The 72,089-nt window shown below is 42.8% G+C and overlaps 1 protein-coding gene across 3 annotated transcripts; it reads right to left on the bottom strand.

The window, feature by feature from the left end:
• Nucleotides 1-33,307: 33,307 nt before the first annotated feature.
• LOC143301204 (phosphonopyruvate decarboxylase-like) lies at nucleotides 33,308-69,139 on the bottom strand. 3 transcript variants are annotated; one of them, XM_076615328.1, is made up of 11 exons: nucleotides 68,999-69,139; nucleotides 55,598-55,829; nucleotides 53,170-53,296; nucleotides 52,776-52,906; nucleotides 48,205-48,364; nucleotides 44,930-44,985; nucleotides 42,474-42,580; nucleotides 40,951-41,061; nucleotides 36,940-37,045; nucleotides 35,034-35,234; nucleotides 33,308-33,605 (listed from the first exon to the last, which is right to left on the bottom strand). In XM_076615328.1, exons 2-11 carry the CDS (start codon nucleotides 55,670-55,672, stop codon nucleotides 33,429-33,431), a joined length of 1,251 nt encoding a protein of 416 aa, XP_076471443.1. In that variant the 5' UTR covers nucleotides 55,673-55,829; nucleotides 68,999-69,139; the 3' UTR covers nucleotides 33,308-33,428. The 3 variants fall into 3 exon arrangements, with proteins under 3 accessions (XP_076471443.1, XP_076471442.1, XP_076471441.1); XM_076615327.1 differs by having other exon boundaries at nucleotides 55,598-55,799; XM_076615326.1 differs by having other exon boundaries at nucleotides 55,598-55,776.
• Between the last annotated feature and the right edge of the window lie 2,950 nt (nucleotides 69,140-72,089).

Genomic DNA, 72,089 nt, shown 5'->3' with positions numbered 1-72,089 from the left:
ACAGACAGACAGACAGAGACAGAGAGAATTGCAGCAGAAAGTACTATTGCACAAGACCAACAAGTGATTTCCCACAACAGGCGCAGACCACACTGTGAGGCATGTTACAGACCATTCTGACAGGTATCCACACTACAATCACCCTGTAATCACCAACATCTATTCCAGCACACAACCACCTGCTTCTTCTCCCATGCTACCCTGCAATCAAAACCACTGGCCTCATCTTACTCTGCTATCAAAAGATCATTACTATGATGACTGTTGGTCATAATTAGTGCACTGCCAGTGTCTTGGGATTTTTAAGTATACATGATACAATCTACAAGCACTTGAATGCTATTCAAACAACATAGATTTTAACTCTCTTTTTTCACCTGTGAGCTTTACTTTTATATGCTGGTAACTAATCTTTTTCCTGTAAAACACATGATTCCTGTGACCATGCATTTTGAAATGTTAAGAATTACACACACACACACACACACACACACACACACACACACACACACACAATTTGCTTGAGGTTTATAATTCTTAAAACACTGCCATAACACATGACCAGAATGTGATAATCTCTTTTCTAATTGTTCACATATTCATGTATGTCAATAACAATTTTTTTTCCTAAAAGTTTAAAGCTTCATTCAAAATGATAATCATGTAAAAAAAATAAATAAATAAATAAATAAATAACACATATATGGTATACTTGATATGTTTCATTGCATTCTTTCTGTTTTGATTTTTTTCTTCTTCAGATTTTAACATAGTAAACACATCAAGGCCAAAAATACAACTGGTATATAGCAAATACCAAACAAAAAGAAACAAACACCATGCAGCTGTTAAACTGAAAACTGATATCAGCATGTATTGTACACAATAATGATGGGCACAATAGCCAAATGGTTAAAGCATTGGACTTTCAATCTGAGGGTTCCGGGTTCGAATCTTGGTGACGGTGTCTGGTGGGTAAAGGGTGGAGATTTTTTCCGACCTCCCAGGTCAACATATGTGCAGACCTGCTTGTACCTGAACCCTCTTCATGTGTATTCGCAAGCAGAAGATCAAATACGCACGTTAAAAATTCTGTAATCCATGTCAGCGTTTGGTGGGTTATGGAAACAAGAATATACCCTGCATGCACACCCCACAAAAGTGGAGTATGGCTGCCTACATGGCGGGGTAAAAATGGTCATATACGTAAAAGCCCACTCATGTACATACGACTGAATGTGGGAGTTGCAGCCCATGAATGAAGTAGAAGAAGAAGAAGTAATAATAATAATAATAATGGATACTTATATAGCACACTATCCAGAAATCTGCTCTAGGTGCTTTACAAAAACGCTTTTGTTAATATAAAACATCATATCTATGTTACATACACACACCAAAATGTGACTACACACACACACACACACACACACACACACACACGCTGCATACATACATTTTAACATACATGTGTATCTAACAGCTACCCTAACACATACGCAAACATAGGCAGGCACAAACTTACATAAACACACGCACACGCACACACAATACACATTCATATACATGCATGTAGTTATGTACACATACATGTGTATACACACATAGTCAAGCACAGCCAACGCAAAGGAAGTGGACCTGCCACGATTGAACTTATTGCTGAGGGAAAAGGTGAGTTTTGAGACGAGATTTAAAAGATACGAGGGAATCAGAATGACGGAGGTTATCAGGGAGCTTGTTCCACGTCTTTGGCGATTGAAAAGAAAATGATCTGTGTCCATAGGTCTTACTTCTGACGTGAGGTATCCTGAGAAGTCGAGTATCAGAGGAAGAACGGAGTACACAAAACTGAATTCATATCTGACAGGCTTTAGACATGAATGAGAATTAAGTGAGTATATATATATAATCATTCATTTAGTCTTGGCCCAGGTCATTATTCTTCAAATTTGAGTAGATCATCCAGTTCAAAGTACATCACTGGAAAAATATTTAGATACCAAGCACTTATCCTGATCACTTAAAAAGTAGTGTTCAGGCTCTAAAGTGCATTCAGACATCTCCACATCTCCAGCATCCACAGTGTGTATGATGTGGGCATAATTCATTGGAGAACATGATCCAAGAGCTGTCACAGTCTCAGTGCCTGACTGCCTCTCATTCACACTGTCTTATTGTATGCATGTGCTTTAGAACATATATGCACACACACACACTGTACACACACACACACACACACACACACACACACACACACACACACACACACACATGCACACATACACAAACGCATGTGTTTGAAAACACATATACCTCTGTCTTCCCCCAAGAGACTAAACAGAGTGACCAAGAAACCACATCACACAAAAAACAACAACACTGCAAGTCCTAGCAACCAAGCAGAAACCCCACCCACTTCCCCACCCCACCCTCCCCTCCCACTGGCTCCAGCTTGTGCAGGCAGACTGCCAGCCCTGCAGTGCACTGACTCCCATCAGGACAGAAATCAATAATACAGTCAACAGGATGATGGGGCACAGAGGGGATCTGAATGCACTGGATGAAGCACCCATGTTGACAGGCTGTACTAAGCATCCCCCTCCCCCCACACCCCCAACCGCCCCAGACCTGATCCACACTGTGTGTGTGTGTGTGTGTGTGTGTGTGTGTGTGTGTGTGTGTGTGTGTTTATGTATGTGGAGGGTAAGTATGGGGGGCATTTATATTTGTGTGTGTGTGTGTGTGGTGTGTATGTGGAGGGTAAGTGTGGGGGGCATTTATATTTGTATGTGTGTGTGTGTGTGTGTGTGTGTGTGTGTGTGTGTGTGTGTGTGTGTGTGTGTGTGTGTGTGTGTGGTGTGTATGTGGAGGGTAAGTGTGGGGGGCATTTATATTTGTATGTGTTAATGTGTGTGTTAATGTGTGAGTGTGTGTGTGTTTGTGTTTGTGTGTTTGTATATATGTGGAGGGTAAGTGTGGGGGGCATTTATATTTGTATGCATTAATATATGTGTGTGTGTGTGTGTGTGTTAATGTGTGTGTGTGTGTGTGTGTGTGTGTGTGTGTGTGTGTGTGTGTGTGTGTGTGTACAGATGTGTGTGTGTTTGTGTATATGTGAGTGAGTGTATGCACATGCACTCACAAAAGGAGTATATTAATCATTATAATTACATTATTGTGTATGATTTTTGAAGGGCCAAAGAAAAAAGAAAGAAAAAAGAAAGAGAATAACTGAGACTGTAAGAGACACAGTACATACATTACATGTTTATGTGTGTGCATGTGTGACTGAAACCTTATTGAATGACACAGGAAATGAATGATGAGTGCCCAGCGTCAACTGTTAGATGGCTCAACCCATGTAGGCAGTCTGTTGTGCAAATGACTTCTTGTTTGTAAAGCGATTATAGCATGGTCTCTGATCAAGGATTGGCACTTCTTTAGTACCCATATCATATCAGGTTTGGGTTTTGTTTTTGTTTTTTGTTGGGTTTTTTTTGGGGGGAGAAGTGGGATATGACTCTATCTCAAGTCTTTGTCTTTCCCTCATGTACTGCTACACTGCCTTTAAAATAAATCATCTTCTGCTCTTCCCTATGTACTAGCCTTGATAATATGATACAGACTATAGAGATTATCCAACTCAGTGAACAGCCCATCTCTTGGACAGTGCACCAGCATTAAACTGTATTGAGGCCATTAATTAAAATGTTTGCCCAATCTACCATAGTGAACAACAGAAAACAGATTAAGAACTGACGAAGACAGAAAGCTGAGACAGTCTGAAAGTACCACTCTCTCACCCAGCAAAACTATCCCTGTTGATGACAGTCTGTCAAAATGTAGATCTATGTTCACTGTCATATGTGTCTGCATTGGAAAGACTGGCTGAGAATAGCACACTCCACTGTACTTCTCATCAGAGGACCTTTTTTTTTCTTTTTTTCTTTTTTAAAAAGGCTATTTGTATGACAAAATAAAATCATATATAAAATAGTCCCCCCAGCTATATGTATGTATGTATGTATGTGTATATATATATAAAGAGAAAAACAAAAAAACGGACACATCAATCTGTCAAATATTCCAAATTTTTGGAATGATCAAACATGTTCCTACCTCAAGGGATAATATATACATACATAGATACATACATACATGATACATACATACATACAAACATGTAGTGATATACAATCGGTAAAATCTGCCCAAAACAGTTACTAGGTTCTTAAATACCATTTCACAAATCCAGGATGATAAAATATGTTTAAGAATTACTTTTTCTCATATGTTTTGCTCCTTTGTATAATAGTTCTATTAGGTCCTGGTTTACCCTCTTAGGTACTGAAAATAAGTTGCCAGTTCCTTTTCTTCTTCTTCTTTTTTCCCCTCCCTCTTTCATCTAATATGGATTTCCTTTACCTGTTCAAATCATTTCAACAAATGTAATTTTAACACAGTTTATTTTGATTTATTTGCTGAGTAATTTAATCAATTACTTGTTTGAACTTACCCAACCAAGCATAATGCCACAGTTCTATATGAATGAAAATATTGTGTGTATGTCTGTGAACTGATATTAAAACAACCAATAAACAACCTTACCCGTCTGATTCTCAAAACACTGTGCTGACCGACGACGATGAAGTTCACAAGCGAGCGTGCGTTGTTTAGGAAAACAGGTCTGTGGTTTTCAGTTTACTACAAAGTCCCGGCAGTCGTCTTGGATACTGGATTTTCAAATAACATTCTATGGACTGGAAACATTCGCTGTGACACAAACAACAGTTACTGTGGAAACTGTCATACACTAGAGCTACAATGTTGTGCTGCCGTCGTTTAAGTCCAACATTTCAGCCAAAGACCTGTCAGCTGTTTCAAGACGACGGCAGCCGCTCTCCCTTGGCGTCTGTGGATTCCGGAAGTTGATCTCACATGTAGTTGGGTGCCACATATACGTCATCATAAATTGTGCAAAATCCCTTGTAGAAACATCGCTGCATGGCTTCTGACGTCACTTTAATCTGGGCTGTGAAATCGGGTTGCGTTTTGTAATGGGAGACAAACAATTAACTTTGTCGACTTCTTTGTTCATGTGAATAAAGGATAGGTCTTCAATCTTCAAATTGGAAGGTCAGCCGTCATTACTGACTATTAATGACTCTCAGCTCTCTCTCTCTCTCTCTCTCTCTCTCTCTCTCTCTCTCTCTCTCTCTGTGTGACTTGACTTGATTTGACTTCATTTATTGTCATAAAATCACGAAGGATTAATAGACACAACAAAGAAATAAACGGTCATCTAATACGCATGCAATGAAATACATAGTTGGCGAGTGTTTTTTGACAGTCATCGCAGTTGAATAAATCACTTGGTTTTAGGATATTGTTTTGTATTTTTCTCGTGATCACATTTGATTGATGATCATACTGCTGTACAGCTGTTTCAGTTTCAGTTTCAGTAGCTCAAGGAGGCGTCACTGCGTTCGGACAAATCCATATACGCTACACCACATCTGCCAAGCAGATGCCTGACCAGCAGAGTAACCCAACGCGCTTAGTCAGGCCCTGAGGAGAAAAATAAAGAAAGAAAAAAAGGTGAATAAATAATAGATAAGCTTACATAAATAAATAAATAATAATTATAATATAGAAAAAGGTAGTAGTAGTAGTAGTAGTAGTAGTAGTAATAATAATAAAATAAATAAATAAATAAGACAACAATGATGATAAATTAGCAAATAAATGTAAAACATGAAGACACATATTCACACATACACCCACACATGCATAACAGATATGCACCAAACATGCAGTTTCACAGATATGAAAGCACAGTCAAATGCATATAAACGTACATGAGCTCCAACACACACACTGACACACACACACACACACACACACACACACATTACCCTGCACCTTCTCTACCCCCCTCCTCCACACACTCATTTCTAGTCTACGTATCGCAGCTTCCACGGCACACACACACACACACACACACACACACACACACACACACACACACACACACACACACACACACACACACACACACACACACACACACAGAGAGAGAGAGAGAGAGATGAACGCTTACTTGTACAAGCACACACACAGAAGGCTGATGTACTATTGTCATAAAAATAAGATTATCCCAATTAACCAAGCGGGCTTTCAGAGAGGTAGATCTGCAATTGATAATTTGGTAAAACTTACAACACATGTAAAACAACAATTCACTAGAAGGAAAAACGTTCTTGCAACTTTTTTTGATGTGAAGAAAGCCTATGATCAAGTTTGGCATGCAAAGTTACTCTTTAAACTGAAATCTGTTGGCTTTTCAGGACATCTCTATGATTATATTAAAGATTTCCTGAGTGAAAGAAGTATACAGGTACGGGTCGGGAATACGTACTCAAATCCTAAAACTCTTCACATGGGATTACCCCAAGGTTCTGTTCTTGCCCCTGTTCTATTTAATATCTTGTTGAACGACTTACCCAAACACTTATCAAATTATGTGATCCTAGTGCAATACACAGATGATATATGTATGTGGATGAATGTAACTATGAAACGGAATACATCCAAAAGGGCTTTAAACTATACCAAGAAAATATACCAAAGAGAAATAGATAGATTAAATAGATATATTGCTGATAATGGTCTTACATTATCATCAGAAAAAACACACATTATGCTTTTTAACAATGGTACAAACCCAACATTTAAGATTGAAAATGAGACAATTCAGTATAAATGTGACGGGGTGGTAAGGTGGTGTTGGAGAAGGTGAAGACAGGTAGAAGGTGTTAGCAGAAGAGAGCTGCAGCCAGGCAAGGTAGACTCGGGAAGGCAGTGCGCTGGTTTTCTTCTTTTATTCTTTCATTCTTCCAGGCCAGGAGAGTTCTGAATTTGTCTGGCACTCACTCACTCCTTATATTCAGTTCCGCCGAACCGCAAAGCCAGCGCCGTGAAGCGACTCACGAAACCGGCCCTCCGCGAGCCTTGAGGGGCCAAGCTTGTGTTTGTTTGACCAAATTTAGCGGCTTCTGACTTTCGGCTCGGGGAACTAACATAGACATATTATATATCACACAAAACTACAAGAGACGAGCATTTTCTTAAGCTAAACCATTTTCTACAAAAATAATGTAGTTAAAAACTGTAAATAAAAAGAGTCACTGAATGAACGACCTTTTAACGAGTTCATGTATCATTTTTGTACATTACAACAATTAATACGTCGCGATATGTAATATAATTGTAACAATTAAGTAACTGAATATCCTGAATTTCCAACTAAATAAAAATCATCTATAAAATCTGCTTCTAGAGTAAAAATATTTTACATAAAAATTCAAGAGAAAACTCAACGGACAGCCCCCGTGTCGGCACCGCTTGGCGGTGCTTTTGGCACTTGTGATCGACAATGAAATACTTCGTTTAAACCAACTACAACACAACTATACATGTATGATACGAATCAGATTGATAACAGAAATGCAAACATCTGCAAGACACGCTATAAAAATGTCTAGGTATTGTAAAAACGTATTTTGTTCAAAACGCGAGCCGCCGCCTTCGTCCCACAGAAAAGAACAAAGCTAACTACTCCAGCATGAAACTAGAGTTCCTGGCGATGAAGTGGGCCATTTCTGAAAAATTCAGGGACTATCTCCTCGGTGCCAAATTCACAGTCCTGACAGACAACAACCCCCTTGTCTACTTCCGCAGTGCTGCCCTTGGGGCACTGGAACAAAGATGGGCCGCACAGCTGGCACAGTTCAACTTCGAAGTACAGTACCGACCAGGGAAGACCAACCCAGCAGATGCTCTCTCCAGACTCCCTTCGTGTCCACCAACCACACCAGTCTCTACATCCCTTCCTCCACAGCTCGCGATGGCACAGGAGACCATCTGCCAAAGACAGGCCCTGGCTGAACCTGACCCCATTGCCCCAAACGAAGTCCACCCCAAGGTCCAGTCTGACCCTACCTATCCTTCCAAGTCCCTTCCAGAAATTCATCTCTTCCAGAAGCAAGACTCTGTCATTGGCCCAGTCCTGGACCACTGGCCAGCCAAACCCCCTACTGGTAGAAACCGTAAGCTGAAGGCGCTGTGTGACCAGTACCCTCGCCTTTCCTGCAAAGAAGGTGTCCTATATCGCCGCATCCAAGACCCTCAGCAAGGACCCATAGAGCAGTTGGTTCTACCCAGCACCATGAGACCTGATGTCCTGGCATCACTCCACAACCAGATGGGCCACCAAGGTTTTGAACGCACCCTCAGTCTTTTGCAGTCCAGAGTCTACTGGCCAGGTATGCACCAGGACACCAAGAACTACATCAGCTCCTGCCAGAGGTGCATGATGGGGCGTCGGCCGACCCTCAACACCACTTCTGGCCACCTCCTTGCTTCCCGACCACTGGAGGTCCTGGCCATTGACTTCACCAAGCTGGATCCAGCCAGTGATGGCAGAGAGAACGTCCTCGTTATGACAGACGTTTTCACCAAATTTACACAAGCAGTACCAACCAGAAACCAAGAGGCAGTGACTGTCGCCAAGGTCCTGGTGCATGAATGGTTCCAGCGGTATGGGGTCCCAGAGAGAATCCACAGTGACCAGGGCAGGGACTTTGAGTCACGCCTGATCCAAGAATTGTGCTCCATCTACAGCATAAAGAAGTCCCACACCACACCCTACCATCCACAAGGGAACGGCCAGTGCGAGAGATTCAACCGCTCCATGCACGACCTCCTGCGCACGCTGCCCCCAGAGGAGAAGCCCAGGTGGCCTGTACACCTGCCAGAGCTCGTGCAGGCCTACAACAACACCCCTCATGCGTCAACAGGCTTCGCCCCGCATTTCCTGCTGTTCGGCCAGGAACCAAGGCTCCCCGTCGACAGCCTCCTTGGACACACCACCTCTGTAGCTGCTGGCACTGTAGACTGGGTCCACCAGCATCGCCTCCGCCTGCAAGAAGCCCACCAGAAGGCCTACAACCAGCTGAAACAAGCTGCAGTGAAGAGAGACAAGCTTTCAGATAAGAGGGCCTCTGACCACCCTCTGCAAGTGGGTGACCACGTCTACCTACGTAACCGGGGTGTGGGCCGCAGAAAGATCCAAGACTTCTGGAGACCTGACCTTCACCGTGTGACTTCAAGACCATTTGAGGGCCTGCATGTTTACTTAGTGCAGCCCCTGGCAGGGGGTCCTGAACGAGCAGTCAACCGGAAAGACCTGCTGCCAGCCAGTGCCCCCTTGGACCTGCAGGATGGTTGTCAGTCAGAGGCACCATCTCCAGCCACCTCTGACTCTGACTCAGACAGTGAAGACGAACTGATCTGTGGCCCACCGCGCAGACAGATGGCTCCTCTACTGGAGCCAGGGAGGGCTGACCACTACGGGCCAACTGCAGCCCCAAACCCAGCACAAGCTGTCACTCCACCCACGCCAGCGCCACGGCGATCTCTGCGTCTGGCGACGAAGCCAGTAACACGGTACACATCTGGTGTTCCATACGTTGGTCAGTGACTTTGCTTAGTTGCCGTCTCACTAGAAATTTGAGGAGACATGATAGGTTAATGATGGACAATGTGTGGGATTATTCTTTTGTTTTTTTTGTCATTGAGCAGTTGAAATTTTTCAAAGATTGACTTTTCCCCCCAAGCAAAGCTGTTGAATGCTCACTCATTTTGTTTGATCAAAGATTGATTTTTCCCCCAAGCAAAGCTGTTGAATGCTCACTCATTTTTGGTTGATAATTGCATCAAATTGTATTGTTGAAATTGTCCACTGAATTGCAAATATGTTTTATTGGTGCTAATGAGTTGGTCAAAAAGAAGAGAGAGACAGAGAAAAAATGACTCAAAGGAAACGTTTGTTAAAAAATGACAACTCCTTTCTAGTCTTCGTTGGGCCCGCGCTTCAGGTACTTCATCTTGAGGAATTTTGTTTCAGGTTCTCTCTAGTCAATACGGATGTGAAGCTGATGAAAAGGAATTATATGTTTATACAACTATTTTCCCACAGTCAGTGTATAACATGCCGATATACATTTCAGACAATTAACATTGTTGGGGCTTATTTTGTTATATTGGGAACACTGTTAATACAACAGCTCCCCTTATAACCTGTACTGGTTTTGGCTTTGGGGGTTTGCATTTTAAATAACGCCCCTCAAGAGCATTTGACTAGAGTCTACCCACTGGATTGCCGTGTGCATTTTAAACACATACTGAACTTTAAGGGCTACATTTAAAATGATGCCCCTTTAAGAATTCAGTGTGGGCAAACCGTTTTGCCCTGACGTGGGTTATACATTTTGTGAAAATCTGACTCTGAGGGCTCACGCTCAAGATAACGTTCCTCGAGGGTTACTGATTATTGTTTGAGATTTTAATGGATTTTGCATTTTTCCGATTTTTGGAACTCAGTGTCTTGGGATTTGCACTTAAGATAATGTTTTGTGTGTTCGTTGGTTTGAATGGATGTATTAGTGCATGATTTAGGCCCCCTTTTATGTAGTCATGAAAAGTGCCAGCGAGGACGCTGGTTGTAACAGAGTAGGGGGGGATGTAGCCGGGTTGGCTACGATCTTCGTTGGGCCAGCTTAGCAGACGATTTTTGTGACTCGCCGAAGGTTACCAAGGAAGTTGTAAATCGGTCACAAGTTATCTCCCTTTACAGGGAACCGTATGATGATTTTCATCAATTTCTTAAATTATAAACACTTCCTTATAGATGAGATTATAGTTTTGTGTTATGGAACTTCAGAACGATCATACTTCTCAACTGTAATGATATCATTTGGCCAGAAAGCCTATAACTTTTTTAAACTAATATTTATGTGAATGAGTTTTGGCGCGATCTTCGAAATCCACTCAGTTGAAACATACAAAATACTTTCGTTTTCTATAAATCGATATAGTTGCCGTGGAATTTAGAATTTGCATTAAAATGTAAATGATTAAGCCTTCTTCTCGTGTACTGCTTTCCGTGTACACCTAAGTTATAGGCATGCGATGGTACGAAATGTCTGACGGCATTTCGGCGCCACAAAACTATCTCTTCTTCAGCCATTGGAATTCGTCAGTGCCGATTTGAGCAAAATACGTTTTTACAATACCTAGACATTTTTATAGCGTGTCTTGCAGATGTTTGCATTTCTGTTATCAATCTGATTCGTATCATACATGTATAGTTGTGTTGTAGTTGGTTTAAACGAAGTATTTCATTGTCGATCACAAGTGCCAAAAGCACCGCCAAGCGGTGCCGACACGGGGGCTGTCCGTTGAGTTTTCTCTTGAATTTTTATGTAAAATATTTTTACTCTAGAAGCAGATTTTATAGATGATTTTTATTTAGTTGGAAATTCAGGATATTCAGTTACTTAATTGTTACAATTATATTACATATCGCGACGTATTAATTGTTGTAATGTACAAAAATGATACATGAACTCGTTAAAAGCTCGTTCATTCAGTGAGGAGGAAGGTGGCAGAATGGTTAAGACGCTCAGCTGCCAATACAGAGAGTCCGTGAGGGTGTGGGTTCGATTCCCGCTCTCGCCCTTTCTCCTAAGTTTGACTGGAAAATCAAACTGAGCGTCTAGTCTTTCGGATGAGACGATAAACCGAGGTCCCGTGTGCAGCACGCACTTGGCGCACTGAAAAAGAACCCATGGCAACGAGAGTGTTGTCCTCTGGCGAAATTACGTAAAATGAAATCCCCTTTCATAGGTACACAAATATGTAAGCATGCACTCAAGGCCTGTCTAAGCGCGTTGGGTTATGCTGCTGGTCAGGCATCTGCTCAACAGATGTGGTGTAGCGTGTATGGATTTGTCCGAACGCAGTGACGCCTCCTTGAGAAAGTGAAACTGAAACTGAAACTCATTCAGTGACTCTTTTTATTTACAGTTTTTAACTACATTATTTTTGTAGAAAATGGTTTAGCTTAAGAAAATGCTCGTATCTTGTAGTTTTGTGTGATATATAATATGTCTATGTTAGTTCCCCGAGCCGAAAGTCAGAAGCCGCTAAATTTGGTCAAACAAACACAAGCTTGGCCCCTCAAGGCTCGCGGAGGGCCGGTTTCGTGAGTCGCTTCACGGCGCTGGCTTTGCGGTTCGGCGGAACTGAATATAAGGAGTGAGTGAGTGCCAGACAAATTCAGAACTCTCCTGGCCTGGAAGAATGAAAGAATAAAAGAAGAAAACCAGCGCACTGCCTTCCCGAGTCTACCTTGCCTGGCTGCAGCTCTCTTCTGCTAACACCTTCTACCTGTCTTCACCTTCTCCAACACCACCTTACCACCCCGTCACATAAAGATACTGTTAAATTTTTAGGATTGATACTTACTTCAAAACTAACCTGGAACAGCCATATTGAATATATATTAACAAAAGCAAGAAAATCTTTAAACTTACTCAAAATTGTGAGTAAACAATGCTGGGGACAAGATACAACGATTTTGAAACATTTATCATCATCACTTATTCGATCCAAACTATCCTATGGACAAGAAGTCTTTTTCAATGCTCCAAAATATTTGCTAAAGAAACTTCAAAGCATAGACTGTAAAGCATATAGACTTGCCCTTGGCGTACCTTTCCATGCATCGACCCTCGGAACATACAAAGAAATAGGAGTACTACCTTTAGATGAATACCGAAACCTCGCATGTGCTAAATACGTACTGAGAAGCTCAACAACTGAAAATTATACATCAGAGGAAGTAAAAATTACATCCGAAAACAACTTCCCCAAAAGAGCTAAAAACATATCTTATTTAACACCCATTGGCACGTTTGTGTCAAACCTGTTCGAAAAATCTGAAATTAATTCAGATGACGTAGACACACAGAAGACCGTAAGTCCATACCCCATCTGGGAGATGAATAAAGCACATTTTGATGTTAATCATACTGACATTAAAAAGAATGAAAATCCAAATATCATGGCAACGGAAGTCCGAGTACACCTTCAAAATAGATACTGTGATCATTTACAGATCTACACAGATGGCTCACTATTAGACAATGGCCAAGCAGGTTCAGCTTTCGTTATACCAGAACTGAAAACGGAAAGATCATACTATATTGGTAAAAATCGTTCAATATTCACTGCTGAACTTATTGCTGTTCTTATGGCTCTAAATCATATTCTTGATCTTCCAATTTGCCTTCTACAAGTCTTGTTTTGCGTTGATTCCAAATCTGTATTATGTGCTTTAACTTGCTCACCAAGTTGTAAGAACAAATCTAAAATCATACTAGAAATCAGCCATATTTTACATCTTTTAAGCTTGAAAGGAACACATATTACGTTTTTCTGGGTTCCTTCACATCTTGGTATTCTCTACAATGAATGGGCTGACAGGACTGCAAGAAAAGGTGCAAAGAACGAACAGGGAACTATAGAACTTTATGTGCCTCTGTCTGTACAAGAGGGTTATCGAATACTAGAAAAAACATCGTGGAACAAAGTCAGAGAATTATACCAGGAAAACGGCAAAGCTTTAAACCATAGTGTAATTAATGTTCAACAACCGGGAACTATCAATCAGTCAAATACATACAGTAATTCAATAAGATTAAGGCAGATTCAGACATTATCAAACAGGATAAAACTGAACGCTTTTATAACAAAGTTCAGCAAAGATGTCAGATGCATATGTGGAGAACATATTTCTAGCAACCATGTAATATTCGAATGTCAGAATGTAAAATGTTTTTTGCCAGACTTCACCAAAAGTTCTTTTGAATGTGTTATTAACAATTCCAATATGTTATTTGTTATTGCAGAAGGTTTGCTGCATAGTCCTATAGGACATTTGTTATAGATGTTATAGTCGTTTGATGTTGGCGTTTATAACGTTTCCATTTTTCCTAGCGTTATCTTTCCCTATTCACCCTCCACACATACACACACTTTTACCCCCCCCCCCCCCCCCCTCACAGGCCCTACCCCCAAGGTGTTTTTTGTTTTTTGTTTTTTTGGGTTTTTTTGTTTTGTTGTTGTTTTTGTTTTGTTTTTTCGTTTAATATCACTTCAAGTGGAAAGACGTTAAACTGAAGACAACAACACACATACGCCCATATCTCCCACCCCCAACCCCACACACATATATACAAAGATATATATATATATACGTTCCAATATCCTGTTGCTCCCACAGTGTAGGCATGCACACACTCACTGCATACCTCACCTCCCCCCCTCGCACCCCCACCTCCCCCTCACACACACACACACACACACACACACGTACGCACGTGCACAGAACTCTCCTGACACTTGTGTACACTTACACTCTCGCGCATGCACAAACGCACTCAAAAGCACAGACTCACACATACACACAAACACACACATACACACACGCACAAAGGCTGCCACTGGCTGCAAGAGGGATGGGAAAAGATCTCTGATGCCAAGAACGTGGCGTCTAGTGTGTTGCTCAGTCTATTGTATTTGGAAAAGCCCACAGAGACTGTGTTCCGTTTTGAAGAAATTTGCGAAATGTTGGTTTGGAAATGATGCCGATATTTGTTTGATTTGCAAAGCATCGTGCTTTACCTTTCATGTTAGACTTACGGCCGCTCCCTCTCTCTGCTTTTATTTCTTTGAGGCGATCGATGGTGTGATGGCCTTGCACGTGTTCTTTTTTATATTCTTTGACTTTTCTGAGGATTTCCGATTTTCCTAGATGTAGGCCGCTCGTTGGTGTTGCGTTACCAGCAAGTCTGTCAGCTCGCTCATTTCCCTGAACACCTGCATGTCCCGGGCAGTATGACCATGTGAGTTTTTTAATCTGAAAGTTGCGCATTGTCTTATGCCACTCTGGGCTTCCCATTCCGTTTTCAATTTTCTGTATGAGGTTCTTTGAGTCGGTTAGAATCATGGTTTCCGGGCGTATGGATGGATGATAGCTACTGGAGGGCATGTGTCGCAGCTTCAACTTCCATCGTTAGGCTGGAGGTTGTGACTTTGTAGGCAGCATTCTCTTCCCAAATTGTTTTTCCATTTTGTTTCGCAGTGAATCCCCAACCGGACTGGTCGTTGGTGACTGAGCCATCTGTGTATATGATGATGTCCTCTTCTTTACTGTTTTATTCTATGAGTAGCTTCACTTCCGCATCAGTTTTGCCCTCCGGCCATTCCCGACAATGTCTTCCTAGAGTGGGTGAAATGGCTGTGTTGATGGTTGAGGTTTTCGGGGTTTTTCTCCCATTCTTTTGTTTCTTTCAGGTCTTGTAGTCGGCATACTAGCTGGATTGTGTCTTCTGCTTGCCCCATCCATGATCTTCCTCGTCCTAGACGGCTGCCTTTTGGTTCTTTGACTGCGTCATGCAGTGGGTTTTGAGGGTTTTCTAATGCTTTGAAGTAGGTCTTGACCTGTTCTAACTTGTTTCTGGCCTGCACTGAAAGAAGGTCAAGCAGGTATCGCATGGTTTCTGTGGGCGTGTCTTTTGTTGTTCCAAGGATCAGCCTCATAGCTTCATTTTGAAATCTTTCTAATTTTAGGAGGTTGCTTTGAGACGGTGTTGTTAGCCCAAGTCCGTAGTCGATCACACTGAGGACGAGTGATTGGTATAGCATGAAGAGGTGGCGTTGTTCAATACCTTTGGTTGCCATTGCTTTTAAGGCTGAAAGGCCCTTTTTGCATTTGAGAACAGTATTTTCCGTATGTTTTCTGAAGGTCAGCATCCTGTCGAAGTGTATTCCTAGGTAGCGTAGGCATTCAGTTTTCTCGATCTGAATCCCATCGAATGACACAGAAGGTGGTGATTTGCTCGCGGTTCTGTTGTTGAGGGTGCACAGCAACGTTTGGGCTTTCGCTGGATTGATGGAAGATCCTGTGTCTTTGCACCATTGAGCAATATTGTTTAGTTGTTTCTGGACGGCTTTAGTTCTTTCCTGAGCATCTTTCGAAGTTTTAAAGACCAGGCCATCATCCGCAAGAGTAAGCACCCGAGCTATTCCGTTGTTGTTTAAGTCTGCAAGGCCCTTCATGTAGACATTGTAGAGGACAGGAGAGAGCGGAGACCCTTGTAGCAGTCCCATGGATAGTTTAGAAGGTGCAGACATCCAATTTCCGAGGCGTAGGACGACGGTTCTTTCCTGAAGCACTGCTGCTATCCATCTTGTCAGTGTCAAACTTACTCCATACCTTAGTAGCAGCTGCATGAGGTGCGCAAACTGGTCTTTATTGTAGGCATCTTCAAGGTCGATTGCTACTGCTAGTGTTTCTTCTTTTCTTTGAAATCCTTCATACACCTCATATGCAAAAGCAGCTGCATTTTCCCATGTAGACTTGCCTGTTCTGTAACCACCTTGATTTGAAGGGAGAATGTGCCTGTGTTCAAGATCCCTTGCAAGTTTCCTGGCTATCATGCGTTCCATGAGCTTTCCAGCAATGTTTTGCATGGTTAGGATCTGGTAGCCGCTTACCTGACGATGGTCCTTTCCTGGTTTTGGTATGGGTTTTAAGAAGCTGTGTGTCCAGTCCTCCGGCACATGTCCATTATGGAAACTGTTTTGATATAGATTGAAAAGTTTGCTTCTGTCTTCTTCCGATAGTTCCTTGATGTCTGAGTAGCGAACTTTGTCTGGGCCAGGAGCCGATTCTTTCTTGCATTTAGCTAATGCTTCGTTTAGATCATCTATTGTCAAGTCATCATCGGGTCCAGTCTGCATAAGGGTTTGGTTTAACTCCTCAACATTTCTTTTTCTCATCTAAGTTTCTTTGATCGCTTTATTGTATGAAACGTTTGAGCAGGGCAGATCCATTTTCTTCGTTTGTCTTAAGCTTGGTTCCGTCAGTGTCTAACATGTCTGGGGTTGTTGTTGTGCACGTTTTCCCTTCCATGCGACGATAAAATTGCCAGAACTCTGTCAATGTTGTGTCATAACTGAGTGCCTCGCAAAACTGTTTCCACTTGTCATTTTTGGCCTCTTGAGCAATGACTTCAAACTGTTTAGTTTTTTCTTTCATTTTTTTTCAATATCTTTGTCCGGAGATGGTTTTGTTTTTTTCTTTTTGCCAAAGTTTGACAGCCGCATGTTTTTCTATCCAGACTCTCTGTGTGTCGGTATTCCACCATGGGGGCTGAATAGTTTGCTTCCTGTTCAGTGCCGTTCTTTTGTTTCTTCTGCGTCTTAATTTTTCGATGACGGTTGTCTCTTTGGTTTCATACTGAAATGGATCACGCGGTTTCATACAGGGTTTATCTGACAGTTTCTGTAGACTGAAAACTACCGGCTCTGAATTTTGGAGATGTTAGAGCGATGTCGATCACACTGTCGCTGTCCCCTTGTCTTGTTCCAAGGCGAGTTGGGGATGTGGTTGTTAAAGGGCTAAGAAGAATTTCCCCTATCATTCCTTCAAGTGCGAGTCCTTGTGGGTTGGTGTTCCGCTGGTCCCATAACTTTGATCTTGCATTAAGGTCTCCACAGATAATGACTGAGTCTCCAAGTTCGTTCTCTATTTCCTCTAAAAAGGCCCAATCCTCTTTTGTTATGCAGGTTCCTGGGTGAACATAGGCATTGATGAGCACGATGTTATTGTGAATTCCGTCAGGTTTTTCAAGACGCACCCCCACTAATTCACATGAGTTGCTACACCATTTCTCTAGATTTATGGTGGAAACTTTGTTTTTTAGGGTTTTGTTCAGTATGATTGCTACCCCTCTTCCTTCATTCCTTTGAAAGACTGTGAAATTCTCAAAATGTATTGGTCTGTCTGCACTTGTCCTGGTCTCTTGGAGACATAGAATGTCAAAATCATATGCCAATTTCTCAATTGTTGAGATTCTCATTCTCGCGCTGGAACAATTCCAACTGCCGATTCTAAAGAATTTCTTTGACAGCCGCTCTGCTTTTGTCATTCTGCTACCTAAGCACAATCTTTTCCCACCTCTTTTGCCACGCCTGTTTTGGGGTTTTGGGGATCTGAATTTATGTCTCGTGCTATGCAGCTGATCCCCGAGGTGCACGCGAGACAGGGTTTTGTTAGTATCCATAGAAGGGTGTTCTATGTGGTGAGGGAAAATATTCGGTTGCCCTGACAGAGCCTCTTATCAGGGAAGGGCAATGGATGTCCATCTGTGTGGAGTCCGTTAGCCTGGTGTCGCCCTAAGGCCAGACTACATACAGTTAGTGACTGTTTAACCCAACAGCCATTCATCCCATTGGTACTGTATGAAAGCCGTGGGATTGGGGATTTTTGTCGGGTTGTCTCCTCTTAGCCAGTGGAAGGGTGCATCTGGGTATTGTTGCATAGCAGATTCTATTTTGCAGAAGAAAAAAAAAGGAGTTTACTAATAATTCAACCACGCTGTACAGTTGTGATTAGATGGATTCGCAAATTATGAAATAAGATACACATATCTAAGAAATGTAATTCATCTTCAACAACTTCACATATATCACATAACCTCTCTTCTCTGGGAATGTTTGCATATCTCCCTCGTTCGATATTTAAATAATGTGCACTTATTCTGAGTTGACAAAGAGCTTGTTTGTGAGCAGAATCGATTTTATCATTCTCAGTTTGAACATCGTTTCTTTTAATTTTGTTGTAGAAGCCTAATGTGTTGTATTCAGTTTTCCTCTGTTTCCAGAATTGTATATATCTATTTCTTAGTTGTTGACGTAATGTGAATTTCTTCTTCTTCTTTCCCTTGACTACCGCCTTCATCATTGTGAAGATTCTGTAGACTATAAGGGGGGTTTGCGTGTTTTTGAGGTTTCCTGAGGTAGAGGATGGGGGAGGGGGGGGGAGGTATGGGGGGGAGGTGATCAGATTCGGGATTTGAAGCCTTCCAGGGTTGGGCTGAGGGCAATCTCAGCAGGAAGGCTGTTCCAGTTTGTTATGGTTCGGGGAAAGAAAGATTTTTGTCTGTACAGCGTCCTGCAGTTGGAGAGGTGGTATGCTGCTGGATGCGATCCTCGGGTCCCCGTGGATGCTGAAGGATTTTGAGAGGGCTTGTGGCATGTGTTGATGATAAGACTGCCGCTATGGAAGTGTCTTGCCTTTCTCCTTCGCTCTTTGAGGAGGGACCACTGAAGAGTCTCCATCATGTCTTGCACACTGGATGTTTTCCTGTATCGATGGGTCACCCAGCGAGCAGCCCGGCGTTGTACTGCCTCAAGTTTCTTATTGTCCTTCTCTGTATAGGGGTCCCACACAGAGCTGGCATACTCCACGGTTGGGTGGACCAGTGTTTAGTAGGCTTGCTGTTTGATGCGCTTGGAGCCTACTTTCAGGTTCCGTCTGAGTAGGCCTAAGGTCTTGTTGGCTCGGTTGGTGACATTGGAGATGTGGGGGATCCATCTAAGATCAGAAGTGATGGTGATGCCGAGGTATTTTGATTTGCTGACTACATCAAGGGTGTGGCCACGAAAGGTGTACTCTGATGGTAGGGGGTCTCTCTTCCGGCTCACTCGCAGTGTCTGACATTTGTCTGGATGGAAGCTCATAAGCCACTTCTGCTCCCATTCTGCGAGGCAATCGAGATCTTTCTGTAGGGCTTGCTGGTCGCTGGTAGATGAGATGGTTTTGTGGCACAGAGTATCATCAGCAAAGAGACGAGCAGTGGAGGACAGTCCAGTCGGCATGTCGTTGATGTAGAGCAGGAACAGGCAAGGCCCAAAAACAGTCTTGGGGGACTCCAGATTCTACAGGAACAGGACTGGAAGTGGCTCCATCCACAACTACAGACTGCTGTCTGTCTGATAGGAACTTCCTGATCCAGGTGTGTACTTTCTCTGTGACGCCAATGGAGTGGATCTTGTGGAGCAGGAGGGAGTGGCAGACTTTGTCGAACGCTTTGGAAAAGTCCATGATGTGAGCGTCTGTCTGTTTTCCGGCTTCAAGGTTTGCTGAGAGCTCGTCTACAAGTCTCGGATGAGCTGGCCTTCACAGGATCGCTGGCGTCTGAAACCGTGCTGTGCTTCGGTGATGATCCCATTCTTTTCTGCAAAGTTCATAACAGAGCTTGTGATGATGTGCTCCATTATTTTGCATGGTATGCTGGTCAGGGAAATAGGGCGGTAGTTTTCTGGGCGGTAGCGCTCGCCTTTCTTGAAGACTGGGGTGACGTTGGCCATTCTCCAGTTTCTCGGAACTACTCCGGTGTTGAAGGAGCACTGGTACAGGAGTGTGAAAGCAGGAGCCAGTTCTTCGGCAAGCTGACGTAGCAGTCTCGGGCTGATGTCATCGGGGCCAGGAGCTTTGCTGAGGTTTAAATCCTTGAAGAGGTTGGTAACTCCTGCTACTGAAATCTCTATGTTGCTTAAGGTAGGAGGGTCTGATGGTAGACCAGTTCTGTCGGTGAACTCCTCTTTGCTGCAGATGATTTTCGCGCTGAAGGCGGAGTGAAATTGCTTGTTTTGCATTTCTGCTCGCTCTTTTGCACCTGAGATAAGCCTCTGTACGTACTGCCTTAATGTATGCCCAGAATTTCTTGTTCGTCACTGGTCTTTCACTCGTGCTGTCTTTGAACATGTTCTCAGTGTATCTCCAGTAAGAACGGCGCAGGTTTCTTTGGACATTGCTTCAGCTTCTTCAGTTCTGCGCGCACTTCCTGGCTTCCGGTCTTTTTCCACCGTTTGTACAGCCTGTTCCGTCGTCGGATCATCCTCAGAGTGGCATAGTCTACCCAGGGCTTGTTGTTTTTTCCGCCTATGGTTTTCTTGGGGATATGTTTCTCTGTCATGGAGGCGATACCTTCTTTCAGTGTGTGCCACAGTTGTTCTGCATCACTGTTTGTATCAAAGGTTTCCAGCACTGTATCAGAGAGTTCCGTTGAACAGGATTTCAGTGAAGGCCAGTCCGCTTTGGAGAATTGGGGGACTGTGCGTTTTGATGAGCGTTGATACGCTGGGTTGGTGTTAAACTCCAGGTAGACAACATCATGGTCAGAGAGTCCAGGGAGGGGCTCAATCCGCGGCACTAGGGATGGATGGCTCGTGAGGAAGAGGTCTAGGGTATTCTCTCCTCTTGTGGGGAATGTGACGAGCTGTTCGTATCCAGCGTCATTGATCAGGTCAAGGAACTGGTTGTAGATTTCTACACATCTGGCTGGGCTTTTCAGTGTCTTGGTGGGCCAATCAAAGGAAGGGAAATTGAAGTCACCTCCAATGATGACAGTAGCGTTTGTTGATTGACCCGTTGGATGGAGGTCTCAAACTTCATTAGGCTGATCACGTCACTAGTTTTGGGCCTATCGTAGGCGGCTACTAGGAGTTGCTTTCTTCCTTTCAGCTTGATCTTCACCCAGAGCAGTTCACATCCATCCACTGACAGCTCCTCCACTTCTTGGCATGGTAGCCACAGCTATCAGTACTCCCCCACCAAGCCGATCCCTGTCCTCCTGAAGGTGGTGAAGTGAGAAGGGAAGAGCTCACTGGAACAGACATCTGAATCGAACCATGTTTCGGTGCCTATTACAATATCAGGCTTTGTACTGTCAATCAGATTCTGTAGTTCTGCTTTCTTGCCTCGACTGCACTGGAAGTTGATGTTCAGAAGTCTTAGAGGCCGGTTAAACTGTTTGTTTTGACTGGTAGCTCGGGAGGGTGTGGATGAGTGGATGGGCTTAAAGTCCGCCGATGAGAGTGACGTTTCCGAGGGACTTTGCAAAGAGGAGACGTCTCCTCCCTGGATAGCACTTGGTGCTGCTGCATCAAGTCCAAACAGGTCGAAGGCAACTGTGCTGTAGTTTGCATTGTCACACACTACACATCTCCATACAATATCACTTTCGCCCAGTTTTTCTATACTCCTCTGAGTTAGATGGTATGCTTTGGCAGACAAGATGAAACCACTGGCCACAAGTATTACATTCGACACGATCGTTCTGACCAGAAGACAGTGCGATCACATGTACCACAGGGGAACTTAGATTCTTCGGATTTTGTCTGAGAGGGTGCTCCTTGGGAGGAGATACTGCTGGATTTCTGGGGCTGTGTGGGCATTTCGTGTCTAGAAGGCACTGTGGAGCTCAGGAGCAGTCCTACTCCTACTCCTAAGAAGGTCAGTACGAGCGAAAATAGAAGTTCTAGAACTAGAACTTGATATGTTGTTGGTTGGGGAGTCACATTGTTCCGGGAAAGTTTTAAATTTAAGTCTGCTGTTACTAAATGTCAACTGATTATTCCAAACATGACTTAATACTGCATTGTGAAGAATATTCTTTACAAATAGTATCCAGGGGTCTTCAGTTGTGTCTGGTTGGTTCATCATGATATGGCTATCATCTTGTGCATCCAGAATATGAGTCCAGTGGCCAAGAACTCTGCATGCAATATGAATTCCAATTGGAAACCTGCCAGAGTTGGCAGATCCATTGTTTTAGAATGTACCCCTAGAAGCAGTTTGCAAAATTTTATATGCATTTGTTTGTGTGTGTGTGTGTGTGTGTGTGTGTGTGTGGGTGTGTGTGTGTGTGTGTGTGTGGCTGGCTGTGTCTGTGTGTCCGTCTGTGTGTCTGTGTGAATAGAATAGAATGGAGTACTGTCAAATTGAAAACAGCATGTCAAAAAATCCAATATCAGAGGAAAACTCACTTATTTCAGTTTATGCTCAATGTGGCCTCCATCTTCCTCCACAACTAAACGAAGCCGTTTCTTCCAAGCAGAAATGCTTTTACGTATTTCTTCCACCGATATCTCCTCCCATGACATAATTATCCTGCCCTTTAACGCCTGCTCGGCAATTTGTCTCTCACTCCCCGGTAAACTTTCTCCTTCAGAGAGTCCCTTATGGCATAATCCATTGGATTACAGTCAGGACTTTGTGAAGGCCATTCATCCTTCTTGGTGAATTCTGGTGTAGCCTCCTCGATCCAGATGGGCCTGGGTTACCCTATTTGTGTGTGAAGGAGCCCCATCTTGCTGAAACACGTATATAGTTGTATCTAGGATAAAGACGCCTACAATTCGGGAAAAGATTGTCATTCAATAATTGAATGTAGCTTCCACTATTAACCTTGGCTCTACTATCAGTGTCAATAAAATTAATGTTTGTTTTTTCCTTTCCAGGATACTCCAGCTGAAACCTAGTTTAGAATTTAGAAGACTGCGTGGTGATTCAGTAATAGAGATGTATAAAATGACTCATTGATTATAATACAGCAGAACTATAAACTCTTTGTTTACACTGAACGAGAACACTGCTACAAGAGGCCATTCCTACAAACTGTTAAAAGTTTCAGTAAAAACTTCCAGATTTGCACATTTCTTTACTAACAGAGTAACAAATGATTGGAAAATTTGTCACAAGACGTTTTTTCCTCAGGAACAGTGAATACATTTAAAAATCATCTTGACATTCATTTACAGAATTTTAAATACAAAACTCATCTTGATATTTCTTGATTTTCAAGCATTGCGCATTCAATGTTGAAAAATGCACCAGTCATATGTGGGGACTCTCTTTTTCTTCCCCACTTCAAGTGGGCAAAAGGCCTTGTCAGGCCTGCACGCCTTGATATTGATATGATATGATATGATATGACTTGACACTCAAACAGGTTATTTTTAGACTGACACTGATTGACAGATGCCAACACCTGGCAGCTGGCATAAACATGATGAAGGTCACATTGCACAGCTCTGATACTGGATTTTTTGACATGCTGTTTTGAATTTGACAATACTCGCATAATTTGCGTCCGAACTTTTAGATATTTTGCAGACTTGTAGATGATACCCTGAGGTTACTGTGTGAAAATTTTCAATGAATTCGGTTTCTCTATCAATGAGAAAATACTTGTCAAAAAGCGGTTCACTTTTTTTTGGGGGGGCACCCGATATATATATATATATAATTTCTTGCAGCTTCAAGGATCTCAGCGCCTCGCTTGGTAGTTGATCTCCAGCTGTCTCTGTCTCTGGCAATGTTTTCCCATCCCTTTTCTAAGATGCCAGTTGGATTTAGTAGTCACTTCAGTCGACCTTTGTAGCATTTTCATGGGACTTGTCACGTTTGCCCTGACAAAGCTCACCATAGAAAAGGGCTTTGGGCATTCATGATAATTTTATTTTATTATGCCCTCCACTGATGCGTGATGATAGACAGCCAACAGAGGGGGGTTTACATGATTGTATGAGATTGTATGATTGTATGGGTGTGAGAGTGTGAATGTATGTGCAAATGACTTATTAATCTATTCTTTATCTTTACAACAAAAAGCTGGTTGAAGAAAAATAAACCTGTGTCTCAGTGTTTTCACAGAATCAACATACAAGCCAAGCCTTACAATTACTGCTGCTGTGTGCAGTGGCCATGTCAAATTAAGAAATTTGAGTTTGATACAGAAAATCTGCTCATGCCTGTCTGATGGTACTGTATTCAAAATTTAGTATTCTATTGATTTTTTTTCTTATCTAATCTTTTATACTCACATCTTTGCAAAAAATTGTGATTGCTGCTGGTGCATTGTTGTTACCAGTGTTTCCTGATGTGAATGTGTGTAGTGGGGTAGGTGCATGGACTGGGTGTGTATGTGAGTTATCTTTTTATTTATCTATCATAAATTTATATTCTATTTTTTCCATGTGTACGTGAACTATTTATTCAGTCATCTGATGGGCGCAGTAGCCGAATGGTTAAAGTGTTGGACTTTCAACCTGAGGGTCCTGGGTTTGAATCTCGGTATCAGCGCCTGGTGGGTAATGGGTGGAGATTTTTCCCATCTCCCACGTCAACATATGTACAGACCTGCCAGTGCCTGAACCCCCTTCATGTGTATACACAAGCACAAGATCAAATGCGCACATTGAAGATCCTGTAATCCATGTCAGCATTCAGTGGGTTATGGAAACAAGAACATACCCAGCATGCACACCCTAAAAAAATGGAGTATGGCTGCATACATGGCAGGTACCTTATTCTATTTATTTCTGTACATATCTATTTACTGTGATATGGGACATGGTTTCTTAATGGAAGAGCAATGAGGCTAGGAGAGCAAAGGATTAACAAACAACAAAGAGTGGTGACTCACTTCATTCACAAGGTACACAACTTTAAGTCAATGCTAAAAGGTACTTTGGAACAAATCTATTTTTCTTATGTGGTCTACATTAATTTAATTCTTTGACTGGGTGTGCATATGAGTTGGTGAGTTATTATTATTTATTCAATCAGTGTGTTACATGACATGTTTTCTAATAAGGTCTACATTATATTCACAAAGCTATTGTAGTGCATAATTATCTTCTTAAATGTTTGTAATTGTGCTGTAAATGTATAATTAAGCCTACATTACTTTCTAGTGTCAATGACATACTGGTTTACTGGTTACTGGTTTGTGTCCATGTTGAAGCTCTTGGAGCTTGTTCACAGGTCTTCTCACTAATACAACTGGAAATGCAATACGTGGTGCAAGATGTCGACAGCGACTAATAATAGCAATCTGGGTCAAATTTTGCAGGTAGTTCCTTCCAGTGTGCGTCGAGCCTGTTCTTGAAAGCACTGACTGATGGGGCTGTGACCACACTGTCTGGCAGGCTGTTCCAGGTGGCGGTTACGCACTGAACAAAGAAACTGCTTCTGATGTTGAGTCTGCAGTGTGATCTGTCCAACTTCAGGCTGTGCCCTCTGGTATCTCTGCCTTGGAAGTAGCTGATGTGGGGGCGGCTGGTCAAGTACAGGCCATGCGTGTATTTGTACATGTCGATCATATCCCCCATGAGGCGGCGGTGCTCAAGACTGGGCAGGTTCAGTGCAGCAAGGCGCTCTGGATACGGCTTGTCCTTCAGTGATGCAATGAGCTTGGTGGCACGCCTCTGTACATCCTCTAGTTCGCAGCACAGTGTCTTGTGTCGAGGTTGCCATGCTGTGGGTCCATACTCGAGAATCGGGCGAACTAGAGACTTGTATAGCTGGATGAAGACTGCGGGGGTGAGAAAGTCGAAAGATCTTCGGATGACTCCAAGAAATCTGTTTGCTTTTGTAGTCGTTTGGTTGATGTGGTTCTTGAAGGTCAGACATGTTGTTTTTCATACCGAGTCAACATTAATTCTGCTACTTTAGTTATTGTGTTGCATATATCTATGAATGTTCATGTTCTAAAAGCAGTTGTGCTTGATGCGTTTAAATGTTATATACCAAAAGACAAATTTCTGCCAATTTACAGACAATAAAGTTGTATCTTATCTTATCTCATCTCCTATGTTTGAGTACATCAGCTGAAGATCAAATACACACATAAAATATCATGTAATCCATGTTAGCAATACACACATAAAATATCATGTAATCCATGTCAGCAGTCTGTGGGTTATGGAAACAGGGACATACCCAACACAACCCTGAACATGGAGTATGGCTGTCTAATTTCAGGAGGAATGCAGTCACACCTGGTAAAGCCCACTCATACGTATAAGCGATCATGGAAGTGGTAGTCTGTGCATGCAGAGAATGATTCAAGCACTAGAGAAAGGAAAGAAACTAACAAGAAATCTGCCAACAATGTGTATTTAACCACACAAATGCCAATCAGTTCATTTTCTTTTAATGAAATACAATAAGATTTTGAATCATATAGATAAGCAACAGTTTATAAAACTATACAATCGACGAAAAACACAACAAAAACTATAACATTGGTAAAAAAAAAGAAAAAAAGTATGTACTCAAAACACCGTGATAAAAACTTTGATGAGATGAAAATATTGATTTCTTAACTTAATCACAAGAGGATTATTGCATTTTATAACACTGTTCAACAATAAAATTGTGCAACTAAAACAAAACAGTTATCAAAAAAGTTAAGTTTACCATTTATGAAACCTATTCACAAAACCAGACGTTACCGAAATTTTATGAGAGAAAAATAAAACAGGAATCAGTTACTTCCAAAATGTTTCAGTGAGCAATAGAATGGTTAAGTAGCATTCCATGCTTTACAGAAAAAAAAAAAATTCAGAAATTCAAAGTATGGCTGCCTACATGGCAAGGTATAAATGGTCATACATGTAAAAGCCCACTCATGTACATACGATTGAACGTGGGAGTTGCAGCCCATGAACAGTGAAGAAGAAGTACCTTCCAATGCATTGAAATCCATAAAGTACCAAGCAACAAGTCACAAAAAGCACACACACCCAAACAACTGTTTAAACCAAGATCCCAAACAACTGTCATATCCCTGTTTAAAGCACACATCCCAAACAACATCTCCCTGTCTATAGCACCCCCCACACCACCCCCAAACAAATGACATATCCCTGTTTAAAACACACACCTCCAAACAACATCTCCCTGTCTATAGCACCCCCCACACCACCCCCAAACAAATGACATATCCCTGTTTAAAACACACACCTCCAAACAACTGTCCTCTCACTGTTTAACTCTTTCACTGTGACTGCAACTTTAGCTGACAAGACAGTGCACCACCATAGGCAACTTTAGTCAACATCAAGGGTCATGTTAACAAGACCATTTTTCACATTGTAACAAAGCTTGACAGCAGCAGCCAGTTTCCCTGCCATAAAACAATGACTAACCTTTTCCCCCTGACCATGTTTGTAGTGAACACGTCCATTGGGTTGTTTCAACTTGAACAGAAGTCTGTGACTTAGAGCATTGTATCTAAAATATTTGGCACAGAAACGTGGCAGTGAAAGAGTTAAAGCACACACCCTAAACAACTGTCCTCTCCCTGTCTACAGCACATACCCTAAACTGTCCTCTCCCTGTCTACAGCACATACCCTAAACAACTGTCCTTTCCCTGTCTACAGCACATACCCTAAACTGTCCTTTCCCTGTCTACAGCACATACCCTAAACTGTCCTTTCCCTGTCTACAGCACACACCCTAAACAACTGTCCTCTCCCTGTCTACAGCACATACCCTAAACAACTGTCCTTTCCCTGTCTACAGCACATACCCTAAACAACTGTCCTCTCCCTGTCTACAGCACATACCCTAAACAACTGTCCTCTCCCTGTCTACAGCACATACCCTAAACTGTCCTCTCCCTGTCTACAGCACACACCCTAAACAACTGTCCTCTCCCTGTCTACAGCACATACCCTAAACTGTCCTTTCCCTGTCTACAGCACATACCCTAAACAACTGTCCTCTCCCTGTCTACAGCACATACCCTAAACAACTGTCCTCTCCCTGTCTACAGCACATACCCTAAACAACTGTCCTTTCCCTGTCTACAGCACATACCCTAAACAACTGTCCTTAACCTGTCTACAGCACATACCCTAAACAACTGTCCTTTCCCTGTCTACAGCACACACCCTAAACAACTGTCCTCTCCCGGTCTACAGCACATACCCTAAACAACTGTCCTCTCCCTGTTTAAAGCACACACCCCCAAAAAACCTTCCTTTCCCTGTTTACTCCCCCCACCCCCCGAACAACTGTTCTATCCTTATCTAAAGCACACTAAAGAGACACTGCTGACATCCCGGAGAGACCACTGTAAGATAAGATCTATTAAATGTAAGTTTTGGAGATGCCATTTCTGTACACTATATTGCATAGAAGGCTCAGGGCCACAAGGATATGACATGCAAAACCACCCTGCTTGACAGTCATGACTGTAAAGTTAAACACACAAAAAATGCATGCATTCATCTCCTGAGCAAAAAACATAAACAATCTCAAGCACAGAAAAAAAAGATTGTTATTAATCTAAAGATTTAAAAGAAAATGAAAAAAAGCAGACTAGAAGACAAAAATCTAATCTCAAACTCTGGTTAAGGAAAGAAAAAGCGAAATGTATGAGTCTCGGTGCCAACAGCCCATAGGTTGCTATCAGTCAGGTCGCCATGAAGCCACTGACCAGAGGAGACCATGCACAGCTTTGTGTTACTTCAGTGGTAACTGTTCTGATTCAGCATACTTTGTGCACCAGCCACAAAGTCTATATCAGTCACAACAATCATTTATCACTGAACAAGACTGTGTGGGTGCCCTACCAGAGTGGATGTCACACCACATGTCTCCAGAAACAGTGCCCAGTCTGGGAGGGGAGAGTGGGGGGCAGAAACTGGGGTACAGCAAAGCCCTGATGAAGGCAGCAGGATGAGTTAACAATCTAATTAACTGTGTCAGAAACTGGGTCACTGGATAACAGGTGAGTATGGTGATGCTGCTGCTGGTGAGATTCACTCCGGCGTGAGGCTTGATGACAGGGATATACTCCATGTCTTCTCAGTATATTATCAAGAATGGTAAATTTTTTTTTTAAATCATCAAGAGAATGTCACACATTCAATGGGAAGATTTCTTTAGCAAAGTGGTTATTCAAAGCAAACAAATGCAAAGTGGATATATCTGGTTTTGAATCTTAGCCCAAAAGACACTGACTAACAATTGTCGGCAAGCAAAGGCTTTTCATAGATTTTAACACCAAGAAAATGAATTTAATTGATTCACCTGCATTTGTACCTGGCTTCAAGAGGGAGCATGTGTGAAACAGACATCAGGCAGCATGGAGAATGTAGAAGCACGTTGGCTCACAAGACTGACTCAGAGCAACTGAAGCCACGGTACTCCAGAGAGACTGGGGGAGAGTTTTCCCTTTGCTGATGGTTAATCCATGTGATGACTGGCTCATGACATTGTTCAGCTCTGAGTAGGACTGTGACCTCAGAGTAATGTATTTCACTATCAGTCAAAGTTCTCAAGGCTTTACGCCTCATTGCATGACAAAATGACATCAGAATGTAGATTTTATGGCATGCATCAACAGTGACGCAGTGAATAACCCACTGATTAACTAATGCTAATTATCCAATCTGGAAAGTCTTCACAACTTGAAACAAACTAAAATCTAACTTGTGTGCCAAAGAGCATTTAAATTAGGAGGCTGATCCATGCAGCACTTTTGACTGAGTAAAGGAGTAAAACATACCATGTTTACACATCACTTGGCCATTTGGCATACATACATCACATCACCAGTAATTTTAATGACAAGATGGATTCAGATTGCACACTCTGGTAATGGGACACAATATGGATAAGCAGTGAACCAACCACAAAACCAGAATAACACCCTTATTTCTCATTTCACATGCTGGAAAATAGCAGAGAAAGTATTATATATATATATATATATATATATATATATATATATATATATATATATATACATACATACATACATACATATATATATATATATATCAATCAACAAGACCACATATGACCAAACACACACAAAAAAAATCATTCATATTCTTTGAGTGTACTTTTCAGACAATGTGGTCAGCATTAGATACTTTGCTGAAATCAAAACAATTAACAATTTGTGATGAAGAAAATGCTAGTATATATCAACAGAAATTTCCCCTGTTAAGAATGTTATTCTTCAGTCTGGAACAAGTACACTTTTGTAGCTAAGCGCAATTGTTAACACTGTTACTGTTGTACTGAAACACACACCTATACTCCCATCCTCCTTCTACACCTCCCTTCCTTTTTTTATTAACTGAATGTTACTGATGGTGAAAAGACTTAAAATCAAATCAATCAAAATCCTTAGTCTACAGAAGTAGGTCATGCTTTACCCTGAATACAAATCTACCCTGTATTAAACAATGCTGAGCACAAAATCCACATTTTCATTTTCAGCTCTATTCCTATTTCTTCTTCTTTTTTTTTTTTTCTTTTTTTTTTGAGGGTGCAAAGGGAGATTAAAGCATTATTGCTTGTGTGATAATAATCATCAATCATCAATATTGGTTTTTTTGGGTTTTTTCAAGAAGAATCTCTCTCCCTGCTTCTCTCTCTCTCTCTCTTTGAGATTCAATATGAAGTTCATACACTGACAATCAAGCTTTTAAATCAATCAACATACAAGCATGAAACACTGTGCAACTGTCACATTGGTCCAAAAACATATCCATACATCTGTCATGTATACTTTTCCACCTGTATGTAACGTGTGGTGTATTTGGGTCAACAGACACAGCACAGCACACCACCTGCAGTCTGATGTCACTTTCTCTCCATCCATGCTGCACTCACTTTGTCCAAATCTTTGTCTTTCGTTCTTCTTGCTGGGTACAGATACTAGTGTCCGTTTAAAAAATACAAACAAATGCTCTAGTTACTTTATCATCCATACATTCTATCGACTTTCCAACACCCACTCTGAAAATGATGGTACATTTCCAGCACTCAATTCACCTTCCTGCACTCTATCCAACAGAAGCATTCATTAGCATGATTGATGCAAAAGCAATGAGCGTGTCATAAATAAGATACAAAATAACGTATGCATAATAAATAAGATATGATCATCACCCATGAGCAGCAATACAGACATATTTAACAGATTAATACTCATTAATTTTTTGTATCCCTGACAAGCACTGTATGCCTATATACACACACCATTTCAACAGCAGAAAGAAAGAACACATTAATGACATTAACAGTTCCACATCGTTACAACACAAACATGCTGCCATAACCTCAAATTCAAGCGTTACCAGCCACTTTGTGTATCAAAATACTGATTACACAAGCCAACATAAAGAAATGATTAAAATATTTAGTAAAAAAAAAACCATTACCCCAACTTTTCTAAATGCATGTTAAAATAAAACTTCTCTGACATATTTAAGAAAATAAAACTCTACATACAATTTTTAAAATAGTTTTTCTGAAAAATACTTTGAACTGCTTCATGTTCCAATACAAAATAAAGTATAACTTATTTCAATATATTAGTTAAAAGACACACTGGCTTTAATCTTCAAAAAATGCAATGGCAGGCAAAAAGGCAGAGATTAGTGCAGCCCACTCTTCTGCTGAAACAATTTCATGATGCCTGGGAATGTGTATGGCAGTGACTGCCCTAACAGTCAATGACTCTGCCCTAACAGTCGATGACTCTATCCTAACAGTTGATGACTCTGCCCTAACAGTCAATGACTCTGTCCTAACAGACAAAACAGTGACTCTGTCCTAACAGTCAATGACTCTATCCTAACAGTCAATGACTCTGTCCTAACAGACAAAACAGTGACTCTGTCCTAACAGTCAATGACTCTGTCCTAACAGTCAATGACTCTGTCCTAACAGTCGATGACTCTGTCCTAACAGACAAAACAGTGACTCTGTCCTAACAGTCAATGACTCTATCCTAACAGTCAATGACTCTGTCCTAACAGTCAATGACTCTGTCCTAACAGTCAATGACTCTGTCCTAACAGACAAAACAGTGACTCTGTCCTAACAGTCAATGACTCTGTCCTAACAGTCAATGACTCTGTCCTAACAGTCAATGACTCTGTCCTAACAGACAAAACAGTGACTCTGTCCTAACAGTCAATGACTCTGTCCTAACAGTCAATGACTCTGTCCTAACAATCAATGACTCTGTCCTAACAGACAAAACAGTGACTCTGTCCTAACAGTCAATGACTCTATCCTAACAGTCAATGACTCTGTCCTAACAGTCGATGACTCTGTCCTAACAGTCAATGACTCTGTCCTAACAGACAAAACAGTGACTCTGTCCTAACAGTCTATGACTCTGTCCTAACAGTCAAAATAGTGACTCTGTCCTAACGGTCGATGACTCTGTCCTAACAGACAAAATAGTGACTCTGTCCTAACGGTCGATGACTCTGATGACTCTGTCCTAACAGTCAATGACTCTGTCCTAAGAATAGTGACTCTGTCCTAACGGTCGATGTCTCTGTCCTAACAGACAAAATAGTGACTCTGTCCTAACGGTCGATGACTCTGTCCTAACAGACAAAACAGTGACTCTATACTAACAGTCAATGACTCTATCCTAACAGTCAATGACTCTATCCTAACTGTCGATGTCTCTGTCCTAACAGACAAAACAGTGACTCTATCCTAACAGTCAATGACTCTATCCTAACAGTCAATGACTCTATCCTAACTGTCGATGTCTCTGTCCTAACAGACAAAACAGTGACTCTATCCTAACAGTCGATGACTCTGTCCTAACAGACAAAACAGTGACTCTGTCCTAACAGTCAATGACTCTATCCTAACAGTCGATGACTCTGTCCTAACAGTCAATGACTCTGTCCTAACAGTCAAAACAGTGACTCTGTCCTGACAGTCAAAACAGTGACTCTGTCCTGACAGTCAATGACTCTGTCCTGACAGTCAAAACAGTGACTCTGTCCTGACAGTCAATGACTCTGTCCTGACAGTCAAAACAGTGACTCTGTCCTGACAGTCAAAACAGTGACTCTGTCCCGACAGTCAAAACAGTGACTCTGTCCTAACAGTCAATGACTTTGTCCTGACAGTCAAAACAGTGACTCTGTCCTCACAGTCAAAACAGTGACTCTGTCCTGACAGTCAAAACAGTGACTCTGTCCTGACAGTCAAAACAGTGACTCTGTCCCGACAGTCAAAACTTCTGCTGATCTCCCATGTGATCAGCTCTGCAGGAACCTCATGAAGTCCTCTTTGTTTTCGTGGGTGGTGCGTGTGGGTCGACCCAGGTCAGAGCGGGAGCCGATGCAGATCTTCACCTCCATCAGAACGGGTCCCGGCTGGTCCATCAGGCGCTGCATGCCTTCCTCAATCTCATCAGCGGTGCTCACGCAGAATGCCTGAGTGAGAGAAGAAGCAAAGTCAGGTGTGTGGAGTCCGACATGAAGCGGTGTGTTGGTAATCAACAGTACTGTGCTGGTGTGTTGTAGTACAGTGTTGTGTTGATTGTTATGCTGTGCTGTGTTATGCTATGCTGTGCTGTGTTGTGTTGCACTGTGCTGTGTTGTGATGTGCCACACGAGTTGTACTGTGACTCTGTTCTATCTCATGTATTATTTCAGTCTACCTCTTACCGAGTTATATTGTGTTGTACTGTGCTGTTTTGTGTCGCCATGTTGTTATGTTGTACCATGCTCTGCACTGCCAAGCCAAGCCATGCTGTACTGTATTGTGTAGTGTTGAGTTGTTAAAACTGTTTCAAGAAATGAAACTTTTCTATTACTAGATTACATTTTTGATACTATTAAACTAGAAAGCAGGTTACGCCCTTCACTGCTGAGCCTTCGTGAAATGAGATCAGAGTGGCATGAACGGGCGCAACAGCCTAATGGTTAAAGCATTGGACTTTCAATCTGAGAGTCCCAGGTTCGAAACTCGGTATCAGCGCCTGGTGGGTAAAGGGTGGAGATTTTTCCTATCTCCCACATCAACATATGTGCAGACCTGCCAGTGCCTGAACCCCCTTCCTGTGTATACGCACGCATAAGATCAAATACGCACATTAAAGATCCTGTAATCCATGTCAGCGTTCAGTGGGTTATGGAAACAAGAACATACTCAGCATGCACACCCCTGAAAATGGAGTATGGCTGCCTACATAGCGGGGGGAAAATAAATAAAAACGGTCATACATGTAAAATGTTAAATGTTACATGTTTGTCTGAGTGCGCATGTGTGCGTGCATGAAATCTGATTGAATGACACGGGAAACGAATGATGAACGCCCAATGGCAGCAGTCAGTCAGCTCTACCCAGGTAGGCAGCCTGTTGTGTAAATAACCCCGTGTTTGTAAAGCGCTTACAGCTTGGTCTCTGACCAAGGATAGGCACTATTTAAGTATCCATATCAATCAATCAATCAGAAGCACAATCATTACTTTCTGTGTGCTTTTAAGTAGTGAATTTGATTCTGCTTAACAGAAGTGATGGCATCCTAAGAGAAGTCCATATTAAGACTGGTGACCAAAATCCTGACTCTAAAGCTCAAGTTTATTATGATGAGATCACAGCCTTGACTGATGAGTATAGTGGTCAGCATCAGTCAAGGGGTCAATGAAAGTAACGATGTAGTACTCACCTGCCTGTAGCTACAGGCCAGTCATGTCTGTGATGGAGAAACTGTAACGACGGAGTACTGACCTGTCTGTAGCCACAGGCCAGAGTCATGTCTGTGATGGAGAAACTGTAACGACGGAGTACTGACCTGTCTGTAGCCACAGGCCAGAGTCATGTCTGTGATGGAGAAACTGTAACGACGGAGTACTGACCTGCCTGTAGCCACAGGCCAGAGCCATGTCTGTGATGGAGAAACTGTCATGGCGCCCAGCCTCTGTCGGCTGCCCCCCCACGGAGTCGTGGGTGCCGTTGTTGAAGACGATGTGCCGGAAGTTGGGAGGGCCGCGCTGACCGATGGTGGCCAGGGATCCCATGTGCATCAACAGCGCCCCGTCACCATCCAGAGCAAAAATCTGCCACATTTCTTACAGGTTAAAGGTCTCAGCATTTTATCAGGGCAGAGAATTCACATCCACTGTGTCCAGGGCCTGGTGTATAATAAGGCAGGACCCAATCCTGCCCTTCCACCACTGGAACCGTTCCCGGTTAAAGTCAGGTACCCATTGGAGTACCCAGGTGGAGTGAGGAAAATCACAGTAAAAATGCCTTTCCCCAAGGACACATCATCAATGAAATGAGACCTTCAACCCTGACAACTGGTGAACACTGGATCAGGAGTCTGATGCCAAACTGAGTCTGCCACAGCACCTCCATGCCGCAGTTTTACCAGCAGTCAACATCAAATCAAATCAACCAGCAGTCAACATCAATTCAAATCAACCAGCAGTCAACATCAAATTAACCAGCAGTCAACATCAGCTGTCAACATCTTGTTCTCTCCCCTTCCCTTTCTCTCTCACCCCCCCCCCCTCCCTGCCCCATCTCTCTCCACCAGTCTCCCCGCTCTCTCTCTCTCTCCCCTCTCTCCCATTCTCCCTAACCCTTTCTCTCTCACCCCCCGCCCCTCCCTGCCCCATCTCTCTCCACCAGTCTCCCTGCTCTCTCTCTTTCCCCTCTCTCCCATTCTCCCTAACCCTTTCTCTCTCACTCCCCACCCCCCTCTTTTCTCCCCCAGTCTCCCCGCTCTCTCTCTCTCTCTCTCTCTCCCAACCCCTTTCTCTCTTACTCCCCTCACTTTTCTCCCCCAGTCTCCCCGCTCTCTCTCTCTCTCCCAACCCCTTTCTCTCTTACTCCCCTCACTTTTCTCCCCCAGTCTCCCCGCTCTCTCTCTCTCTCTCCCCTCTCCCAACCCCTTTCTCTCTTACTCCCCTCACTTTTCTCCCCCAGTCTCCCCGCTCTCTCTCTCTCTCTCCCCTCTCCCAACCCCTTTCTCTCTTACTCCCCTCACTTTTCTCCCCCAGTCTCCCCGCTCTCTCTCTCTCTCTCCCCTCTCCCAACCCCTTTCTCTCTTACTCCCCCACCCCCATCTCTCTCCCCCCTCTTCCATTCTCCCTACCCCTTTCTCTCTCACTCCCCCCCCCCCCCCCCCATCTCTCTCCCCCCAGTCTCCCCCCTCTCTCTCCTCCCTCTCTCCCATTCTTCTCATTCTCTCCCCTCCCCTTTCTCACTCACTCCACCCCCCCCCCTCATCTCTCTCCCCCAGTCTCCCTGCTCTCTCTCCCCCCCCCCCCATCTCTCTGTGTACCATCTCTCTGTGTTTTTCTCTTCCCCGTCCTCATCCCCCACCCTCTTTTTCTGTACCATCTCTCTCTGTTTTTCTCTTCCACATCACCCCTCCCCCGCTCTCTCCCCCACACCCCCCACCCTGACTGCAAAGTAACCATTTCAGGGCTGGTCACCTGTCAGGTCTAACATCAACATGATTAAAATCTGCCTAAAAGTCAGAAGACAGAAGAAAAGGTCAATTCATTTCAGCAAAGTGTATTCTGAGCCCCTTGTGTGATTCATGTCAGTGATGCTGATAAACCCACAGCTTTTTTCTTCCATGTGTGTATGTGCATGCGTGATGGGTACATGTGTGTGTGTGTGCACATGAGTGTATATAATGATCTGTATGCATGTGTTTATACAGTGAAACAGGAATTCCAAGAGCCAATGAAAGAGAAGGAAGGCACGGAGAGGCCAGTGACTGCCATCAGTTCAGTGAGGTGTACACACCCGCCTGTTGGGTTTGTTGAGGGCGATGGTGAAGGCAATGCAGCTGGCATGGCCCATTGCCCCCACTGTCAGGAACTCACGCTCATGGCCCATCTTGTTCATCACTCTGTCCACACACAGAAAACACACCTCCACTCTGCACACCTCATCTTCACACCACGTCTCCCACACCTCATCTCTCAGAGAAAACACACCTCATCTCTCACAGCATCCATTGGCTATACATGCACAGTTGGTCTTTATGGTGTTCATACACACTCAGGGATTAGTGAATTGGTATTACAACAATGTGTTGATACACATGTATGGAACACTGTGTCAGTATACTACAGCATTACAAAATGGTCAAACTATAAAAATAAGACCAAATTATTACAACAAAAGCCATGAATGAATCTTTACATTAAGAATTATCATAAAATTGTCAAACTATAAATCCCACCCCCACCCCACCCCCAAAACAACACTTTGTTACAACAACTACACCAAATAGCAGAAGAATGCAGTCTATAGTCGGGAAGAGATTGGGAAATTGTGATTGAGTGTGAAAGGTGGGGGCCCTGAAGCTGAAGGTTTTTCTCAGATTCAAACCATAAGATCTGCACTTGAGGGCCACCAATGCCTAGTGGGTATTCCAACCCATAGAAACCAAAAATCAGTCCAATTCTTCCTAAACTGAAGAGTTTTTGCTTTCAAACCTGTAAAAATCAGCCTTGGGGACATGATTTTCAACATCTTGTCTCATGTGTGTGTGTGTTTGTGTTATCAATGCAACTCTCTGTGTGTATGTGAGAAAGAGAGAGAGAGACGGACAGAGAAAGAGAGACAGACAGACAGAGAGATAGGGAAGGGGGTGGGGTGGGTGACATGGGAGGAAAGAGTAAAAGTTCGTGTGTGTGCATGTATGCGCACTGCTTTACTACTTGTGTGTGTGTGTGTGTGTGTGTGTGAGGCTGGGGAATTGTCCAGGAGAGTTTCCTCTGAAAATCGGCTGGGGTCCAGGGGGGGCAAAGCCCCATGGCCAAAAATGAAATTAGTGATTTTTAAGAGGTTTGGGGGGCCTGTGTCTCTGTGTGTGTGTGTGTGTGTGTGTGTGTGTGTGTGTGTGTGTGTGTGTACAAATGCTCTGTACAAATATAACTGACAATCTGGTCTCTACAGCTGCAGTCTCTGTTACACTGACAGGCATGTGTGTTGGTTGAGGAAAGAAATGGGGAAGGGGAATGACTGACTGCAAGGAGAAGGGGGTGGGTTTGTGACTAGTTATATCACTTTCAGCAGTCAGGGATTCTCAGCCAGAGCTAGTGGACAGTGTCCTAGCTCAATGCCAAAGTTGCTACAGTCACTGACAGTGGTTTTATCCCCCCCCCCCTCCACCACCACCCTCCCTCACCACTGGTGGGAAAGACTCAGAGAGAGGGGAGGGAAACCTCAGCAAATCATGAAAGAGAAGTCTGCAGTTGGGAGGGTGGGGGTTCAGGGGGAGGGGGGAGGATGGTGGTGGGGGGGGGGGAAGTGATTATTTTCCCTCTGAAATCAACTGCTATTCTGCTGAAAATAGCGGATCCCATCCGCTGAGAGTTCCCCAGCCTGGTTCACCTGTGTGTGTGTGTGTGTGTGTGTGTGTGTGTGTGTTCAACTAAACTCTGTGTATGAGGGAGAAAGAAAGAGAGAGAGAGAGCAAGCAAGAGAGTGTGTACACGCGCACACGTGTGTATGGGTGATTTCAAATCAACTGTGTGTAAACAAGAGAGAGAGAGGCAGACAGAGAACACTGAACACTGAACACTTTAATGTCAATAGCTTTACAGCCCTAATGACATGGGGGTTCATAATACAAATAACAACATGCATCAATAGTACTAATATTGATGAAAACCAAAGCCAAAACGAAATCAATCAACCTGTGCAACAAAGTGCAGTTCGACCATCCATTCAAAGTAATGGCATGTAGTGAGAAATAAAAACAAAAAACAAAAAACAAGAGAAAGAGAGAGAGGTGGGAAGGTGAGAGGAAAGAATGCAAGTTGTGTTTGTGCATGTGTATACACTGCTTTCAAATTCAATAGATCTATCTCTTGGTGTGTGGGTGTGTGTGTGTGTGTGCGTGTGTGTGTGTGTGTGTGTGTGCGTGTGTATGTGTGTGTGTGTGTGTGTCTGTGAGTGTTTTCAATACAACACTGTGTGTATATGCCAGAACGAGAGAGAGAGAGACAGGGAAAGACAGAAAGAGGGAGAGAGGGACAGACAAAGATACAGAGGGGAAGGTGGGAGGAAAAAGTGCAAGTTTGTATGTGTGCATGTATGTGCATTGCTTTAAATACAATTCTCTGAGTGTGTGTGTGTGTGTTTTCTTTTTCTTTTCTTTTTTTTCTTTTTTTTTTTTTTGATGCCCCATCATCTGTACTGTTTCAGTGGCATTACTCCCACGCCGTTCATTTAGATTCCCCCATACACAGCCACACCTGGGTTCGTCCTTCGCAGTTCCAGCGTCAGCAGTCCACAGGGAACCATCGATGTTAGGTCACCAGGAGGCCACACACCAGAAGAGACCAGGCACTGCTGCTGAGTCACTTCGGTGGTGTTCAGTGGTGCCTGTTCTGATTTAACGTACTTAGGACACCACCTACTAAGCCCCCTACTAACGACAATAATGGCTTAGTCACGGAGCCAGACTGAGTGAGCGTCCCTCCCAGAGTGGAGACCACCACCACGTCCCTCAAACAACAGCCCCCATGAATCTGCCGACACTGAAGACACTGACAGGACTCACCCCAAGCACGGAAGTGGAGGGGTATCGAAACTGAGGTCACCATGAGAGCAGGGCATGAAAGGCCACAGACTTTGAGACTATTTTGTTTATAATTTATATTGATGACGATGAAGGAGGAGGAGGAGGATGATGATGACGATGTTGCTATGGAGGTCCATTTTGGTTTGGGACTGCGTGACAAGGCTGTACTCTACGCTTCCTGTCATAATGATATCCCGGCGTTAACCAGGCCCGAGAGATACAGACACTTGCAGTGTTGGTCAGGTAATTAGAGCAACACACCCAAAGACGCATCCTTGAACTGACTCTTGCCATGAACTGTCTACCGCAGCATCGGCTGTGTCAGAAAAAGCACTGAGGTCAATTGCTGCAAAGTTTGTTTCAATCGCAACAATGTTACTTGTGCATAAAGTGGCAGACCTTTGCAGCTTTTGCTGAATGAACAGAGGGTCAAGCAGATGTACCCACAGCCCTAGGGGCTTGACATGGATGGAGGCCACGCGCACTGGCGTTTACGTTTACGTGTATTTTGCGTGCGCACATGTGTGTGTGTGTGTGTGTGTGTGTGTGTGTGTGCGTGCCTTGCCCACAGCGACGATTTTGTGAATGGTGCCTACTGTTTTCACGGTTTCATCTTGCCAGGCCCAGTTCCACTCATTTTTCACTCCTTTATCGATCTCTGCTGCAAAAATCTTCTTTTCCTTTGTGAGTTTTCTCATTTTGTCAATGATTGTAGACTACCAACGAAATCAGCTATCTCCATGAAGCCCACGAGCGGAAGTTGTTTAATCACGACCGAATATGGATAAGCTAACTAATGACAGGAGCAATGGAACACTTATTCTAAATTGGTTCTCTTATCAAAACATGAGGCATTTTGGCAAACACTGTGGGTCTGTCTTGTCGATGGGTCAGACAACAATCATGCAACCTTCATCAGTCGGAAAAACCTCACCCCCCCCCCCCCCCCCACCCCCACCCCCACCCCTTCGAGTTTCTCAACGGATTTACATGAATCTCAAAAATGACCTCTGGAGCCAATTTTCGGTCGGAAATCCTACTTTAGTCGGAAAAATCTCATGCCTGATAGTCTGAAGAAAAAGCAGAACAAGAACAAGCAGAACAAAGAAGAACAAGGGAAAAATCTCATGCCTGATAGTCTGAAGAAAAAGCAGAACAAGAACAAGCAGAACAAAGAAGAACAAGAACAAGAAGAACGAGTGCTGCCATGTCTGTACCTGTATTCAAACAGCTCACGGGACAGCATGCCAGTAGAGCTGACGATGGCGTCCTTGGGTGCCAGACAGCCGACCACCTTCGACAGCGCCTCTTCACGCCGCAGGGGGTAACTGCCAGCCCATAATGCACCTCTCTCATTTCTCTTTTTCTAATATCATGTGGTGTATTTGGAGATGGAAGTACAAATACAAACTGAAAATTGTTACTAGTTACAGGTATGTGCACATACATGCACATACCAAAGACCAGTTATTTTCATTGACTAACACCAGACTTTACGAATTGATATTTTCTGACACAGGAAAACACACACACATATGAATACTGTGTATAATTATACACACACAACCCACTCACATATGTGAAAAGTGTCTTTTTTTCCCTCCTGAGCATTTTCTCCCCATTCCTCTCATCGTCTTATATCACTGACAGTGAAAAGATATCAAAGTAAACAATGGGCATACACAGAGAAAAAACAGGCTTCAGGCATACTACTTGAAGTTTCCTTTTATTCAATAAGCTCCTAATGCACAATTTACAGGTTATAAACCACTCCACTATTTAAGCCAAATGACTTGATTTCACACACACACACACACAAACACACACACACACACACACAATTTGCTACGAGCAGACTTTTGTCCACAAGAAAAAGATGATAGCAGTGGTAAACAAAAAACTGAAGAAAGGTGTATGAAATCACTGGCTGTAACATCGCAACTGATGAAATGGAAGCTTTGCCAAGTTCTTGATTTCACACATTGAACAGCACATCTTTGCTGGGTTGCACAGGCGATCTTCAATATCAAGTTTACTTAATATCAAGAAATTTCCTCAGTTTGTGTCAACTCCACAAATCTGGAAAATTCTTAACGCTAAACAAACTGAACCCTGCTAACATTCCAGTGGCCTAGCAGTAGCGTCAACAGGTTCCAGTCTAACACTGGATGAAGATTTCTACTCTCCCCTCCACTGGACCTTGAGTGGTGGTCTGGGTGCTAGTGTATCACATAAGATGATAAACCAACGTCCTGAGTTCAGCATGCAGTTAGTGCAGTAAAAGAACCCACAGCAATAAAGGGTCTGTCTCTGTCAAAATTCTGTGGAAAATTCCATTTTGATAGCAAAATAAATACACAAGAAGACAATAAAAAGTAAAACAAATACACAAGTAGTCACTAAAAAGTAAAACAAATACACAAGTAGTCACTAAAAAGTAAAACAAATACACAAGTAGTCACTAAAAAGTAAAACAAATACACAAGAAGTCACTAGAAAGTAAAACAAATACACAAGTAGTCACAAAAAAAGAAAAAAAAAAAAGAGGACAGAACAGCACAGGAGCAACATGCTCTCCCAGGGAATACAGTTGCTTTTGCAACCCAGAATTGCTTCCCATCTAGCCTGGCCTGAATGCAACAAGTGAACCACAACTCCTGTTTTCTGGCCGTGTTGGTGTGTGTGGGTGGGCCACATGCTGGCACATAATGTAAAGACCGTGGCAGACAGAAAGTCTCACAGCGGAGGTTCTGAAGGCAGCTTGCAGGAGGAGAAAGTCTTGCTCTTCACCAACAAAGCGTATGGCGCTTTCTTCTCCGCAAAGTGTTGTTTGGCTTCCAGAAGGACCTGCATGCAGACCACCCACACTGCAGTCACACTGGTCATGAGTGATGCAGATGGTGATGATGATGACAATGGCGATGACAACAATAACAATGAAGATGATGGCTGATGACACCAACTACTAAGGCGATGACAATGATGATGATGGTGGTGACGGTAATGATGATGTCAATGATGATAACTGACAAAGGTTGAATGCAGTGTGGTGACAGTGGCAGTGCTGCTGCCAGCATTGATGATGACGATGCTGTAATTCCTGTCAGTAGGTCAGTGGAATGGAGGGGTGAAGACAGGGAAGAAGACTGCAGAAGAACTGGGATGTGGGGTGGAGGGGTGAGGAATTAAATTTATTTCTGTTATTCAACTCACTACAACATGAAGGATATCATATTGTTGTGACTGTTTGTCACTTCAAAGCCCAGGTTCAGCAGAAGGGAGTAAGACTGTCACATAGACATCTCTAGGCACACAAAGCCCAATTTCTTTCTGGCATTGATGATCCACTTTCCCCTCTTCATCACATGCCTCCCCTTCATTTTCCATCTGTCAGCTGTATTGTTCTTCCTTTCTTTGTGCCTGCAAAGACATCCTTTACATAGTTAGTGTGTGTGTATGTACATCACTAGAGAGCTCAAAGTGTACCTGCAAAGACATCCTTTACATAGTTAGTGTGTGTGTATGTACATCACTAGAGAGCTCAAAGTGTACCTGCAAAGACATCCTTTACATAGTTAATGTGTGTGTATGTACATCACTAGAGAGCTCAAAGTGTACCTGCACATTCATCCTTCACATAGTTAATGTGTGTGTATGTACATCACGAGCGGGCTTAAAGTAGGACTTTTTTCTGGCCCTGTTGAATTCATTGTACTGTGACATTTTGAAAGACAACACTGTTAAAACCAAATGACTGTGGGCTGGGTGCAGGCGTGGTGATGTCAGATGCTGCAGGAAGAAGTGGGGGGATGGTACATGCCACAGTTTGCTTGTTCTACTTCAGGAACTGATTTATATTGAGTCAGTATGTTATTTCTTCAGAACAAATCATTTGAGGCTTTTCCCTGTCTTTCTTTTTGTTTAGTTCTGGAATGTTTATCAGTTTATTCTCCAGTAAAAAAAAAATTAAAAAAAAAAGAAAGAAAACAGAAAAGAAAAGAAAAGGCCAGCCAGGATGTGTCAGCTTGGATCAAAGAGACAGGTACTGACTGGTCTGTCAGTCTGCACTGTTAGAGTGGGAGATCAAGAACGCGTCCACTCCACCTATCATCATTTTGCTGAAAGAACTGGGCTTGTCTGGACTGAATATCCTGTATATTATACCCAAAAATGTGGTTGGCCATCTTGTTACAATTTATCAAAGCCAAAAATTTGTGATGAAGACAGAGAAAGTTTGACAGATCTATCTATATCATGATCATAAAATAAATGAAATACCAAATGATGTGGCAAGCTAAAGCTAGAGTAGCCACTTTTCCAGTAAACATTCAACACTCATTTCTGATGGTAAGCAAAAAATATGATTTTGATCATTATGTATATACCTCCCAGTTCTGTTATTGTATACAGGAATACTGTGTAAGCCTTGAAGGCTTTCCTCTGGGGTTTTTTCACAGCTGCGCTTTCATACACAGAAGCACCTTTTAGGCCAAAACTGACAGTAAGAAAAAGGTTTCTACTTCCCAAGCTAATTCCAAACTTTGAGAGCTTCAGGGTATTTTATCTGTAGAAGTGCTCTTTAGTCAGACAACTTCATGGCGTCCATGTGTGTGTGTGTGCACATGACTGAAGCCTGCTTGAATGACAGAAAACAAATGATCAGCGCCTAAAGGCAGCTGTCAGTTGGTTCGACACAGCTGCTGTGCAAATGACTGTTTGTGAAGTGCTTAGAGTTTGGTGTCTGGCATGCTGACGGGCACAATAGCCGAGTGGTTAAAGCGTTGGACTTTCAATCTGAGGGTCCCGAGTTTGAATCACGGTAACGGCGCCTGGTGGGTTAAGGGTGGAGATTTTTCCGATCTCCTAGGTCAACATATGTGCAGACCTGCTAGTGCCTGAACCCCCTTCATGTGTATATGCAAGCAGAAGATCAAATATGCACGTTAAAGATCCTGTAATCCATGTCAGCGTTTGGTGGGTTATGGAAACAAGAACATACCCAGCATGCACACCCCCGAAAGCGGAGTATGGCTGCCTACATGGCGAGGTAAAAACGGTCATACATGTAAAATCCCACTCATGTGTATACGAGTGAACTTGGGAGTTGCAGCCCACGATCGCAGAAGAAGAAGAAGGTGTCTGGCAGAAGATAGGCACATTATTAGTATCAATAAAAAATTTGTAAAAACTCCTCACCTTCCTCATGTCTCCCTCATCCTGGGGCAAAATCTGCGTGGGTATCTCCATGCTCTCTGCCAACACAACATCCAGTGGTGAATAAAGTGCAGTGTCACTTGGGCAAAAACATACACATTAGGCTCAGAGAGACTGCAACCACTATACTGTACAGTAAGAGCAGTGGGCACAATGTCATGCCGACAATGGTCATCTCACTCTGCTGTCTAACACTATGACATGAGCACCAGAGGATGATCATCACTGTCTTCTATCCACTGTTTAGGCACCACAAAACACTAGGTTCCCACATATGTAAACAATCAAAATTCTGTTTTGTTTCCAGACGTTTTACACAACAGATTGAATATTTTCCTTACCAAACCCAAACCGACTAAAAAAATTCATCTGCTGTACTGCTGACAAAAAAGATCAGCAGATATCCTGGCATCAATGTTCAATTTTCATCACTTTTTGGTCCGTTGTTTGTTTGTTTGTTTTCTTAAATGTATTTGGCTCTTTGCTGAATGGTACTGATCGAAGGTTTTATTAAAATTCCAAGACTTTTCCAGCCCTAGAATGGTTCTGGTCATTTTTCCAAGACTTTTCCAGCCCTAGAATGGTTCTGGTCATTTTTCCAAGACTTTTCCAGCCCTAGAATGGATCTGGTCATTTTTCCAAGACTTTTCCAGCCCTAGAATGGTTCTGGTCATTTTTCCAAGACTTTTCCAGCCCTAGAATGGTTCTGGTCATTTTTCCAAGACTTTTCCAGACTTCTCTGACTGCTGGTCCTGCCCCAGGGGACTCCTGTGGTCTGCTGGACAATAAACAACAGGATCTTGTGTATGCCTCTGCTTGACTTTTCTAGCTATACTATGATAAAATTTGGCATCATTTTTTAATACGTATTAAATTATTTTGTACAATGTTTATGATCAATGAATAATGGCAGTAAGGTATTTCAAATGCATGCAGATGTTTTATTTATAATTAGCATGCAGCTGAAAGACACTTTTCCATGTTTTATGGATAATCAAAGCTATATTTTTTATCCTGTACAAGAGTGGCTGATTTTCCAAACAGTCTGTGCAGCATCCATTTCATGGGAGTACATATTACTTTCCATACATTGCATTTATCATCATTTTCATATGAGCATATCATTTTCCATCCATTCTACGTATCATCCATCATCAGTTTTGTCACACTCTATGCATCATCCATTTTGCATATTACTTTCCATGTATCATAATACTAAATATATGTATCAACAATTTTGCTGGAGTTTAATACCTTCATTACATTCTGTGCATCATCCACTTTGTCAAAGTATGTTGCTTTAATTACCTTCTATGCACCATCTATTTCATTTAAATAATGCATCATACCTTGTACATATACTACAATACACAATTATCAAACTCATTCAAATGAATATCAAGAGAGGAAAAAAAAGAAACTTTTGAATAAACACCTCATCTCTCGTCCTGCAACCACTGGTCTTTTTTGTCTGGTTTGTTCTGATCACAGAGAAGAAAGTCCTTGTGTGCTTCACTTCACAACACATATGCTTTTCTTTTTTTTTCTTTCTTTTTAATCTATTTACCTCAGTTACATGCAGATGATGGAGCATGTTTTTTGTGATGCTGCTCTTATAAACTACCTTTTATCCAGTAAATTCCCTCCCCCCTTTTGGGTTAAAACTGTGTTTACCTTGTAAAAGCACAACCCTCTGAAAAAAAAGGAAAGAAAATTATCTAGAACTAAAGATAATTCAGTTTTCAATGTGTGACCATAATGCTTTACAAAGCGGTACAGGTCCATGATAAGATGAAAAACAGAACGCCTGCATGAGATGTTGACATGTTCTTGAAAAAGCAAGAGAGCACATGACATAGCTCCATAATGCAATGGGTTGTTTCAGTTGCCATGTCAGTGCTGTGTGGTGAAACTAAGCAAGGGACTGGGCTCCCTTAAAAGGTGAAGTACCAGGTAAACACCCACCTCCAACTTAGGGGTGAAATTTGCAAAAAGTTGAGGTGGGTGTTTACAACGTAGTTTACAGAATATACCAACTTCATCCTTGACTCTTTCATCCCTGCAGCACGGTTTTCTGGTTTACAGGAATTTTACCCTTCATTCCTGGAGGCCGGAAAACCGAGCAGCAGAGAATTCCCCCTTTCAGTTCTCGCGGTAAGCCCTTTGAACTTCCCATGAGTTGCATCATCAGCGCGCATCATCTATCCTTGACCGGGTCACTTGTGGGGCAGTGTTTATGAGTGGATTGGATGCCTCACACCCCCTCCCTAGGCCGTGGGAAAGTGGGCGCCGCTACATTCTTGCCAATGTGCTGTGTAGACACACGAACACAGAAAAATGGAATGTGTAGAAAGTTCGGATTCTGACCAGTTTTCTGATGATGAGTTTTACAACACTGTATCAGATGACGATTTCAATCTGTTTCAAATGAATGACAAGGAGAGAGTGCAATTAGCTGTTGCTACAGAAGCACAGACAGTAGGTGATGAAAAGTTCAAAAAGTAACAAGTGTGAAAATTGTGGTGTATATTTGTGCAGTAACTGGCATGACTGCTTCAAGGTATATCACACATGTGTCACCTTTGTGTGACATATTACGTGATAACTGTGACACGGACATGTTTATTTAGAAAAAGTATTGTTTCTGAATAGTTTTTGTTCAAAAATTGTATAGATAATGATCTGATTCTGGCTCCGTGACTGCTAGTGTAGTGAAAGGCATATATGTTCTCTTTGAGACAAAGTTCAAATCATTCATGTGATAAGGACAATAGCAGTGACAGTGGTGACAGTTTTTCGTGGATATGACTAGCAGTATGGCACTGAGATACATATGAGGCACTACTCAGTGAGTACCTGCATGATGTGCATACTCTGCAAGCAAAACACTGTCCTGCATGAGGTACATACTTGTATGCATTGTGTTTGACCCCAAAGTCACCTGTTTTAGTGTCACCAGAGATGTCACCCTATAGTGTCAACAGGGTCACAGACAATTTCTCACATCAATTCTGTATACAACAGAATATGACAATCGTAGTGTACTGTAACGAGCTGCATTACCGTAAGCTTCCAAAATAAGTACCCTGCTTCATACTTTCTTTCTCTTCTCTAAATCCAGGAATGAAGGGAATCTACGTATGGTAGGAATCTCGGAACAAGGGGGAGGAATGGTTCATAGAAAAATTGGAACGAAAGAGTTAATCAACAAGATAAAATGAAACCAGGAAAACAAAAATCCAAAACGACACACTCACGCAGCATGGCCTCTGTGATGCGACCCTGCGTCATGTGCTGAGGTTCGTCCTTGATCCCTGGTTCACCGCGCCAGCCAATCAGCAGCAGAACAGGGATGCTGGACACAGCCGGAGCCGCCAATGACATCAGAGGGTTGACCATGTTCCCCAGGCCTGAGTTCTGTAACCACCCCATGGAATAAATTTCTTTTCCTTTTGTTTTGGGATGCCCCCAAAATAATGTAAATTAAAAACAGACTGATACCAAGTAAATACCGATCACAACTTAACTGGAGTAATTCACGAAACCTGGGAAGACGTGTAACTTGTCCTCGCATGTGGAACCTACATGTCAATGTGCTGAAGTTTGACATTTTTGGGGGGTAAATCATCAATATCAGTTTTTATGTCATGTTTCTGGTGGGGTTTTATGAGTTTTTCCCTTTGACAATGTTGGACTGAAGATGTGATTTCACGTGTAAATTATACAATCCTCCACACTGCAAAAGAGGCAAGACAATCAAATGACTTAGAATCTAGAATCTTTTGTTGATGCAGCCTGATCAGTAGTACCTCCTGCAGTATCAAGCAGTGCTCCCACCACAGGACACAAGGCCCCGGTGTTGTTCTGCAGGCAGGACCATGACCTGTGGTCATCCTGAAGAAGGCCCAGGGACAAGGCTGACAACTTTGCATGTCATAACTAAGTCAGTATCATATGTATATTCATTGCTATTTATGCTTGTATTGTTTTTGTTGGGTTTTTTTTTTTCGATAGAATTTATTGTGTTACTTGTAATTGTTTATTTCTATATTATCCTTTCCTGACCACCACTTCCCCATTTCTTCCTCTTTTTTTGGTATTTTCTTCTTCTTCTTTTTTCTGAGGGCAGGATGTAAAAAAGCTGTATAAACTTATTCTTTTACCCTCAATAAAGATCATTTTGACAACTTAACTTCAAGGTTTCTGATCAGTCACAAATCTTGGGGGTCTCAGCGACTCTTTTATGATGATTCCATGGGGTCCACTAAGACCATCTTCAGAGGGTCACTATAATGGTGTTCATTCCAATCCGCTGCACACAAACCAAGGCGGGCAAACCTTCAGTTCTAGTCATAACTGTCTGGGTTTCTGGGCCAAGAAGTGGTGAAGGGAGCCAACTCTTCTTTAGGGCAGACGATCCCAGCAGCAGAATGAAGCTCCAAAAGGATTTTCACTCTTTTTTGTGTGTGTTTGTTCAGGACTTTTTAGAATGTCCCAGGACATGTTCCATGAACATGCAGTGCATACTTTCTGCTTCCAGTGTGTCAGGGATGCATACTGAGTTGTTATCTGGAGCCCTGACCTTGTGATGAAGAAAACTGTGTCACCAAAATCTGTAGGCTGGAATTCAACCTGAATACACTACAAACAACACAACATGATGACTACAGGTGCTTTGTGTGAATACACAATTCCAAGTGTATCAACTGCTTCAGAACAGGTACACCACAATGATGTAGATGTGGCAAATTTAAATTCCAAAATCAGTTGAAAAAGGGTAACTGTTGTTGTCATAATGCCAAGGCTGGTATAATTGCAGAAAGGATAAAAACTTAATGCTTCGAACAGCTGTACAACAGATGGCAACATGTGTTTCGTGTGGGCGTGTGTGTGTTTGTGTGCATGTGTCCTGTATGTATGTGTGTGTCCTCATGTGTTCATGTGTGTTACTGTATGTGTTTCTTTTTTTTAGGTGTAACTGCAGCACTGTGTGTGTGTGTGTGTGTGTGTGTGTGTGTGTGTGTGTGTGTGTGTGTGTGTGTGTGTGTGTGTGTGTGTGTACATGAGCGTGAGAGTATGTGTATGTGTTGTGTTTTTTTTAATGTGTGTGTGTTCTCCATGTCCGTCTGTCTGTGTCTGTGTGTGAGTGTCTGTGTGTATCTCTGTGTGAATGTGTGTAGATGTGAAAGACAGACAGAAAGAGAATTATGTTTCCAGTAATTTTGTTTCCTTTTTTTCTTTTTTCTTTTTTTCACATCTTTCCACTACTTTTATGCGTAATAGTAAGTACACCTGCTAAGTGTTTGTCTATATAAAATTCAAATTCAACGCATAATTTAACCCTCTTGTATTCAGATTCTCTGAGGCCAAACTCTCCTGGTTTTTGGATCCTTTTGGTGAGTTTAGCCTTAAAATGGGTATGTATGGTTCACTCTTCACCACAACCAAGAATAAACCTCTAGAGTCATGAAATTCAGCAGGTATAGTCACGAGGCTTTGTTCTGTCATGTGAGCCAGATTTTATGTGTCTAGATGTGAAAGGTCGTGTCTCTGTCACCAAAATGTCACCAAATATGTCACATGCGATGAATACAGCACACCAACATGCAGTTATTCCATGCACATGCACGTTAGTGTTGTGAAATGAAGCTGCGGCCTACCTGAGATGATCTGTCTCCTGTCTGCCAGTACAGTCCCCACAGGTAATCCAAAGAATGTCACACAACTAGTGTCAGTTGTCACAACTGAAGAGTTACTGGAGATAATTTCCATCACAGTTCCTTGTTGCTCTTATGTCACTGTTCTAAGCACTTTGTACAGATCTGTTTATATATGCACACAATGTGTTACTGTACAGTAAGGACAGTGAGTAGAGTGTCACTGCTAAGTGTCACAGAGTCACCAAAACTACAGGTAAGCACAAACACACACATAAACAAAAACAAGCTAGCTTGTCCTAATGTTGAGCCACATTCTGTCCATGGTAATCACGGAAACAGTCATTCCTGTGGAAGCAGAGAGGTACCTGGCAGAAAGAACATATATGATGTTTCTACCCCTCGTCCCTTTGCTGTCCTGCGACCGTCTTTGATGCACTACTGACAGACCCTACGTCTCCCTTTGATCTTTTCTAACTTGTGAGGGTCGATGCTGGCCAAGGCAATGGGGGCATCTGGCACTGCTTTGCTGTGCCCTGCTTTGCGCTTCCTGGAGGTGAATCCTGCGCGAAGTTGTTCTGCAATGTCAGTGCGAAACATCAAGTGGTCATAGGTCTTGTTCACTGGGTCATGAGATGACACTTCCCAGGTGAGGTAGGCCTGGACAATGCACAAGTTGACCAGAGAATGGAAAATGTAGCACCACCATTTCTTGTTCTGATGACCAACAGGGTAGTAGGCGCGATACTGGTCTGACTTGTCAACGCCACCCATGTACTTGTTGTAGCTGGCGATGACTGTCGGCGTCACTTTGTCCTCCACTGTCGTCATACCTGGTGGCTGGTTGGTGCTGAGAAGGTAGATCTGATGGTTGTCTTTGTAGACTGTGGCCATCAGCGGCCCTTCTGCATCTGCAGCAATTTTCCCTTCTCTTTCAATTTGGCAGTCTTGACCTCCTCTGGTAACCCCCTGCGGCTGATGTTGACAGTGGCACAGGCATATGTCCCTGTCCCATTTCGGGGCAGGTGTGTCATCAAGGGGACACTGGTGAAAAAACGATCAAAATACAGGTGCCTGTTTTGATGGTAGAAAGGTGATGCCAACATGTGAACGACTTCATGCCCAAGACTGATGGTGGTGTCTCTGCAACTTGCACGGCCAGTGTAAATATCAAATGCAACGCAGTACCCTGTCCTAGCGTCACACATCTCCCACACCTTGATGCCCCATTTGGTTGGCTTGGCTGGCATGTACTGCTTGAAAAATATCCGACCCTTGTACCCGATCATTGCCTCATCAATACTTAGTTCACGACCTGGATGGTAGTTGGTCCGGAACAAAGGAAGAATCCTGTTGATGAAATTTCTCACCTTGTACAAGGGGTCGTAGTCGGGGTGATCACATGCAGGTATGTTGGCTGTTTTGCCCAGATGAAAGTACTGGTTGATTTTGAAAAACCGTGTTTTGGGCATGACACTACTGATCCAGTTATTCCTGAAGCGAGGGTCGGTTGACCAGTAGCACCACAGACGTGACAGACGATTGATCCCCATCAATATGAACATAGAGAGATAGGCCCGCATTTCAGCAGGTGTTGTGTTGAACCATAGGGGGTCAGGTGTGCCCTGGGTTGCTTGTTTTTGTCGGGTATATCTGTTGGTCTCTTCTGCTGCAACTTGAAAAAATGTGATGGGTATAAACAAAAAAAAATAATCCAGAGGGGTGGCAGCGCTTGGCAGTGAATGTGCAGGGCCTGTCGGCTGCTGGAATGTGGCCATGTTGGTAGGCTGAGTAGCCGGTTGCCACGTGGTTTGCAGAGCGGCAAGTGGCACATTGTCCTCAGGATCGATTTCACCATTTTCTTCTCCTTGATCGGAACCTAAATGTACATCAGAATCTTCTTCTAATTCTTCACACTCTTCATTCTATCACATTTCGACACTTCTTCTAAAATAAGACCCAATTCCTCAATTCCCTCATCCAATATCTTAAAAAGATTTATAACTGCCAGATTTGGAGCAGCTCAGATGGTAATTTCATGTTACTGACCATCTGACTTAGCACTCAGACACATGCATACCCTCAGAAAAAAAATCAACAACAACAAAAAACTCACATGTTTCTAACAGCTATTTACACACCCTCACCCAACTCTACATTTTTCAACACACCTGTAAGTACACCAGGCCAGTCTTTCCTGTTGCTAGGTGATAGCCAGCACACATAGCAACTGCATTGCCTTCATTGGCGGTGATGAAATGATCTTGCTCCGGTACCGTCTGTGTCACGTACGCACAGAAGTCTGTCAACCGACCAAGACAAATAAAAGACATGTAATGTTAGATCATGTCGTTCAGTACATTTTGTGTTCTGAACATGTGTTGTTTGAAGCTGATGAAGGCTTCAACCACTTTATTTGAGATGATGCAGTCAGATCAGATATGAAATGATACTATGAATCCATCACAACATAGTACCATACAATGAATGCCATACTGTGTGATTCAGGGCCACACAACAAGTTAAAACACACCAACCACAACACACAGCACTACACAGGCCCACCTTTCAGCAGAGAGTCGGGCACACCACAGAAAAACTCCACCCCACTGTCACGCACTGCCTGGTAAAACACGGCTGGCTGGAGTGGGGTGGACGACATGGCTCTGGTGCTGCCATCTGGTCTCCTGCCCTGCACACCAGTACACACAGGTCCACTGTATTGTACTGCACTTCCTTTTGTCACAACTGATTTCTCTGTGTGATAGTCAGACTGCTCTCCCCTGGGTTAGCGCCATGCTACACTGCAGCACCACCATTTTTTTTCTCTGCCTGCAGGTGTGTATTCCTTTTACCTGTCACTGTAATTTTAACTACCGAATTTCGCCATGGACAACACCTTTGTTGCCATGGGTTCTGTTACAATTACAATACATGCATTAATTGTATGCTGCATCTCACTTTATTGTGCCATTCAAATGACTAATGTCCAAACCACCATTCAAGGTCTTGTGAAGGCGGAGAAAATACTGGTGAGTGTGGATTTTGACCCTGTTTACTCAGACTCTCTGGCTTCCCTGGTGGATGCCTTTCCACTGTCATAACACACACAGCACTGTCACAACACACTGCACAGTCACAACACACATTGCACAGTCACAACACACACTGTACTGTCATAACACACACAGCACTGTCACAACACATTGCACTGTCACAAAACACACTGTACTGTCATAACACACACTGCACTGTCATAACACACACAGCACTGTCACACAACACATTGCACAGTCACAAAACACACTGTACTCCACTGTCATAACACACACTGCACTGTCACAAAACACACTGTACTGTCACAACACACACTGCACTGTCACAACACACACTGCACTGTCACACAACACATTGCACAGTCACAAAACACACTGCACAGTCATAACACACACAGCACTGTCACACAACACACTGCACAGTCACAAAACACACTGTACTGTCATAACACACACTGCACTGTCACAACACATTGCACAGTCACAAAACACACTGTACTGTCACAACACACACTGCACTGTCACACAACACATTGCACAGTCACAAAACACACTGTACTGTCACAACACACACAGCACTGTCACAACACACACTGCACTGTCACACAACACATTGCACAGTCACAAAACACACTGTACTGTCACAACACACACAGCACTGTCACACAACACATTGCACAGTCACAAAACACACTGTACTGTCATAACACACACTGCACTGTCACACAACACATTGCACAGTCACAAAACACACTGTACTGTCACAACACACACAGCACTGTCACAACACACACTGCACTGTCACACAACACACTGTACTGTCACAACACACACTGCACTGTCACACAACACATTGCACAGTCACAAAACACACTGTACTGTCACAACACACACTGCACTGTCACACAACACATTGCACAGTCACAAAACACACTGTACTGTCACAACACACACTGCACTGTCACATAACACACTGTACTGTCACAACACACACTGCACTGTCACATAACACACTGTACTGTCACAACACACACTGCACTGTCACATAACACATTGTACTGTCACAAAACACACTGCACTGTCACATAACACACTGTACTGTCACAACACACACTGCACTGTCACATAACACATTGTACTGTCACAACACACACTGCACTGTCACATAACACATTGTACTGTCACAACACACACTGCACTGTCACATAACACATTGTACTGTCACACAAGACAGCCACTCCACGTGCTTTGACCATGCACATTCTCATTCTGTACTCAGACAGTCAGAGTATGTGTGTGCATTCATTCTTCAATTTAACATGTTTTCACTGGAAGTGATATTTGATGGATGTGTGTGTGTGTGTGTGTGTGTGTGTGTGTGTGTGTGTGTGTGTGTGTGTGTGTGTGCCACATGACTGCTTTAAACAGCAAACTGCATATTTGTATAGAAAAATTATATTGATTTACACTATACATGACTGAGTGCTTTAAATAGCAGTCAGGTGTAAGTCTGGCATTGATTAACATCATTACATGGACCATGAATAAAAGCAAAATGGCGTTCAGACGCTTCCACAAATTTCTTTTTTTTTAAAGAATTCATTTGAAGTACACATAAGCATCTTCAGAATGCCATAAAATAATGGAATCACAGACACACCCCTTTTTTCACATTTGAAACTTGTACTAATTTCATACTTACTATTTCAATCAATTTCAATCAATTTTCAAGTTATCAAAGCTTCCACTAAATAATTTGATCATACATAAAGTATCTTTTTAATGAAGAAAACAAGTTTCACATGCACACACACACACACACACATTCTTCTGACATACATATACCAGATATATGTGTTTGCATGCCCACACATCCTGTTCAAAGCTAGTTTGATAAAGACCTGTTTTCCCACAGCACAAGTGGTCACAGTACTCACCCACACTGACTGCAGCAGGGGGGCCAGCGGGGACTGAAGTTTGCGCACAGATGACAGAAGACAGCGAGGAAGCATCCTGTCTGATTCCTGGGGACCCTTTCTCACCTATCTCCACACACGATGACTGAACAGCACCAGTGACAGAGCTCTATGTCATTCACGCCTGCTGTCTGGTCCCCCTGTTGATCAAACCATGCAACACCTGCCACGTCGATGTTCAGTGTTGTTTAATCTGAAGAGATTTTCATGATAAAATGTTTTTTGTTGCTTTCATGCGTGCGCACATGTGTGTGTGTGTGTGTGTGTGTGTGTGTGTGTATGTGTGAACACCTGCCATGTCAGTGTTCAGTGTCGCTAAATCTGAAAAAAGATTATCGGAATAAAATGTTTTGTTGCTTTCAATCTCAGACAATCAGAGTATGTGTGTGCATTCATTCTTCAATTTAACATGTTTTCACTGGAAGTGATATTTGATGGATGTGTGTGTGTGTGTGTGTGTGTGTGTGTGTGTGTGTGTGTGTGTGTGTGTGTGTGTGAACACTTGCCAGATCAGTGTTTATTGTTGTTTAATCTGAAGGAGATTATCGGGTTAGAATGTTTTTTGTTGCTTTCATGTGTGTGTGTGTGTGTGTGTGTGTGTGTGTGTGTGCATGTGAGTATGCATGTGTATATGTGCATGCATGTGTGTACCTTTCTTGTTTAACTGAGACTGAATGCATGTATGTTTGTGTGCTTGTGTCTGTATGTACACTGCTTTAGTTATATCATCAACCCCATTCAATAAAATTTCCACTGATATGATTTTCACATATTGGTTGTTCATCATGCACTCTCTTTCAAACTTCGCCGACTATTTTTGCCTGTATTGTTTAGATGTGAACCAGGCATTATGATTTATATTATCCAATGAAATCAGTGTGTGAATGAATATCCGCTGTTCAGCCTATGTTAGCATTATGTTGTAAACTGGGTGTTATGACACTGCATGGAATCAACGTGCAAATAAGTGCTTGTTGTTCTGCCAAAACTGTTCTGATGTAAACTGGGCATTACATTTATGATATCGTATGGAATCTACGTGTGAATGAATGCTTAATATTCTGCGGGGGGAAGAAGGCATCCTGCAGTTGGGAGGTAGGGTGTTAAGTGAGGGAGTCATTCATCAAATTGATAATGAAAGAAATAATAAGATACCTACATAAATCACCGACTGCTAAATCGTTTATGAACACAGTTCGCAACTGGAGGTAACATTCTCAGCAAAAAATATTTTCCTTCTACAACGCAATACAATACCCAGCTGGATCATTGTCAGCTGCTTAATGTGTATTAGAACACAAACCCACTCAGTCACATACTTTGACACACACACAGTCAAACTGAAAGTGTCTGAGGGAAAAAATATCGATCTTTTTACACAATTCAAATTTAAATGCTGCAACAGCATGAGTTAATGGGCTGGGCTAACTAAGAGACACAAAATATTGTATCCTTTCCATATCATACAAATGTAACCATGACTGGAAACACACCATTTGTTGAAGGACAGTGGAAAACTGGTGTGCCCACATACTGTACAAAAGCTAAGCGCAGACAGTGGGGCACACAGAAGCACAGTGACAGTGCCGATATCTCAGGGTGATGTCACTGTGTGGAGTCCTGTTCACTACTTGAGGCCAGAAGGGAGCAGAAGAGAGTGGCAGGCATTTTAAAGACTAACTTTGCCTGCCTAGATCAAACATTAAATAGTGGATCATTCAATGTCATGCACAAAAAGAATGTTTTTGTTGGGAACCAATTTATTGTGTTAAATGTACAGTTATATCATCATCTATATGATTATATATATCTTGCAACTATGTCACACACTGTACTGTCACAACACGCTGTACTGTCACATTAAGCTGTACTGTCCCAACACACTGTACTGTACTGTCACTACACACACTGTTGAGTCACAATGCATTGTACTGTAACAACACACACTGCACTGTCACTACACACTGTACTGTCACAACACAAACTGTATAGTCACAATACAATGCACTGTCACAACACACTGTACTGTCACACAACACACTGTATTGTCACACAACACGCTGTACACTCACAACACACATTGTACTATCACAACACACACTGTACTGTCACAACACACACTGTACTGTACAACACACACTGTTCTGTCACACAACAACTGTCCCAACACACTGTACTGTCACAACACACACAGCACTGTCACACAACACATTCTACAATCACAAAACACACTGTACTGTCACACAACACACACTGTACAGTAACACAACTGTCCCAACACACTGTACTGTCATAACACACAGAGCACTGTCACACAACACATTGTACAGTCACAAAACACACTGTACTGTCACATAACACATTGTACTGTCACACAAGACACTGTACTGTCACAACACACACGTACACAGTACTGTCATAACATACTGTACTGTCACAATACACTGTACTGTCACTACACACATGGTAGTGTCACACAACACACTGTACAGTCAACACACACTGTACAGTCACAACACACACTGTGCTGTCACAACACACACTGTACTGTCACAACACACACTGTATATTGTCACAACACGCACTGTACAGTCACTACACACACTGTATATTGTCACAACACACACTGTACAGTCACAACACACACTGTATTGTCACAACACACACTGTACTGTCATAACACACACAATACTGTCAAAACATGCATTGTACTGTCACAACACACTGTACTGTCACAAAACACTGTACTGTCAAACAACACACACAGTACTGTCAAGCAACACACAATGTACTGTCACACAACACACTGTACTGTCACAACACACACTGTACTGTCAAAACACACTGTACTGTCACAACACAAGCTGTACTGTCACAACAATCACAACACACTGTACTGTCACAACACACTGTACTGTCACAACACACTGTACTGTCACAACACACTGAACTGTCACACAACAACACACTGAACTGTCACACAACACACTGAACTGTCACACAACACACTGTACTGTCACAACACACTGAACTGTCACACAACACACTGAACTGTAACACAACACACTGTACTGTCACAACACACTGAACTGTCACACAACACACTGAACTGTCACACAACACACTGTACTGTCACAACACACTGAACTGTCACACAACACACTGTACTGTCACACAACACACTGTACTGTCACAACACACTGTACTGTCACAACACACTGTACTGTCACAACACACTGAACTGTCACACAACACACTGTACTGTCACAACACACTGTACTGTCACACAACACACTGTACTGTCACACAACACACTGTACTGTCACAACACACTGAACTGTCACACAACACACTGTACTGTCACAACACACTGAACTGTCACAACACACTGTACTGTCACAACACACTGAACTGTCACACAACACACTGTACTGTCACAACACACTGTACTGTCACAACACACTGAACTGTCACACAACACACTGTACCGTCACAACACACTGTACTGTCAAACTACACACTGTACTGTCACAATACACTGAACTGTCACACAACACACTGTACTGTCACAACACACTGTACTGTCACAACACACTGTACTGTCACACAACACACTGTACTGTCACAATACACTGAACTGTCACACAACACACTGTACTGTCACAACACACTGTACTATCACAACACACTGAACTGTCACACAACACACTGTACTGTCACAACACACTGTACAGTCACAAATCACTTTGCCACTCAGTCTCTCTTCCTTCCTCAGTTTCCCTCAGTGGCACCGACATTCCTCTTTCACGTTCTGTCTGCATTCTTGGTGTCATACTCTACCAGTCTCTTTCCTATCAGCAGAATGTTGCAAATATTGCAAATACAATGGAGTGTTGGCCTAGAGGTAACATGTCCATGTAGGAAGCAAGAGAATCTGAGTGCGCTTGTTCAAATCATACTGGAGGTCGCCAGTATTTTCTCACCCTCCACTAGACCTAGAGCGGTGGTCTGGATGCTAATCATTTGGATGAGATGATAAACCGAGGTCCCATGTGCAGCATGCACTTAGCGCATGTAAATGAACCCACAGCAACAAAAGGGTTGTCCCTGGCAAAATTCTGTAGAAAAATCCACTTCAATAGGCAATAGGATTAGGAAAACAAACAAAATTGCAGGCAGGAAAAAATACAACAAAAAGAAAAGAAAAAAAAAGGGTGGCACGTCATTGTAGCGACGCACTCTCCCTGGGGAAAGCAGCCCAAATTTCATAGAGAAATCTGCTGTGACAAAAAGAGTAATACAAATACAAATATATGCAAACTGGGTTATTTTGAAATTCACAGAATTGCATCCATTCGTCATCTCCTGACTGAAGATGCAACCAGAACTCTCCTCTGTGTCTCTGAGCTGTCCCGCCTGGATTATTGTAATTCCCTTCTTGTCAGTTCACCCAGCTACCTCATTGCTAACTTCATAAAGTCCAGAACTATGCTGCTCGTCTTGTCTTTCATTCCTCTAAATTTGATCATGTCTCTCCTCTCCTTCAAGCTTTACACTGCCTTGCAGTTCAAGAAAGAATAATTTACAAAGTCGTCACTCTTTGTTTCAAGTCCACTGAAGCTTCTGGTTCACAGTATCTTTCTGATCTCATTCACCCTTACATACCCTCACGCTAACTCCGCTCTTCTTCTGACACCCGAATGCTTAGGATTCCCCCCTCGCTCGAACTAAAACATATAGCCAACGCAGTTTCTCATACCAAGAACCCATTCTTTGGAATCAACTTCCTCAGCCTCTCTGTCACTCACCTTCACACTTTCAAATCCAGTCTGAAGACCGACCTCATCTAAACAGCTCATCCCCTTCCATTGAGTGAGTTTTGATAGTTTCAGAATTTGTTGGTTGTATTTTTGATTGTGTACTGTTTATGTTTGTGTGCAATGACTTGTGTCTCTGTGTGTGCGTGCACTTGTGTGTATTGTGGGTGTGTGTGGGTGTTGGGGGGGGGGGGGGGGGGGAATGGAGGGGAGGGATGAATAATTCTTAATCATGCTTGGTGTCTTTCGTTCAATATTTCCTTTTTGATATTCACGAATGTGTTCTATTTGTAAACACCTAGGGCTCATTTTCAAGATAAGGCGTAAATGCTCAAAAAATGATAATAATAAAAAATAATAATAATACAGTGACACAACACACATTGTACTGTCAAACAACACACTGTACTGTCACACCACACATAGTACTGTCAGTGTCACACAACACACTATACTGTCACAACACACTGTACAGTCACAACATACTGTACAGTCACAACACACTGTATTGTCATACAACACACTGTACTGCCACTACACACTGTATTGTCACAACACACACGGTACTGTCACCAAACACATGGAACTGTCACACAACACACTGTACTGTCATAACACACTGTACTGTCACACAACACACACTGTACTGTCTCAACACATATTGTACTGTCATGACACACTGTACTGTCACAACACACTCTGCACTATCACACAACACGCTGTTCTGTCACAACACACACTGTACTGTCACACAACACACTGTACCGTCGCAACACAAACTGTGACTGTCACAACACAAACTGTACTGTCACACAACACACTATACTGCCAAACAACACACCAAACTGTCAAACAAAACACTGTACTGTCACAACACATACTGTACAGTCACAACACGCACTGTACTGTCACTACACACACGGTACTGTCACACAACACACTGTACTGTCATAACACATACTGTACTGTCAACACAAACTGTACTGTCACATAACACAGTGTACTATCACAACACACTGTACTATCAGTATCACAACACACACTGTACTGTCACAACACACATTGTACTGTTACACAACACACTGTACTGTCAGTTTCAGTTTCAGTAGCTCAAGGAGGCGTCTGCGTTCGGACAAATCCATATATGCTACACCACATCCGCCAAGCAGATGCCTGACCAGCAGCATAACCCAACGTGCTTTGTCAGGCCTTGAGAAAAAGAAAAGGGGTGAATAAATAATAGATAAAAAAATAAAAAAAATAACTACTACCACTACTAATAATATGTATATGGCGCAAAAACGTGAAGTCAACTATAAGTGTACATAAATAAATAATGATTATATTATATAAAAAAGTAATAATAATAATAATAATAAATAAATAAATAAAAAAGTCAACAATGATGATAAATAAGCAAATAAATGTAAAACATGGAGACACACATTCACACATACACCCACATATGCATAACAGATATGCACCAAACATGCAGTTTCACAGATATGAAAGCACAGTCAAATACACATAAACGTACATGAGCCCCAACACACACACACCCACACACCCCACACACACACATTAGCCTGCACCTCCGAGGGGGGGTTGGGGGTTAAAGGAATGAGGTATGTGTGTGCATGCATGCCTACACTGTGGGAGCAACGGAATATTGGAACGTCTGGGTGTGTATATATATATATATATATTTGTATATATGTGTGTGGGGTTGGGGGTGGGGGATATGGGTGTATGTGTGTGTGCTTGTACAAGTAAGTGTTCATCTGTGTGTGTGTGTGTGTGTGTGTGTGTGTGTGTGTGTGTGTGTGTGTGTGTGTGTGTGTGTGCCGTGGAAGCTGCAATACGTAGACTGTCTGTCAAACACACTGTACTGCCATACAACACATACTGTAATGTCACAACATACTGTACTGTTATAACACACAGTGTATGATCACCATACACACACACACACACACACTATACTGCCTAGATCAAACATAAAATAGTGGATCATCCAATGTCTTGCAGCAAAAGAATGTTTTTGTTGGAAACCTTCTTAAATGTACACACACACACACACACACACACACTCACACCACACACACACTGTACTATCACAATACATACTGTACTGTTATAACACACAGTGTACTGTCACAACACATACACACTGCACTCTCATTAGTCACAACACATACATAGGAAATTTTCTATCTAAAATTACATTTAAGTAACATACTTACCGTGACCCAACTAGTGCAGACTCCGGCAGGAGTCTGACATTCCTGTCCTGTGTAAACTACTATCCACCTATGCGGAGAAAACGAAAGTACTACGGTCGATAACCTCCCGGAAGTAGGTAACCTCGCCTTTGTCCCGCTGGCTAGCGCCATCTTTTGACGGCAATATGCCATCACCAGCGCAGCGAGCAGGGAGAACAGGAAGCGGGGAGGATGGGAGGGTTTTAAATTTGGGTCACGGTAAGTATGTTATTTAAACGTAATTTTAGATAGAAAATTTCCTTTTAATTATACATACTTAACCGTGACCCACTAGTGCAGAATGGCACAACAAGGTGGAGGGCTCACCTGTTCTACTGTTTGTGTGCTGCGATGGCCTGTTGTGCAGCTACCACAGAAGGGATGCCTCTTGAGCCATCATCCTGCAGGTGTGCGACGTCTCTCAGGTAGAAGTCGATGAAGGTGGCAGGGCTTTTCCAGTAGGCAGCATCCATGATGTCTTGCCACTGCAGAGGCAACGCCTCTTGAGCCATCATCCCTAAAGCGATAGACATCCCTCAAGTAGAATTCGATGAAAGTACTGTGTACTGTGTCACCTAAGGATATTGGTGCAGGCAAAGAAGACTGAGGCCCACAGCTGTATTGTGGGAGAGGTCTGTGGACCACAACTGTGCTGATAAATGTAGCACAAAGAAAATCGGGTCGGTGTGTTGAATCCACACTTTACTGAGAGCCCTTCGAATCAAAGGAAGGGAAGGAAACACGTACCCTCATAGGGTTGTCTCATTTGAGCACGGTTGAGCGTCAATGCAAGGAGGTGCACATGTGGTTTGATCTGATGATTCCACATCGGTTGTGGGCTGACAGTGGAAGTGATATATGTGTTTAGAGGAAACTGTGGCACGAGACAGAGGTAGGTCGCCATGTCGGGCTTGCCTTAGGCATGACAGCCAGAACTGTAGAGCTCCTCCATGCGAGCTGACAGCCGATAGGCGCTCCCCCCGCCACTTTTTTGTCGTTGCCAAAAAATGACAGCACTGGTATGTTGCCTATGCACAGAATGGCAGACATTTGGCAACAAAAGACTTGAAGTCCCCCATGTCTCTGGGACAGGGTTGTGTAATTGCCCAGGTAGGTACGATCACGAAGGGGCATACGGAAGGCTTGGTGGCATGTTGGAGCAACCTGCAGAAAGTTGTCGGCGGTCAATGGCTGGGTTGGATCAGGCTATGGGAGTGCACTTCATGTGCCCGCAGGTCACTGAGTCTCATTCTGTGGTGGGATTCCTAATGGAAGAGGGTTTCCATGGGGAAAATTTTTGCTGAAGGTTCTTTAGTGAGAAAGGGGACTTGATCCATGACAGGCCTCTGGCTGTGTGTGGTGCGCACTAAGTCTGGGATGGAGCGGGGCGGGGGCAGGGAGGAAAGTGGCTCAAGATGTGTTGTACTGGCCATTTACATCAAATCATTGATCTGACATATATTTACAGTAAGGCCAACAGCAAAGTGAGAGCTGTATTATCAGTGGTTTCTTAATTGTAAAGGGAAATCATTTGCAGCTTAGTCTTTCATGAAGGACTATGTCTCTCAGACTAGAAGTCCAATTGCACTGGGACTGAGTGCTGTAGCCTTGGGCCTAACTAGCCTTTGGGAACCGTCCCAATGATGAGTCCTAAGGCCCTCTTGATCGAGGGACTGGGGATGCAACTTGGGCAAAACACTCTCTACTATAAATTGTATAATCAAATTCCATCCCGAATAGTCAGGACAGCAGTTGCCTCCTCTGCTGTTCTGATGGTGACTGTCATACACGACTGATTATCATATATTGTTCCTAGGAGGACACCAGTCAGCATGGGTAAATCAGGAAACAGTTGCTGTGTGCTTGAGGGATGAAGGTGTCCACCATGCAGGTTATGTTGAAATGTAAGGAAGCCGGAGGGAGTTGACGGGGACTTGTGATGTAACCGTGTGTCTGAAAGACATGGTGCTTGCTTCCAAAGTGACAACAAAGTCATCCTCTGACAGGCCCTTTACTGAAGGCTGGGGCTCCATGATGGGATAGCCTGCCTAGGCTAGAAACCCCTGGAAGTGTCTCATTGGAAAGACAGTGCTTGAGAAGGAATGCCCATCTGTAACCACAGCAGTGGTTGTGTGTTGAGGCTGAAAGGATCGGGCAGGGAAGACCAAGTGCAGAAAGTGCTTTCCAACGCCAATTGTTTGAGACGTCAATGCTGGATCTCTGTTCAAGCAAGGTGATGGGCTGAACTGATGTGCTTGAATGCGGCATCTGCCGTGCTGGTATGAGTGGGCAGAAAGGTGCACCCCTGTGGCTAATGGATGGTTCATTGTGCTTTGTGAGATGCATCCGTCCTCTTCAATATGCCATTCTCCCAAGTGTAGAGGAAAACAATTATGACCCAGGCCTTCTGCTACTAGAGAGGAGTGGAAGAGATGGGCTTAGGGTGATTGTCTCCTGCCCAGTGGGCAGTTTTCGGGGCCGCTGAAACTTGGAAGGCAAAGATAGACACCCCTTCATGGGGTTGGGGCATCTCCAGCCCTATGGGTGATTGTTGTAGGCAAATGAGTTGGGTTGCCTTGTCCCTCCATGCACCAAGAGAGGGCATTCTTAGCCCTGTGGGTGGGAAGGGAGTATATTTTGGCATGAATGAGGCAGTTTTGTATGTGAGTGCAGTCGTCCTCTGAAAGCAAGGTAGGGATGAATTTATGAAAATGAATACGTATATGTGCAAAGGGATTATGAACTTCCATCAACTCAACTTCTCAAGTGATGATGTCAGGAATATGCCAATGACAAGAGATCGAATCACAAGAAATAAGCGGCAGTATAAGCATACGTGTAGTGTGCATAATCAGTAATGGAAAAGAATCTGTGTATGCACCTATATATAATGTACATACACATATGAATAAAGTGCCAGTACGTAGACACAAGAGAGTTCTGGGCATTGTGAACAGAAGGACGCAAATGCAAGTGTGCCTATATTGCTATGTGCGGAATCTCAATGAATAGATGTCAATGAATAGAGATAGAAATATAATTGTACATGTTAATATGAAAGTCGTATGAACCTATCCCGTAAGCGCACACACGTGTATACTGAGGGATAAGTATACATTTATAAGTGTAAACAGAAATGTGTATAAATGTAGCAAGATATCTCTCTTTTTTTCTTTTTTTGTTGTTGTTGTATATATATATATATATATATATATATATATATATATATATATATATGTTGTTGGTTTTTTGTTGTTGTTTTTGTTGTTGTTGTTGATTTTGATAATAAATCAAAAAGAATAGAAGAGGAAATATTGTGATGAATTTCCTGTTATTGTGTATAACAAGAAGAGAATGGTAATAGGATTGGTTGCCTGCAGTGGGCTGTGTGCAAGTGTGGGGGGATGAAGAACCCGAAAGTTCAGTCGCCAATAGCCTGAGAAACAGCAAGAAAGGTGCAGCTGCTGTGCAAAGTTGTGTAAAGTCCATGAATGGGCATCAGGACCCAATGAGAAACCAAAGAAACATCGTTGGTGGATAGCATGGGGGGGCAGGATTGACGTGCTGTGTCGGTTACAAATGCGGAGTTGCCTCCCTTGGCGCCAATAATCGGCGAAAAGGATGGTGTCTTTAGAGCACATGTCCCCTGGTGTGACGTTCCCTCGCTGTAGAGGGAGGAGTGTCATGCTGCGTGTGAGAGTCTGTGGTTCGATGCCACCGCAACCGATACAGGTGAATACGGCTGCAAGGGACTAAATTAATCATAATGTCCCTTAGTGCCGTGGGCATCCCTACCCGAATCGGTTGCCATCGGACGCGAGACGGTCGGGACATGTGGCATGACGGCGCCGTAAGCCAGTGTTATGGGCGTCGTAGACGAGGGGGTGGCAAGTCTGTCGGCTTGCCGTGGGATGTGCATCCCCCTGTAGGTGAACGGCGGTCCAATCTCGTGAATGGTTCCTGTGAGAGGACCGACGTTCAACTGTTGTGTGTTGACGGATAAAGGGATAGATAAGATCGGCCCAAGCACTGCCAAGAGGCAGGATCGAGTTATCAAGAGGCACTCCGACATGGAAATGCCGATATTAGTCTGGGTAACAGAGGCGTTATGCAGTGGGGCAGAAAAAACCGGCACTGCCGAAGTTCAATAGGCCGTGCACACATCTGCTCTGTGGGCAAGGGGGAGTAACTGCGGCGGTCACCGGCAAGGGTGCCGAAGCAGGAGTTTTTTCCCTTGGAGTGGACGCTCGGGACAAGGGGAGGGTGCACACGCATGGGCAAGCGTGTCCCCTAGTGGTCCACTTTCCTCCCTACACCTGGGGAGGGCATCCCTAAGCGCCTCGGTCGCCATAGGATCCGAGACGGAAGAGGCATGCCGCGTGGGGGGCACGTGAGCCGATGTAACGGCCGCCGCCACGGACACATGGCATATAGGGCCCAGTCTAGTGTGTGGATCCAAAGCCAGTGTATGGTGTTGTTTTCCCAAAGGGATTATGAGCACATTCCATTGTTGTCATGGGGAAAGTGATAGAGGACTCGGGTGTCCTGCCGACTGGCAGGGCCAAGAAACGTGGATCGCGTCGAGTTCGTTGACATGAATAGCATCAATGGAACCACTGACCTGAGTATGGGGTAACGTACCCCTAGAAGTTGCCGGAGAAGGTGCAGGAGGTGGTGGAGGTCTGGAGTCAACCGGAGGGAGTAAAGGAAGTGGAGGAGGCGGCGGGTTGGCGTTGTTGAGAGGGCCAGAAATAGAGGGCCCAGAGTGTCTGCGAATCGATCGCGATCGCGCCTTAATTTTCGCCCAATCTCCCAATCGAACCATATAATTATGTGACCTGGTTGAAGACAAAATTTGACAAAAAACAAGAACGCCAGAGAATCGACAGACAGACAGAAAATACGAAAAAACTTAGCCGTATGAAAAGCACAGGAACAGGAGTCATAATGGCTGCCGGAAAAAGAGAGCACTAGCCAGCGGGACAAAGGGGAGGTTACCTACTTCCAGGAGGTTATCGGCCGTAGTTTCGTTTTCTCCGCATAGGCGGATAGTAGTTTGCACAGGACAGGAATGTCAGACCCCTGCCGGAGTCTGCACTAGTTGGGTCACGGTTAAGTATGTGTAATTAAATGTAGTTTTGTACTGTCGCAACACACTGTACTGTCACAACACACACACACTGCACTCTCATCAGTCACAACACATACATTGCACTGTCACAACACAATGTACTGTCACAACATACACTGTACTGTTACAACACACACTGTATTGTTAGTGTTATACCACAGACTGTACTGTCGCATCACACACTGCACTATCACAATGAGCACTGTACTTTTAGTTTTAGGACACACTCTGTTCTTTCAAAATTCACACTGTCATGATTTGTAAACAAGTAATAGTTAAATAGCTGAAGAAATTTCATTCCAAACGTAAGAAAATCTGTTTCAAAAAGCTGTCACAAAACACACACTGTACTGTCACACAACACAACACACACTGTACTGTCATAGTAAAACTGAAAAAATTCCAAATGTTAAAAAAACCTGTTAGATTTTTTGAGGGGCTAAAATAAATGTGTCCGGCAGAGCTGAATCAAGTTTTATTTTAGTATTATAATTTATATACAAGATGTGGAAGACTGACTTGATTTTTTAAAAAGTTTTCCTATTCATTTACTTTAAAAAAAATAATAAAAATAAAAATAAAAAAAGTGTGCACAATTAAGTTCCATCTCATCTTCTTCCTTCAACTTAGAGTGAGCACAAAACTTTTTTTTTCTTATCTTTTCTCTGCAAAACATGTCAAATCTCTGTCTTTACATGTCTGTCATCAATAAAAACCCAACTGATAATATCGGCCTACCTTATCTATTGGTTGCCCCCAAGTTCATGGAATGAATTATGTATATAAAACACAATCTTGATCCTTCTGTGACCTCATCTAGCTGATCTGGCCTGATCTACTAATCTTATTTAATTGTTTTGGTTTTAATATGATTTCTTAAATAAAAAATATATCTTGGTGTACTGGAATGGAATATCTTTAGTACTAATCACTTTAAACAACAAAGAACTGAAACACATTACTATTATATGCATGAAATCCTGTTACTGACCTGCTGAAAGAATCATGTATCATTAACTCAGAACTGGCAACAAACACATCATCGTGATCATCATTTTTATCCAGATTTTTCATCTAATTATGCTTTCCCACAAATCCTAGTTAATTTCTGTGGGAGGCGAAGAAGTTGTCTGGTGCCGGTCGTTTTCTTTACCTTGTGACCTACAGCGTAGACAGACCGATGTACTGGTGTTCAGGTGTGTCTGAAGCAATCAGGTCAGTCCCTGATCGTGCCACTGACGACAAGGTAATGCCAAACACAGCAAGGCGACACACCACGCTTGTCGCCACGCGTTCCAAAGGCCCGGCCAGGGGAAACCACTCTTTGTTTTAACAGAGTTACGGGCTCATTAGTAACCCAAAACTACCTCTGTTTTTCGTGATTTTTACCTGCTTTCCGGATTTCTAATGTCTACAACAGCATGATATTGTTCAGTGCATACATCAGGAAGTAAACATGGCGTAAATAGCAAGGGGTATATATCAGAGAGCAAACACGGCGATACTCCCCCGTGTGTGTGTGTGTGTGTGTGTGTGTGTGTTCGTCTTCAGTTTAACGTCTTTCCACTTGAAGTGATATCAGACGGGAAAAAAAAACAAAAAAAAAAAAACCGTGGAGGTAGGGGTTGTGGGAGGGGGGTGGGGGTAAAAGGGTGTGTATGTGTGGAGGGTGAATAGGGAGAGACAACGCTAGGGAAAATGGAAACGTTATAAATGCCAACACCAAACAACTATAACAAATGCCCTATTGGACTACGCAGCAAACCTTCTGCAACAGCAAATAACATATTGGAATTGTTAATAACACATTCAAAAGAATTTTTGGTGAAGTCTGGTTAAAAAAAAAAAAATTTAGATTCTGACATTCGAATATTATATGGTTGCAAGATAGTGCACCACGTTTCGCCAACAGACTGTCGAGTCCGCTTCGCCAACGCCTTGTGCACCAGACTACAGTGTTGTAAACATCCAAATACATTGAGTTTATCAATGGCATTAACACCTGTTATAAGTGCGTATTCAAAAAATTAAAGTGAACAGCTTACAAGCATAATAATGCGTCCAGCATTTCCACGAGTTGGCTTTTGCCTGTTGACACAGGCATCTTTAACTGATCCTTTTCAGGCGTTCGGAACGAACGTCAGTGAATGTCTGTACGTGGTGCTCTTCGTGTTCACCTACATCTTCAAAGTTCAGATGACTCAATGCAGATTCAGTTTAAGTTTCAATTTTCTCTTCACTAAATGTGTATATATTCGAAAAATGTTCGGTTGTTCCTGTACAATCACTAAATAATTCAACAGTAATTTCCAGTCGGAATGAATAAAGATGTAACCGTGCGAAATGCATTGCCTGATTATATCATGACCTGACTATGTTCTGAAGTTGAAGAAATGTTTCTTTCCTAAACGCAGTGGGAGCATGACTTCACATGTTGGCTGTATAATCAGCGTGTGTGTAGGCGAGACGAATATGAGTATGTAGGTGAAACGACCCTGCTGGCACTAAGACATCTTAACTTTGATCTTTTATATGTAGTGAAGTACACTGGGTGATACTGAGACATCTTAAATCAAAGTTTTATATGTAGTGAAGTACACTGGGTGATACAGAGACATCTTAAATCAAAGTTTTATATGTAGTGAAGTACACTGGGTGATACTGAGACATCTTAAATCAAAGTTTTATATGTAGTGAAGTACACTGAGTGACACTGAGACATTGGTGGGCAAAAGGTGTGGCACCCATTTTCACCCACGTTTGTCGACCCATCGCGAGTGTGTGTGTCAGTGTGTGTGTGTGTGTGTGTGTGTGTGTGTGTGTGTGTGTGCGCGCGCGCGTTTGCATGCGAGTACATGCATGTGAAAGTAGGTATGCATGCATAATAGGTTGCACTTTGTTTAAATTTCTTATACAATCATTTACTTGATATGTGTGACAGTGTACAGGATGAATCCCGGTGCAATAGGAATTGTGCAATGTTCGTGTCTGTCAATATACAATATATCTTATCTTAATCAATACATGCAATGATAACGGCCTTGGTCAGTGTCTTTTAATATGCTTACAATAATGACTCGGATTGATTACAACATTTTGAGTGAATATAGGTATATACATAATACGCAATACTTAATTTTTTTAAAAGGAATGTCCAATATGTTTATTGATTCTTTTTGAATTAAGTCATGTTTACTATGTTTGGGTTGAGTAATTGTCTACGTTTGTCTTGCCACACCTGATGTTATTTTTCTTAATGAGATAATAATGTTATTCTTATCTTACCTGATAGAAGAGGCTGTTATCACACCTGTCGCTCGTTTAAGGATAAGAAGAATGTGCACGCACGTTCGCTCACACCCACACATTCTACACACACGTGTATACATCTACTTCAGCAATGGAGAAAGGGAAGTATCGGGCCGGAGATGTGACGACACAATCCAGTATCGAGCTGCCCCATTTTTGTACGCGTGCGTCATTGCGATGGGCAATGAAGGCTCAGTAAACTTAATCATATAATTCCTGGAACTGACAACTTTGTTTGTTTGTTTTATTTACGTCGTATACAGAGCTACTTACCGCACTACAAAGAGTAAATGTGTGCGCATGGGTCTGAGTAGTGTGTACACATGTGAGTGTGTGTATGTGTGTGTGCAGTGTGCATGCATGTGTCAGTGTCTAAGTGTGTGCACATGCGTGTGTCAGAGTATGTGTACACATGCGTGCGTGTGTAAGTACTTGGCACGCCCTATAAGACAGCGGACTAATAACCCCCACCCAACCCAGCACTAACACACCCAAACAACACAAACACAGACAAAAATAATTCGAAGTTCAGATACATTTATTCAATCAGACACAAACTTGGTTAATAAAACAATAACCACAATCCTAACCGCAACAAACGATACACTTAAATGATGACAGAATGGATAAATAATAACAGACAAAAAACAACAAAAACCGAAAAAACACACACAAAAAACACAGAGCTTGAAGACGCGGCCGTCCAGCAGCAAATAGTATGGGGAATGTTATCGTCAACTTAGGCTTTGATCCCAAAACAAAAATTGAAGCACTCTGCACAACACAAAAGAAAACGATGGTTTGGACACCAAAGACTGACGGCGAAAAAAAAAACCCCAAAAAAACCAACAACATACAAACAGATGAAGAAAAAGATGAAGAAGCTAGGTCACGAAAGCCAACGATGACAGTGACGAGAAGAGGGCAGCGGGAAA

This window comes from Babylonia areolata, chromosome 27 (assembly GCF_041734735.1).
Source record: "Babylonia areolata isolate BAREFJ2019XMU chromosome 27, ASM4173473v1, whole genome shotgun sequence".
NCBI lineage: Eukaryota > Metazoa > Mollusca > Gastropoda > Neogastropoda > Buccinidae > Babylonia > Babylonia areolata.
The sequence above is the reverse complement of the archived record's forward strand: the minus strand, read 5'-3'. Positions and strand labels throughout refer to the sequence as shown.

What these genes read in the sequence shown, in the direction of transcription:
- LOC143301204 (XM_076615328.1), bottom strand. Translation starts at nt 55,672, where the DNA reads ATGCTTCCTCGCTGTCTTCTGTCATCTGTGCGCAAACTTCAGTCCCCG. An exon ending in CTGGCCTGGTGTACTTACAG is followed by an intron (nt 48,365 to 52,775) that starts GTGTGTTGAAAA and finishes GGGTGGTTACAG; the next exon opens with AACTCAGGCCTGGGGAACAT. An exon ending in CGTGAGCTGTTTGAATACAG is followed by an intron (nt 37,046 to 40,950) that starts GTACAGACATGG and finishes GTGTGTGGACAG; the next exon opens with AGTGATGAACAAGATGGGCC.